Source organism: Lutra lutra, chromosome 18, assembly GCF_902655055.1.
Source record: "Lutra lutra chromosome 18, mLutLut1.2, whole genome shotgun sequence".
In the NCBI taxonomy this organism is placed as follows: domain Eukaryota; kingdom Metazoa; phylum Chordata; class Mammalia; order Carnivora; family Mustelidae; genus Lutra; species Lutra lutra.
In genome coordinates, this window is record NC_062295.1 from 20,119,636 (window position 1) to 20,191,724 (window position 72,089).

Sequence of the window (72,089 nt, forward strand, 5' to 3'; positions counted from 1 at the left end):
TTGAGTGCTCGCTTCAGCAGCACATATACTAAAAATGAATGAGGTTTGAATTTGTATAAAATCCTTAGCACTGGGCAGGTGCTCAGGAAAACTTCTGACACTGAGTCTCATGCTACCTAAAAATAATTAAGTAGCACTGAAGGGCTTGCAATGAGAAGCTACAGTCTCCAGCTCCACCTTCCTTTCCTGTTCTCTGGAGGCAACCATTTTTAACTTTTTCAGCTATTTTCTAAATAATAAGCTCCTTTACCTATTCCTCGATGTATCAACTTTAGATATTATCTTATTTACATCCTGAAATAATGGTTGAGGATTTAGCTCTCTTTTACTCCCTATCTTTCATCCTTCTGGTGTAATGGTATCACTGTTTATATCACTTGCAAATATTGCTCACCAAAGAGCCAAAAGGTATGCTCTGATTATATTTCTGTAATTGAAAAATCTTCTTATTGTCCTTCTTTTTTCTTTTAAAAGATTTGTTTATTTTATTTATTTATTTTTTTAAAGATTTGATTTATTTGACACACAGAGATCACAAGTAGGCAGAGAGGCAGGCAGAGAGAGAGAGAGGAGGAAGCAGGCTCCCCACTGAGCAGAGAGCCTGATGTAGGGCTCGATCCCAGGACCCCGAGATCATGACCCGAGCCGAAGGCAGAGGCTTAAACCACTGAGCCACCCAGGTGCCCCAAGATTTGTTTATTTTAAAGGCTTGAGTGTGAGCAGGGGGAGGGGTGTAGGGGGAGGGGAGAATCTGAAGCAGACTCAGGCTCGAGCAGGGAGCCCGACAACAGCAAGGGGAAACCCCATTCGGGGGAGCCTAACCTGAGGCTCATCTTGGGGCTTGATCTCAGAACCCTGTGATCATGACCCCAAGATCATGATCTGAGCTGAAACTAAGAATCAGATGCTTAACCAACTGAGCTACCCAGTCTCCCCCCCTCCTTTTTTTCCCCTTTGCATTTGCCTTTCTCGTATACACTTTTTTTTTCAAGTGCTTAATCCTATCAGTTACTCTATCAGATTCACTTTTCTTTTTCTCCTAGAGACTTCCAAATCTTATATGCTTTTCTGTTATGCAGCTGTCATGACGGTAACAAAATAATTAGTCTTTTTTCCTTTCACGTCCAGCCAATATCACTCCCAGCCTCCACTGGGAGTCATTACCTGCCTGTGTTTCTCTTTGTTCCTTTTCTTTTCCATCCATGCTTCTGGTCAGCTCACTTCTTTTCCCAGCCATGTTCTTTCTTGGTCCATCCGTTTGGCCTTCTCAACAGTCTACTCATAGTAGTATTATTATTACTCTGTCAGTCAACTTTTGGCTCATTATGAATTAGCATTTTGAAGTGTTCTCATTTACATAGGGCACCCCAAAGATAACTTGATCCACAGCTAAAAGGGCAATTGTTCTAATGCATATGTGATTGAGGCAGAGCCCTTGCAGGGAGTAGCAAGCTAAGGGCAGCTGATTATAATGAAAGGACAAAGTAAGGCATAAATGCTTCAGGGATGACAAGAACACAGACTGAAAGACCTGAAGATCTATGTTGGCACAAAAATATCCATCGAAAGAGAAACCTTTCCTAAAGGAGTGCCCAGCCAAGGTGTGAGTCTTAGAAAAGCTGGATCCATATTTTAGGAGCAACAACCCACTTTGTTGACAGGTCATAAGTCAAGTAACAAGTTTAATAAAGAATTCATTGAAAAACACTATTTCAACATCAGGCTAAAGGTGGCCCCAGAAGAGTAGGACTTCAGGTTTTTGAACATATTATTGGTTGATAACAAATGTTGAACTTGGAAGGCTACTTCTTTAAGATTTATAGAGCAATGTCCAAGCATCATGACCTTGGACGTACTCCAGAGTCCCATGTTTTATCTAAATGAATCCTTCAGACCAACTGTGTACCTACTTGGCTTTTACTGTACTTTCTCTCCTCTTTTAATTCCTGTTGTCTTTGAACTTGAATTATCTCTAGAAAATGGCTCTCACACTTTCCCTGCCCCTTAGGTCTGCTGTTAAAGAAACTGGATTGTGGACCCTGGGGCCGCTGTTGCTGTATGCGGTGGATTTAGGCTTCCAATTTACCTTCTGTTGATATCCTAGTCCTTAGTTAGGACTTTATCTCTCTCATCTTGCACCTGTCCTGTGACCTATGCAGCTCCAGTTGGACTGCTGCTCCAGTACTTGCTTTATTCAGCCAACTTGCTGGTACTGGTTCCCTGGCTGGTGTCTGAGCTGTGTCCACCCCAGGCCTTTTTTTCCTCCAACACATCACCCTTTTCCCTGACATATGTAAGAGGGGATCTGGCAAATCCTGTCATTCAACCTCCCTGCAGTAGAATAATAATTTCTCTTCTCTTAGAAATGTGACCCAAGGGCAGTTCTCTACGGCCACACCCATTATGAAACGCTGCAGTAAGGGGCAGGTGCAGGGCAGAGTCTACATAGAAGCAACCCCAAAGGGTTCAGAAGTACGTTTTGCTTCTGTCCTCACCGCAGTCTCAAGAGTTGCTGAACTTAATTTCCTTTTCTCTTCCTCAATCATTCTGCTGAATAGTAGCTGAGATCAGATGACCCCGGATGCTGGGGAAGGCTGTATATTAAAATCTGCTTGTTGGGTTCTGTAGCAGAAGAAGGTAGGTGGAACAGAGAGGTCTCAGCTGATGCATTCACAGGTGTGAGATACGTCCTCAGTCAACATTCATCCTCTCTACACTTTATGCACAATCTTTTTCACCTCTCCAGCTCACCAGGGCTGTAAATTTTCTTGTATCAGCTCTGAAAGGAATCTTCTGAGGAAAAGAAGGCCCTAAGGAAGGTTTTTCCAACCAGGTTCCCCTGAGACATCTGCTCTTCTCACTGCCAGCATTTATTCCTCCTTCTGGTGACAGAATGCATTATTTTCCCTGGAGAATCACTCTGTTCTCCTACACTAAAGGCCCGATTGTGTTCCAGGTAGTCTGTGACCCAGCTGTGGCTAATCGGGGTTACAGTCACTCTGGCTGTCGTGTTAGTTTAGGGATGACACGTGACCCACGCTCATCCAGTCAGTTGTGATCACTCCTTTTGTTGGAGTAATTGAAAGAGAGCATGCTCTTTCCATTACGGTTGTTGGGAGGATAAAACCCATATCCGAAACTAATATCAACCATCTTGCTTTGATGAAGGGTCAACTTGCTTGATAAAGCTGCTAGCATACAGGAAAGCAGAGTCACAAGGTGGGAGGAAATGAAACTGAATCAGATAGCCATCACCTGAGCCCCTGGAGCTAGTTGTGCCTGAAGTTTTAGTTGCTACCCCTTGACTTTACACACATTTGAGCCAATAGCACTCCCTCCTTAAAATTTTTCAGAATTGATTAATGAATTTATTATTATTTTTATTTTCATTTAAGTTAGTTTGAATGTCTGTTAACTGCAGCTCAAAGAATCCTGACTGATATAGCCAGTCATTTAATCGAAATTCCTGCCCTCTGAATTCCATGGACAGTGTGTAACGTATTTGCCAAGTATTATAGTGTGTTCTCAGATGTTTGTTTCCCCCAAGTTCTGTTATGATATCTTGGGATTTCCCCTCTTTTCTCCATACTCTTCCCCTCAAGGATTCCATCTCTCTCAGACCTTGAAATTTGGTAGGTGACCTACGCTCCTCAGCACCAACAACCTTCTTGGGAGTCAGAAACATACTTGACTCACATTTTCAGAAACAGTTGTCTTTTAGGTGGACAAATTCATGATGTACAACTGAAATGATAAGGTTTCACAGCTTATAATGTCAGCAGCCCTCTGCTTGAAAATGGGGTATACATTTTACCAGGGAAACAACAGGAGATGGTTAGGTTGCTAGGCTAGCCCACAAGACCAAATTCACCCATCATGTAGGTGAGCAATATTGCTATCCCTAATTATTCTACAGGATCAGTCACCACATGGGATTATCTTGAGATGATTCATTCAAATTTCTACCTGGCAAGAGAGTAAAATATTTTTCTAGCCTACATGCCTATCAATGGGAGTACTCCCTACTATCTCTCACCCCCAGCTGCAGGATGCCACAGTAAGGCTTCCATTAAAAGTCCATGACCTGCGGCGCCTGGGTGGCTCAGTGGTTAGGCCGCTGCCTTCGGCTCAGGTTATGATCTCAGGGTCCTGGGATCGAGTCCCGCATCGGGCTCTCTGCTCAGCAGGGAGCCTGCTTCCCTCTCTCTCTCTCTCTCTCTCTGCCTGCCTCTCTGTCTACTTGTGATCTCTCTCTGTCAAATAAACAAATAAAATCTTTAAAAAAAAAAAAAGTCCATGACCTACGATTTCAGCTGGGTCCCCTGCAACTACCATTTATGTGATGAGACTCTTTGGTCTAGCCCAGATCTAATCGCTTCTCGGCCTTTTGGCTAAGATCAAGTGTGGTCTAGCCCAGATCTTCATTGAATGTTACATCTTTGTCTTGATACTTGTGGGCATCTTCACTGGCTTGTAATATTCCATGTATACAAAACTGAACTCAATCCTTTCTTCCCAAACCATCACTCATATTCCCTAACTTGATAGTACAGCTATTGGTCCAGTTGTTCAGAATGGAAACCAAGGAGTAATTTAAGACATATATCCTCTCTTAGTTATTTGATATTGTCAACCAGTCAATGTGTCCTATAGGTTTTTACTTTGGAGGGTCGTTACTTTGTTTCTTTTGTTTCAACCTCCCAGTCACAGTCTTCAGTAGGCCTTCATAAATTCTCATGGGGGTCACAGCTTTAGTCTCTGAAGTGGTCTTGCTACTCTTTCTGGGCCCCCTTATTCTCAATTCCACATTTCAGTCAGATTATTCTTAAATATGAATCTGGTCAGACCCTGCCCTGCTGACATCCTTCATGACTCTCCACAGGATTTAGGCCTAGGTTCAGTAGCCTTATCTTAGCACACAGGACTCCACGTGATCTGATTCTTGACAACCTCCCTTTTGTTTTAGCCATTTTGGGAGTGACCACATTCATTCATTCAACAGACATTTATCAAGTGCCCAGCCATGTCCTTTCTTGGCACTAGGAATATAGCAGTGAACAGAAACAAAATCCTTGACCTCATGGAGCTCCATTCTAATTGGGGATTGTGAGGCAGAAACTATAATGGAGAAAAGCAAGACAGGAATAGAGAGTGATAGGGGAGGGCCTTCAAGGAATACCTCATTGAGGAGGTGATATATGAACCTAGACTTGAAGGAGGTGAGGGAGGAAGCCATGTGGACATCTAGAAGGGACAGTAGGTGCAAGGGCCCTGGGGTGTTATCAGGGGTCAGTAAGAAGGCTAGTATCGCTGGAGCAGAGAGGGAAAGGAAGGAGGAATGAGTTGAGGCAGATCATGTAGGGCCTTGTAGACCATTCATTGTAGCTACTTTGTTATCCTGAGGGACTTGGAAAAACCACTGAGTTATTCTGATCCTAAGAACAGTGTGCCCTGCATTTATGTCTTAAAAATGAACTCCTTGTTCCCTAGCATGTGTCGTAGCTCATCCTCCATCCTGGCTATAATCTACATTGTTCTTTCTTCAGACAACACTCCTCCTCACTTCTTCATTTCTCTGAAGTCACCTCTTCATCAGGATCTTCCCTTACCCAAAGGTTGATTTAGGTGTATCTCAGGCCCTCATAGCACTATCATTGTAAGTGTTTATGAGGTGAGGAAATAAATGAATAAAGGTATGAATCTAATTGGAAATGAAGAATGCCACGTATGCCAGGGGGAGGCTGATAAGCAGATGCTACTCTTAATAAGGAACATTTTTTGAGTACTCGATATCTGCCAAGCATTACACTAAGTGTATCTCATGGATTGTGTTGTTTAGTGCTCCTCTGCTGTTGATGCTGTTTCAAAACCTATTTTACAGAGGAGGAAACTGATCATGGAGAGGTTAAGCGATTTGTCCAAGGTCCCACACCCAGCAAGGGATGGAGATGGGATTGAACCAGGCAGTTAGGGTCCAGCAGCACTTCATACCTGGATAACAGGAAGTAACTCTTTTCCCAGCCACATAAACACTACAGAAAATAGGTCTGGGCAACTGAACTTCCACAAAGGTCAAAGATGGGCAGTATATCCTGCCTATTCTGGGTGGTACCTTGTTAATTCTCTGAGACAACGTCTATGCAAGTCAAGGTAGAAAGGAGTGTTCTCACTGTAGGCGGGTGTAGCTGTTAAGAGAAGGGCTTTATGTCAGGCAGATCTGGTACTATTCCAGCCCTCCCAGTTGTCACCTGTGGGGCCTGGGGAAGTGACTAAGATACCTTGGACTCAGCTTCCTCATCTATAGAATGGGAATATGATTATTTATAAGGATTACCCTTGGTAAGGCTTACAAAGATCATCCACTCCCCAGCTCATGTCCCTTCATGTTATTTGCTCCAGTTGTCCTGTCTCACAGCAAGATAGCCAGCAGACCCAGTGCCACCAGCCAATCTTGCTCCATCTTTTGGAATGGACACTGGATGAAATGAAATACTCCAGGTATTTTTTTTTTTTAAGTTCTTTATTTTTAGAGTTTGGAGTTCTTAAGTAAGAACCGGGTCAATCCAGGAGCCAGATATCCATGTTTTCTAGGTGGAAGGAACTGTCTCTTTAATGGAAAGAAACCATTATCTACTGAGGGTCCACACAGCATGTCTCAAACTCGTAGAGAGGTGGCCTTGGGGTAAGCACTACTGTAGAAGGAAACCACGGCACTCTGAGTTATATAATGTGCTCCTACTCACATGCCAGATTGTGGCAGATCTGAGACTGGGATCTTGCAGTTGTCTCGCCCTGGGACAAACTGGTTTTATACCTACCCAGTGGCATCAGATGAAGGAGGATCCTGTTGGACCAAATGAGGCTTACCCCTGGAGCCAATACTGTGTCAAAGAATACTTCACTTTAGCTCCTCTAGGTGGCCCGAGACAAAAATCCACTTTCAAAGGGCTTAAGTTAAAAATTTACTAGAAGGGACACTGGGCTATCTTACATAAGAAAGAAGTGAACAGAACTTGGGAAGGCCATGAGCAGAATCTGTCAAGTCACTGAGAACCCACAAAACTAGTTCTTGTCTTGTTCTCAGGTCGCATATTCCCACCTCTATTTTCCGGTCGGTATATGTGCCTTGGACTTTTTCAAGAGACTGGCTCTGCCTGCTTTTATAATCCTTGGATGACCCTGAACTCCCAAGTTACATGTCCAGCATTCAAACAACTTTCCATATTCCCTAACCTCTATCCCTAGCATCCCAGCTCCAAATTCCCCAGAGAGAGAAAGATTTGTTCCAGCCTGAGCCTGCATTTTCGCTGATCCAGTCAGCTGTACTGCGAACCAGGGCCACTTAGGGAAGTCACTCGGACTGAAGTCCAGAGGGAAAAAGTAATTGTCAGAGAAGAGGGTAGGTCAGGAGCTCTTAGGTCTCTACCTCAAACTCTACCTGGTCAATTTGCTAGAAAAATGCTAAGTAAAATGCATAATAATGACCTAAGCATGAACACTTAAAATATTTTTGAAAGCAAAAAAATTTTTTTTAAAGATTTTATTTATTTATTTGACAGAGAGAGAGATCACAAGTAGGCAGAGAGGCAGGCAGAGAGAGAGGGGGAAGCAGGCTCCCTGCTGAGCAGAGAGCCTGACTCGGGGCTCGATCCCAGGACCCTGGGATCATGACCCGAGCCGAAGGCAGAGGCTTTAACCCACTGAGCCACCCAGGTGCCCCGAAAGCAAAATTTTAAGTAACAGGAACACCTTTTTATGATTTAGCATTTTTCTTTCTACAGTTCAGCTGCTCATCATAAAATTTCATTGAATCCTCATTGTACTGCTAGGACTCAAAAGGAGGATAAGTTTCAAAACCTGAAATCATGCAAGATCATGCTCAGCTCCTGTGGTTTGAACTTCAGAGCATCTATAACGTCAACAGTCCTTACAGAAGAATGTCTTCCTCTTTCCTGAGAAGCCCCTGAGGCCCTGCTTTCATTCATTGGTGAGAAGGGATTCTTTTGCTTCCTAATTTTTTAATTACTATTAGTGCCTCTAGCATCCTGCTTGCTTTGCCTTCTTTGAGACTTCGTTCCAAGAAAGGAGGACATCTGATTCCTCACTAATCAAGTTTTCTTTTTCAGCAGCTTGGCATAAGCTGGAAAAAGAAAAATGGCATGTTCCTGTAAGCTTCGTGCCTTTCTTCTTATAACTCCACTGCCTTTATTCAACACCAAGTGTTTACCAAGCCCCTGTGAGGTGCCAGGACTTGGGCAACTTGCACGTTCAACTTGCAACTGCGGGTTCTAGCTGCAGCTGTTTTATTACCTTGCTGCTCTGATAATAGATCCTCTTAAAGGAACAGTCACATTTTCTCAAGCTTTCTAAAGTACGTATTAAAAATATTTAGCTAGGTTATACATTGACTTCTCTAAGTACAGATCTGCAAAGTTCAAAATGAGTTGAAGAATCGATGCAGGTTGCTTGGCTTTTTTTTTTTTTTAAAGGATATCCTAGATTTTCTCCAGTTTACATTTTTCAACACTCCTGGACTGACAACATGGTTGTACACCATTTAAGAGTCAGAAAGTATGTTATTAGCTCTCATAGCTGATTTGTAATCCTACCTTGGTGTAGATGTGTACCAAACTACCACTTCCTGTTAAAGATATTAAAGATTAGTAACACATGCCTTGATTGAGCCAGCTGAGATTGTTTTGGTGGGGAGACACCAAGGTGTGAGATATGCCAGTGTCCTGCTTGTATATGGGATCCTGGAGCAACAGGACAGCCTTGGTCTGCTGGGGTGGTTCCATCGGCGTTTGTTCACGAGTTTCTTTTGGTAGAGAAATGCACATCATGAACCTGCCCACTCTCCTTGCTGGAAGGGGAAGGATGTTGCAAAAACTTGGCTTGTTGCAAAATCCCCTGGAAATGTCTGTTTACTGTGCTTCACAGAGAGAGGTCTATGATTGAATAATGATGCTTGAGTTCTTGACTGCCGTCTGTAGGGGATGCCTCTCTCATTTGTCACTTGAAAGGCTGCAATTACCAAAATTGCTTATAATGGCTCTCCTTTAAGAGTTCCTATCGGGAATCCCTTCGTGAAGATTCACTCATGCATGCATTTATTCATTCGTCTTTCTTCATGGCCATGTGAACAAATGTGTTCTACTGAAACACAATGAACCTGCCTGCCAAAAAAGACAACTCAAAATTTTTATGGTTAAGACCAGCCGATCACCTGGGATTAAACCCAGTGGTGTGCTGGAAAATGTATTTCCTAAAAAAATTAAAAAGTTCTAATTTGTAGTGTTTGCCAATTTCCCTGGTGTAAATATTCTCTCCATAGCTGAGTTCAAGCCACCAGTGTGATGCCATTGAAGGTGGATCTGGGGGGAAGTTGTGTGTAGTGGCCCCCATGGGTCATATGAGCTGTCTCCATATGCTCTTCTCTCTACACTGCATATGTGTATGGTCATATGCTTGGGGCACTTGGGAGGCTCAGTTGGTTAAGTGTCCAACTCTTGATCTCACCTCAGGTCTTGATTTTGAAGTCATAGGTTCAGGCCCTGCATTGGGCTCCATGCTGGGCCTGGAGGCTACTTGAAAAAAAAAAAATGATCCTGCCCTTGCTGATTTCCCTCCCTTCCTCCTGGTGTTGTTGTTTTTGTTCTTCTTCTTCTTCTAAATTTTCTTCTCCTTCTCCTGCTGCTGCTACTGCTGATGCTTCTGCTTCTTCTTCTTCTCCTTCTCCTCCTCCTCCTTCTTCTTCTCCTTCTTCTTTCCCTTCTCCTCCTCCTTTTCCTCCTCCTCCTCCTCCTCCCCCCCCTTCCCGCCCTTCTTCCCTCTCCACTCCTTCTCCATCCTCTGCTTCTTTTCTGGTTTCTTTACCCAGCACTTGCTTTCTTCTCCCTTCCTTGTCCCTGGTTTCAACTCTTAACCTGTTCTGCAACCCTGACCTCAATTCTCACGTCTGACTCCTTTAGATTTATTGTTTGTAATGTTCTCTTTCTAGCTCTTGGGACTCTGTATCCTCCTACCTGGCTGCTGCTTTGGCATTTGCCATTTCAGGGATTCTTGGATAGATACTCTTTCCCAAAGGTTCCACTCGGTGAAGCCGAATCACTGTTCTCACTCACAAGGCAGGCTGGTTGCAGCTCCCGCAGCAGGAGCTGGGAGTGGGGTGAGGGCGACATTCATAAAGAACAACACAACTATTATGAGGCCTGGGGGCTGGTGCTTGTCAAGTGCATGTCCAAGTTCAGATCTCAGCTCTGCTACTTCCTCTTGTATTATCCTGGACACATTACTCATCTTGCTGTTTCTGGCTTCTCATCTTTAAGAGAGAGGGCCTCGTTGGGCTAGTCCTTGATTAACAGATTTATATTTGTGAAGTGCTTATAATAGTGCCAATCACACAGTATGTGCCATGCAGATGTTTGTCAAATAAATAATTCCCATTCCACAAATATTTACTGAGTACCTAGTTGGGGCCAAGTGCATGTACTAGGCCTTATGGGCACTTTTAAGACTGGAACACTTTCTTCTCTTAGTTGTTCACAGTGTAGCTCAGGGAGGGGAGGTAACACGTATACACAAGTTGCCTTGATATATAGAGGAGATTTAAATAAATTATTGAAAATTACGTGGTAGATACTGGGATTGGTACTTTATATCCATTATTTTATTTACTATCATTTAATGTCACTTAAGAGATCATCTTTACCACATTTATATTAAAAAAATTATTAGAAAGACCAAACATTTAAAATCATTGGCCTACGCTGCCTTTGGCTCAGGTCATGATCTCAGGTCCTGGGTTCAAGCCCCACATCGGGCTTTCTGCTCAGCAGGGAGCCTGCTTCCTCCTCTCTCTCTGCCTGCCTCTCTGCCTACTTGTGATTTCTCTCTGTCAAATAAATAAGTAAAATCTTTAAAAAAAAAATCATTGGCCTACTTGTTAGCTTTTTTCATGGATGTCAACAATTCCTTTTGATTAGATAGTTTTTTTCTGATGGGGCATTCATATTTTAAAATTATTTTTTCTTTTATTATGGATATTTCAAGCATGCACAAAATAGACACAATGATATAATGAACCCCTAGGTACTCATCACCCAACTTGAATCATTAACAACCTATAACTGATAATTGTCTTGATTTATTCATATCCCCACTCACTCTCCCCATCTAGATAATGAAAAAAGGAAATTCTAGACACCATATCATTCCACCTGCACTATTCTCATTTTATAGGTAAGCGAAATGAAGCTTAGGGAGTTTAGGCAATTTGGTGAAGGTTGCACAGCTAATAAGTGGTCAAGCTGGGACCTGCACCCCTGTTTTACTCCAAAGTCTGTGCTTTTAACCAGAATGCTAAAATTGGGGGGAGGCTACAAGTGCCTCCTCCAAGTACCTCCCTTCCTACAAGGAAGGGAAGAAAATGGGAATTCAGAAGTGAATCCAAGAGGACTTTGCAAAGAAATGGCACTTGAGGCTGGTGAAGTAAAGGCAGAGACTTTTACAAGAAATGAAAAGCTTACATTAAGGCACAGAGAAAAGCAATTGTATGCTGAGCAGTGGGTTTGAAGAGTATTATTCTTGTGTAGCAAGCAGGTTAACTTGATCAGAATCATTTGGGGAGGGCCTTGTTTAAAATGCTAATTGCTGGGACACCCACCTTGAGGGAGGGACCAACTCTCTGATGTTTGGGGCCTCCAAATCTAATTTTTTTAAAATTTAATTTTATTTTTTCAGGGTTCCAAGATTCATTGTTTATGCACCACACCCAGTGCTCCATTCAATATGTGCCCTCCTTAATACCCACCACCAGGCCCACCCAACACCCCACCTCCCTCCCCTCCAAAACCCTCAGTTTGTTTCTCAGAGTCCACAGTCTCTCATTGTTCATCTTCTCCTCCAATTTCCCCCAATTCCCTTCTCTTCTCCACCCAAAGTCCTCCGTGTTATTCCTTATGCTCCACAAGTAAGTGAAACCATGTGATAATTGACTCTCTCTGCTTGACTTATTTCACTCAGCATAATCTCCTCCAGTCCCGTCCATGTTGATACAAAAGTTGGGTATTCATCCTTTCTGATGGAGGCATAATACTCCATTGTATATATGGACCACATCTTCTTTATCCATTCGTCTGTTGAAGGGCATCTTGGCTCTTTCCACAGTTTGTCAACTGTGGCCATTGCTGCTATGAACATTGGGGTACAGATGGCCCTTCTTTTCCCTACCTCTGTATCTTTGAGATAAATACCCAGTATTGCAATTGCAGGGTTATAGGGTAGCTCTGTTTTTGGTTTCTTAAGGAATCTCCACACTGTTTTCCACTGTGGCTGCACCAACTTGCATTCCCACCAACAGTGTATGAGGATTCCCCTTTCTCCACATCCCCTCCAACACTTGTTGTTTACTGTCCTGCTAATTTTGGCCATTCTAACTGGTATAAGGTGGTATCTTATTGTGGTTTTGATTTGAATTTCCCTGATGGCTAATGATGATGAACATTTTTTCATGTGTCTGTTAGCCATTTATATGTCTTCTTTGGAGAAGTGTCTGTTCATGTCTTTCCCCCATTTTTTGACATGATTATCTCTTTTGTATGTGTTGAGTTTGAGGAGTTCTTTATTGATCTTGGATATCAGCCCTTTGTCTGTAGTGTCATTTGGGAATATCTTCTCCCATTACGTGGGTGGCCTCTTTGTTTTGTTGACTGTTTCCTTTGCTGTGCAGAAGCTTTTGATCTTGATGAAGTCCCAAAAGTTAATTTTTGCTTTTGTTTCCTTTGCCTTTGGAGATGTGTCTTGAAAGAAGTTGCTGTGGCCTATGTCGAAGAGGTTACTACTCATGTTCTCCACTAGGATTTTGATAGATTCATGCCTCACGCTGAGGTCTTTTATCCATTTCGAGTTTATCTTTGTGAATGGTGTAAGAGAATGCTTGAGTTTCATTCTTCTATACATAGCTGTTCAATTTTCCCAGCACCATTTATTGAAGAGACTGTCTTTTTTCCACAATATATTCTTTCCTGCTTTGTTGAAGATTATTTGACCATAGAGTTGCAGGTCCATATCTGGGCTCCCTACTCTGTTCCACTGGTCTGTGTGTCTGTTTTTGTGCCAGTACCATGCTGTCTTGGTGATCACAGCTTTGTAATGATTTTGTTTTTGTTTTCCACTATCTGTTCAAATCCTTTACATAACCCTGAGAGAAATCCCAGGGAAGCCCATGACTTTCAAGGTCATTGTTAATCAGGTCTCCACTCATCTCAAGCCATAGAAAAGTCTTAATTTAGCAAATATATCCCATGTAATACTTCAAATTCAGTTTAGAGATTTCAATTTAGAGATTTTTACAAAGAAAGTGAAATCTCTGTCTTCGTGCTCCTAGGGCATGCTTGGGCTGGCAGTCCACATTGGGGAAGGAGAAAGTGGGGGTCTGTTTCTCTTTTTCCTGGTTCAGACTTCTCCTCTCATCTCAGTCATCAGATTGCCTCCATATTTTCCAGAGCAGCATTGGAAGGAGGGAGACAGTATCAGGTATAGAAAAACCCTTACTTTTACTTTAGGACTGCTTTCTGGAGAATAAACTGTTTCAATTTTCCAGATTCCTAAATTGGTCTTCATATGTGTTTGTCCTGCTATTCAGCTTTTATGCCAGGTTTTTAATTTTAACAAACCACTATTTAAATTTCCAAGAATTCTGATTATTTTTATTGTTGGCAGCCGGATTTTGATTTAAGAATGTGATATTGACTTAAATATCTTTTCATACATTAACTATAGTTATTTCAGTGTTCTCTTCTAATTCTTTTGTTAACTTTACTTCATTTGGTGTTAGTTCCTCCTATATTCAGCCTCCTACCTCTCATGCTGTTTGCCTCAACTATTTAATTGTCTGGATTGATTAGTGTGGTTCTTTCAGCACAAGTGAAAATCACTGTGGCTCAGGCAATGGAAGATTATGATCACAGGGGATTTGGTGTGGGAATATGTAGGACAATTGAGTTTTCCTTAAAGAATGCAGAAGGTGGGGTTCCTAGGTGACTCAGTTAAGTGTCTGCCTTCAGTTTAGGTCATGATCTCTGGGTCCTGGGATCAAGCCCTGCATCGGGCTTCTGCTCAGTGAGGAGTCTGCTTCTCTCTTTCTCTCTCCCTCTGCCCCTCCCCACTGCTTGTTCTCTCTCTTTCAAATAAGTAAATAACATCTTTAAAAAAATAATGCAGAAGGTGATTGCATTCTGGGCACAGGGACTTCTTATCTATTGGGCCATCTGGAAGGGACTGGGGACACTGATATGCTTCTCTCTCAAGCCCTAATCCTGCCTCATGGAATCCTCCTGTGGCTGACTCCCTACTGCATTTAGAGGAATGTTCTTTTACCATAACAATCAGTAATGCAAGGATTAGTCAATATTAGGTTATGTAAATTACCATGTTAATAAATCAAGGGGGAAAAAACTATTTAATTTAGTCAAATGCAAAATCACATTTAATAAATTTCAAAGTCCAATGCTGATTTTAAACATTTGGTTACATTACAAAAATAGACATATAACTAACATGGCAAAATATGTAAAATTCGCACACATTTATACACAGCAAAAAACCCCCATTTTGATGAGCAGTAAAACATGAATTGAGGAATAAAATGACACCTACATTCACCACTAAATAATTTTTTAGTATATAAGCAATGAACACTATATATAAAATTTAGAAATAGCAGAAAAATATAATGGAGGTTGGAAGTCCCTCCTCATATAATGGAATGCTTAGGAGATAACCAATATGAATATTTTGATGCCATTTCTCCAAATTTTACTTTCCTCAGCAAATTAAGATATATTATTTTTCAGATGGATCACAAAATGAGATCAAAGAATTGGCCATCAAATTTATTTATTTATGTAGTAAAGATTTAGTTATTCATTTGAGAGAGAGAGTGAGAGGGCCCAGAATTGGAGGGGCCAGAGGGAGAGGAAGAGAGAGAATCTCAAGCAGACTCCCCAATGTGCGGCTCAATCCCACAACCCGTGACTGGAGCTGAAATCAAGAGTCAGATGTTTAACCAGCTGAGCCACACAGGTGCCCCCTAGTCCACACATTTAGACAATAGTATAAAGTAGCATAACAATTTTAACTGGGGACAAAAGTTGATTTTAAATTAAAATCCATTTTATTTTTTGAAGTTTTTTTTTTTTTTAAATTTAATTGACAGAGAGAGATCACAAGTGGGCAGAGAGGCAGGCGGGGGGGGGGGGCGGGGAAGCAGGCTCCCTGCTGAGCAGAGAGCCCAATGCGGGGCTCCATCCCAGGACCTTGGGATCATGACCTGAGCCAAAAGCAGAGGCTTTAACCCACTGAGCCACCCAGGTGCCCCTGTTTTTTGAAGTTTTTATTTAAATTCCACTGAGTTAACATACAGTGTTATGTTCATTTCTGGTATATAATTTAATGATTCAGGACCTCCATATAACACCCAGTGCTCATCAGGACAAGTGTACTCCTTAATCCCCATCACCTCTTTCACCCATCTTCCTAGTATCTCCCCTCTGGTGACCATCACTTTGTTCTCTGTAGCTAAGAGTCTGTTTCCTGGTTTGTCTCTCTCTCTTATTTTTTTGTTCAAATTTGTTATTTACAGATGTTTCAATTATGTATTGATGTGTAGCAAATTACCCCAAGGCTCTTTGGCTTAAGACAACAACCATTTTATTACTTGCTCATATTATGCCAGTCAGAGTGGTACTCACTCCTCCCTCTTTATATGGCCTTTCCATGTAGTCCCACCAGCAGGGGAGCCAGACTTCTTACAGGGTAGATCCAGACCCACAAAAGCACAAAACTAGAACCTTCTGGGCTTCCTTAATTCTTGCTCACAGTGCTATCCCCACTGCAGTCTGTTGATTAAAAAAGCAAGTCAGAGGCCCAGTGAAGAATCAAGCAAGGGGCTACACAAGAGTGTGAATACCAAGAGGCATGGTTTGTCAGTACCACAGTTTAATAGACTAGCATCACAAATATGCTTTTAGTTACAGACAACCCAAAAGAATGAATTGGAAAATAATTAGGAACAATAAGAGCTTAGTGAAATGACTGATAACAGAATAGATAAAAACAATTATATACCTGAACAGTGTTACAAAGTTCAATAGAATCAAAGGTAGTATTTACTATATCAATAACTTTTCTCATGAATACTTATTTAGCCACTGCCATATAATGAGTATTATGCTGGGCCCCAGCTATACAGAGGTACATAGAACAGGCACAGATTTAATCCTTATAAAATTCACAGTCTAGAGAAGCATGCATACATTCAACAAAGTTCCTGAGGTAGGAAAGAACTAGTGCATTAATGAGCTATTGCTGTGATGAATGCTGTGTAACAAACAATCCCCAAATCTTAGTGGCCTAAAACAATAAATATCTGTTGTTCTGCTCAACAGTGTTCACTGTTGGTGAGGGCTGGTTTGGCAAACAGGGTAGGCTCAGGTCTGTTGCACTCATCTCTCCATTGGGACCAGCAGCTAATCAGAGTGCTCTCCTGCCAGATGGCAGAAATCCAAGCCAAACCATGTCTGTCCATTCACAGTCTCTGTTTGTACTGTTAACTTACATTCTATTGGCCAAAGCAAATCACATAGCCAAGTCCAATATCAGAGACTGAGATGTATAATTCTATTACATGGAGAAAATGAAGAAATAGAAACAATAATTTAATTAACCACAGTAACTTGAAGAACTGTGATAGGTCCACTGGGGCTTGGGTGCCATAAATGAGAAGGATAGCGGTGGGATATAAGGTTGAAGTGACTGATAGATAAGGGACAGATCATTTAGGACTTTATTGCCCTTATTAAAGATGTTGAATTACATCTAAAAGCAGTGCAAAGCCATTGGAGGCTTTTAAGCATGAGAGTGATGTGGTCAATTTGGCTTTTAAAAAAGATGTCACTTGAGTACCCGGGTGGCTCTGTTGGTTAAACACCTGACTTGGATTTGGCTCATCTTGTGATCTCAGGGTTGTGAGACTGAGCCCCATGTTGGGCTCCACACTCAGCAAAGAGTCCACTTGAGATTCTCTCTTTCTCTCTGTTTGCCCCCCCCCACCCTATGCGCTCTCTCTCTCTCTCTCTCTCTCTCTCTCTCTCTCTCTCTCCCCCTTTGTTTCTAAAATAAATAAATTATTTTTAAAAAGATGTTGCTGTGTAAAGAACAGAAGAAAAGAGGACATAGAGTAGTTATCAAGTTATTGCAGTAAGTTAAGATGGTGGCTTGGCTTAGGGAGGAAGAGTGATAGTAGAGATGAAAAGGATTGGGATCTATTTTATAGGAAAAGTATGGTTAGATTTGAATGTGACTTGGACGTGAGGTTGAAGGAAAACTCAGGAATGACTCAAATTCCTGGTGATTGCACTAGGTGAACATAGGTGTCCTAATTGCACTGGGGAGGATCTGGCAAAGGAACAGATTCGAGGAGACAGATTCAAAGTTCAGTTTTGGAAATACTGAATTCCACATTCTTGTGAGACAGTAGTCATAAATATCTAGGGATAAACTTAACAAGCAATGTGAAGGATCTATATGAATAAAACTATAAACCTCTATTGAGGGCCATAAAAGAAGATTTGAATCAATGGAGTGTCAAGCCTTACACTTGAATAGGAAGACTCAAAATTATAGAGATGTCAATTTTCACTAAATAAATCTATAAATTCAATGCAATTTCAATCAAAATTTCAATAGTATTTTTTCCCCCTTAGAACTTGAAGCAATTACCAGGAACATTCTCTAGAAGAAGAATAATGAGAAATAACCTGCTCCATTATACATTAAAATACATTATAAAACAACAAAATTTATAACAGCAGAATGTAGACAGAGGGGGTAGACTGATAGCTCAATGGCGTGAAATAAAGTGTGGAAATACAGATCCGAGAACAGATGAGGATTTAGTATGTTACAAGGGTAGCATATCCAAGTGGTGGGAGAAAAACTGTTCAGTAAATGGCTTAAAGACAACTAGATAGCTACTTGGAGAGAAAAGGAGATAAAGCAGCGTTTGTGGAGCTCTACTTTTCTCTTTTTATCTGCTATATACTATTCTATTTCAGTACAAATAAATATAGGATCATAAGATATTCATATTGATGTACTTTTAGGTTTTTCCCTTTTTTATAAACAATAAAGTGAAAAGAAAATGTTTATATAGCATCTTTGGACAAATGTGCAACTCCTTTTCTAGTGTAGATTCAGAGATGTGAAATTGCTGGGTCAGAATGGGTTGTACTTTTTTTTTTTTTTAAGGACTGCTGAATTTCCCTTTGAAATCCCAAACTACACTCTAGCAACAGTGGACAAGAAAACAAAAATGAAATAACCTGAAAAAAATAGATGAATCAAGTTAATAAAAATAAAAGCAGAGATAAATGAAACAAACCACAAAAAAACAATAGTTGAGACAATCAATAAAACCCAAAGCTGGAGTGTTTGAAAGAATGATAAAAACACTCAAACTCTGGGCAAGGGTGATCAAGGCAAAGAGAGAAGACACAAATGGTGTTATGCATGACAAGAGAGAGGCATGGATGCAGAGGAGATTTTTAAAATTAGAGGACTTTTTTGTGTAGCATCTTAGCTGAAGTCAGAGGGTGAGGTAGGAACTGCAAATAATGAAAATTGCCAGTGAAATTCTTTTGTAAGTTGGGCTAATGTTGGAGATAGATATGCTCTTGCAAAAATCTAATGATTTTTCTTCAGCTTTGAATTCCATCACTATATTTATGATTCATGACCGACTTACATGAAACATATCTCTTTTTTTTAAAGATTTTATTTATTTATTTGACAGAGAGAGATCACAAGCAGGCAGAGAGGCAGGCAGAGAGAGAAGAGGAAGCAGGCTCCCCGCTGAGCAGAGAGCCCGATGCGGGGCTCGATCCCAGGACCCTGAGATCATGACCCGAGCCGAAGGCAGAGGCTTAACCCACTGAGCCACCCAGGCGCCCCATAAACATATCTTTAAACTACTGAATTACACTTGGAGTGGTGAGATACTCTAATATTGAAACAGGCTGACTGCGTGAATAGCAGATTCACATCTTGCTCATATGAGACATAACTTCTTTAATTGGAATAACAGAAGGAATTACCCACATAGTTTGAATTGTTACCCTCCCCTTTCCCCCCTCTTCTTTTCTTTAAAAAGATTTAAAAAATGTAATAGAGCATGTATAGTTGAATTCACATAATAAATATATGAGTGATATGATCCAACTATATAACTTTATATACCAAATCATTTGAAAACCTAGATAAAATGGACAAAGATGTCAAGGAAAATATAAATCACCAAAAATTGGTCCAAGAAAGCCAATAGAAAATACTTAACAAAAAATAAGTAGTTAAAGACTCATCTGTCAATCTGCCCTCCTTATCACCCAGGACACAAGCCTTTTGCAGTTATATAGGCAAGCTCTATGGAATCTCAGAGAAGAGCTCCCTCCCATCTTACATTTCAGAGTGTAGGAAAACATGGGGCCCCACCAGTCTTACTTTATAAGTCTAGTTTATTTCTGATTTCAAGGCAAGAAGCTACAATTATAGGCCAATCTCACTTATGAATGTAGAGGCCCAAACTCTAAATAATACCAGATAATTGAATCTAGTGATGTATCAAAAGAGTAATACATCTTGATCAAGTAAAATTTATCTGAGAAATTCAAGTTGGGAAATCAATGTAAATATCAATGTACCTTACTGTATTTAGGGATTGAAGGGGGAAAAATTCAGTGGGTACTGGGAAGACATTTGCTAAAATGCAGCATCTTTTCAGGAATAAAAACACAAGAAATAGATACAAAGGGTATCTACCATAAATATACAGCAAATTTTTTTTTATTGAAGTGTAATTGACATGCAATGTTATATTAATTTCAAGTGTACAGCATGGTGATTTGACAACTCTGTACATTATGCTATGTAGCTACCATCTGTCACCAACCAATGCTATTACAATACCACTGACTATATTCCCTATGCTAATATACAGCAAATATTATAATTAATGGTGAATCTTTAGAAACGTTGTCATTAAAGTAAGAAGAAACACATTGGATGTTAGCTTTAACTACCAATCATTACAATTCTAGTGAGGGTCTACCCAATGTAACATGAGGAAATGTAAGAAGATAAATACTGGGCAGGAATATAGAATTACAGAATGGTATTGACTGAAACATGAAAACATCGTTCTCTTTGCTCCCTTGGCTGTCAGTAACACTTAAAAAAAAAAACCCTAAACCACATAATGGAGCATATTCTGTTTACTCTTCTGTAACTCAATTATATATATGGAATATCTCTATAGGGGCACATATACATTAGGTGAATTAATGCAGTTTGTTTAACCAGGTCCCTACTGATGAACTTTGGATTCTTTTTTCTTTCATTTTTTTCTTTACTTTTTTCTTTTGTGTTTTTTTCTTTTTCTTTTTGCTATTGTAAACACTTCTTTGCCTTTGTGTCACTGTATTTGAGGGTTAAATGTTTAGATCTTGAATTGCTAGGTTAAAAACAACCTAGATATCTTTCACCACAGGAATAGTGAAACATTGTGGCTTGTTTTGTATTCCAAACCATGGAATACACCTCAGCGATAAGAAGGAATAGACTATTGGTACACACTACAATTGGGAAGAATCTATGGAATTATGCTGAGTGAAAAAAGCCAATCCTAAAAGGTCACATACTCTCTAATTCCCTTTATATATAACATTTTTAAATGACAGAGTTTTAGAAGTGGAAGGCAGATTAGTGATGGGCAGGGTTGGGTGGTGGAGAGTTGGGGGCATGTAGGACTGATCATTAAAGGCAGCAGGAATGATCCTGGTGGTTTTGGAGCTGTTCAGTGTCTTCACTGTGGTGCTGAATCCTGATGGGGATATGTGAATCCAAATGTGAAATTTTAGAGGACTACAACACACACACACACACACACACACACACACACGCACACACACACACAAATGAATACAAGTAAGATGGGGAATCTCAATAAGATGAATGGATTGTATCAATGTTAGTATCCCAATTGTGATATTATACACTAGTTTTTTTTATTTCTTTTCAGCGTAACAGAAATCATTGTTTATGCACCACACCCAGTGCTCCATGTAAGACGTGCCCTCCATAATATTTAAAGATTTTATTCATTTGACAGATAGAGATCACAAGTAGGCAGAGAGGCAGGCAGAGAGAGAGAGAGAGAGAAGAAAGCAGACTCCCCGCTGAGCAGAGAGCCTGATGCGGGGCTCGATCCCAGGACCCTGAGATCATGACCTGAGTCGAAGGCAGAGGCTTTAACCCACTGAGCCACCCGGCGCCCCATTATACACTAGTTTTACAAAATGTTATCACTGGGGAAACTGGGTAAAGAGTACGTGGGATCTCTTTGTATTCTTTCATGTGAAACTATGATTATCTCAAAATATAAATTAAAAATTAAATATAAATATAAAAAAATTTAAAACACCTCAGGTTAAAAAGGGCATTTAGTTTCCAGTTTTTATATTTTTGTCAAGTTGCCCTCTGAAAAATGTTGCTTCAGTGTATGTTGCTAATGACAGTAAGGGATATAGAAGTGTCTCTGTTCCTCCAAATTTAAACAACAAAGAGATAATACTTTTGACCCATCAAACTGGAAAGACTTAAGAGTGATTTATATTCCACTGCTGGCCAGGGTGTGGGAAATAAGCACTCTCAAATGTTGTTTGTGCATGCTGTACGTTGGGTTCCCCAGGAAGGAGACTCAGGCGGGGGGTTTATTAGAGCATGTTATTGGAATCAGCAAGTCCAGAAGGAAAGGAGGAAGGCAGGACTGGGCATAGGGAGAAGCTGAGCTAAGATGCAGTCTCAGCAGAGACCTCAGCTGACCCTACAGATAGTTTTGAAGCATGAGTGACCCTTCAGAGTTGTCGTCAGTTGGGGAATGAAGCTTTTTGTTCTCCTGTAGATCAGTTATTTGATGTACCCACTGTGCCAGGACTGGGGTGGTTTATGACAAATATTGACTGATGTCAAGTGATGTAGCATTTTGCCTCCCAAGGTGTATAGTGGTTTGTCTCTGGTGGATGTTCTGTAGTGGGCAGGAATATATCCACCCCCTAGGCATTTTCTCATGTCCACCCACCTTGTATCTGATACATCAGTCACTCTCCATTCAGGCCAGGCCACTCTCCTGGCTCACTGGGTTTACATATATTTAAACCTCAGATCCCTTCTCTTTCCTCACAAAACAGATAATCAGCTGTACCAGTTTGTATTTTTTGCTGTGCAGACATTAAAAATTTTTTATGAGGTCAATTTATTTGTCTGTATTTAATCTTTTCTTTTATGGCTTCTAGATTTTGTGCCACAGTTGCAAAGATTTCCCATTCCAAATTTATTTTAAAATCCATCTTTGTTTCAAGTAATTTTTTTTACTTAAATTTTTTTGTCCTTTTGAGATTTGTTACGATAGAAAAAATGAGAAGACGATCTAGCATCATTCACTTAAAAGACTAGCCAGCAGTCTTTATACCATTTATTTCATAATTTATAAGTTTACCACTAAATTGAAATGTTGCCTTATCATATACTAAACTCTCTGATGATTCTGATGAATAATTTCTTAAATCTTCTTAATACCAAGTTGTCTTTGCATTTCTGAAATGAATCCTACTGGCTCATGATTTATTATATTTTTATGTCTTGTTGAATTCTATTCACTAATATTTTATCTAGGTATTTTGCATCTATTTTCAACCATGAAAATGGCCACTCATTTTTATTTCGCTCTGCTTTAGTTTTACTGTTTTCTATAGCAAAAAGGGATTTGGAACTACTGATTCTAGGCTTTGACTTCAGGATGGAGCTGAAAATGTACCTCTTTACTGTGTGTGTGTGTGTGTGTGTGTGTGTGTGTGTGTGTGTGTGTGTGTTTCCTAGAAGGAAACTCTCCAAATGGGCACTGGGGATAGAAAAATGGGATATCTCACCCAATTAACAAATATCCCCAAGAAGAGAAGGGAGTCCTTCATCCAGAGGCCAAAAATTTTATTAGTCACCTATTGCTGCATAACAAACTATCTCAGACTTAGCAGCCTAACACACATTTTCTCACAGTTTCTGTGGGTTAATCCTCTGGGCATAGCCCAACTGGACCATCTGCTTGGGGTCTTACAAGGCTGCAATCAAGCTGTCAGCCATGACTTTATTCTTATTAGAGGCCTGACTGTGTGGAAGGTTCTGTTCCTGGTTTCCTGAGGTTGTTGCCAGAATTCATTTCCTTATAGTTATAGGATTTATGACAGCTTCTTTCTTCAAACTCAGTAATGGAGAGAGGAGGGAGACTCTCAAGTCTGCTAACATGAAAGAGTCTTACATTATGTAATGTGATCCTGGGACCCATCACCTTGTCATATCCTATTGTGTAGAAGGCAGTCACCACACACCCAATAGGATGGGGTAATAAAAGGACCCGAATGGCAGGAGGCAGGGATCATGGGAACGACTGTGAAGTCTGCCACACCTCCATGTGTGACTGCACACCCCACCTCTAACCTACAAAATCACCTGTGGAAGAGCTTCTAGGATCAAAACCTGGATTTGCTGCCAGGTAAATAAAGATCTTCCTTGAGCTGGAGAAATCTGGTCTACCTGCCAAATATTTTCCTTCTAAACCCTCATTTGCAAAATAAAAGTGGAAAAAAAATCATTAAATATTTGAGAAAAACCAACATCACAAGAGAGATGTCAAACCCACCAAACACAAAAAATAACTTCTGAGAAAGAATGAATGAGGGAAGGACGACAAGATTGATGTTAGTATCAATTCCTCAGAGAGATTCAGGAGTCTGTCACAACCATAGAAAGCCACCATGAAAAATGGGAAATTAGAGGGCCTAGAAATTTAAAGTAAGATTGTAAGACAAAAGTCAAGTCAACAAGAGGGTTGAAGACAGAAATAGAAGACTCCTCCAGAATATAGAATAAAGGGTCCAGAGGTGTAAAGCATAAAAGACAGGGAAGATAGAACTTTAAGTTACACACTTAATCAAATAGATGTTCCAAAAAAAGTTAAGAGAATGGAAGGGAGAATATGATGACAGAAGCAATAGAAGAAAATTTCCTAGAGCTGAAGACGGAAGCACAGAGTGCTGAACAGTATCAATAATAACAATAAAAACTAACCAGGACACATTAGGTAAACTATAGTACCCCAAGAATGAAGAGAACATTCTTGAAACTTCCAGAAGGGAAGAAACAAGCTTCCAAGAAATAAAAGAGAATTAGATTAGCATCAGATTTCTCAACATCAGCACTGGATCCTAGGGAAAAAAATAGAATTAGAAATTCTCAGAAAATTATGTTGCACTTGAAACTCTCTATTCAAACTCTTAGTCGAGTATGGGGACATTAAAGACATTGTCATCTCTACATATATCTAGGAATTGTGTCATTCAGAGACCATCTCTGAAAGTATTAGTTCAGGATGTACTCCAGCAAAAATGAAAATGGAAATTCAAAGAAAAAGGAGGATCTGGGGCTTGAAAAAGCACAGGAATAGCACAACAAATAATTAAGGGTAAAGAATTTAACGCATAATGCAAATAGGGCAACAGTTTAGAATAAAAACCCCAGCTGCTTTCAACCCAGGGAGTGGGAGGGGCAGCTGGGGAGAGAAGCGAAAGCTAAGAGTCACAGAAGGAGAATATAGACATTGATTAACTACCACCATGGAGAGAAAAACAGAATTTAAATTTTTATCTAAGTATTTTATATATGTTTGGAGATATATAGATAGATATCTATATCTTTCCCCCTTTCCATATAGATAGATAAATAGACAGATCTATATATCTCCAAAACAACTAGAAAAATTGAGCAAAGAAAACATGAATCCCACAAAAGTTGGAGGAAGGAAAGGGGAAAAAATTAAGAAAGATAACCATAGAAAACCTGAAATATGGTAGCAAAAATAAACTCAAGTGTTAGTATTCAGAATAAATGTAAATGAGTTAAATTTCTCTATTAAAAGGCAGAACCTATAGCCACCATCTAGTGTGTATTTACCATATTTTAGACTTTAGATAGCTGCTTTTATTAAAAGCTGATACTGGGAAACCTGGGTGGCTCAATCAGTTAAGCATCCAACTCTTGGTTTCTGCTCAGGTCGTGATCTGCATCAGGTTCTGTACTCAGTGGGTAGTCTCTCTCCTTTTTCCTCTGCCCCTCCCCTGACTCATGCATGTACCGTCTTTCTAAAATAAATAAGTAAATATTAAAAAAAAAAAAAAGCTAACACTAAATCCTGCAAAGGTAGGTTCTACGTTTACTCTTTTCTTAGAGATGAACAACTGAAGTTTTAAGAGAGATGAAGCCATTTGCTTCCAGTGTAGGAGCTAGACACAAACTCGGGCTTTTTTTGCTGCTTAACGCCAAAACTCTTTTAATCATTCTATGAAACCACCACACAGCAGGATTAAAAAATAAAAACATTATTTACATATTATTTGTAAGTGATAAATGAATGCAAAAATATATATAAAATCTGAAAATAAAGGATTGATAAAAGATAATACTAGGCAAAATGAGAAGAGGTAGGGGCAATAATATATTGATATCTGCACTGTGATGTGAATAAAGCAATTCTGAGAACAGTGTAGATAGTGAAATTCTGTTGATGTTAACAAAAATGTATATGTGTATGTGCGTGTATGCTATAGAATTAGCGGTGATGCAAAGGGAGGATGTATGTTGATTGTTTGAGTTATTGTATAAGGCTCTTTTAATTGTATGATTAAAAATTTTTTTTAAAATACAGGCAATAAACACTATTCTTGATCTTTTAAGAGTTTTTCAGTTTAGCTGAGGAGGAGGCAGGTGCCCCACTATAATGCAAACCAAGACAGAAAGTAGGGAGCGAGGCTGTGTACTATGTTGGATGAACACAAAACTCAGCCTTAAAAGTGATAAAATGGGAGATGCTCTTCAATAGAGATGTCACCAAGCACCTTCTCTCATCAGACTCTGACAGTTCCCCCTTTCCATCAGGGGTTTGAGAGGGAAGAATCCAGAGGCACCGTATAAGAATGACAGTGTCAGCCACGTGTCTCCATTTCAAAGCAATGGAATGTTTTCAATCAGAAAAATGGAAAAAACAAAACATAAACAACTCCACTTTTCTTATTTCATCCTGACGGGGTTGTCTGTCCCTTTCCAGTTGCTATGGCAATAGCAGCTCTCCTTTTTCTTCATTTAGATCTTTTTCCAAATTGAGAACAATGAATGTAAGAGAAAAAAGTGAGAAAAACAAGTAGGTATTTGAGACATTAGAATTATTTACCCTGGAGAAGAGAATGCTAAGAGGTGGCAATTATATTGTTCTGGGCTATTAAAAGTTACTACTACATACGTAGTTTGCTGCTTTGGCCCAAGATAAAATCAGATTTATTTGAACTGGAGGGAAATAGCTTTTAGGAGAAAAAGTCCCTGATAGAAAGTTCTGTGGGACTGCTTCTCCTCTCAGGGTAGATGGATGAGGAGACACTGGACTTTTGCATCTTGCAGTGGTTGTCATCTTTTCCTGAAAAGTTCTTGATCAGTGAAACAATATATCCTATCAACAAACCCCAAACACCTAGAACTTACTGTTTTTATGTTTAAATATAAAATACCACTGTGTGCCTTGCATTTATATCTCAATCTCTGCAACAATTCTAGGAGGAAGTGACCATTCTTATTCCCATTTTATGGACAAGAAAAAAGAGGGTGAGAGAGTGAATCAGCTTGCCCAGAGTCATGCAGCTGATGAATCACAGATCTGGGATTTGAATTCAGAAAGCCTGTATTCTCATGATAGGTCATCACTCTCTTAAAATGGATCCAGTTGTACTGGTGCCTTGGTGGGACTCCTGTATAAAGCCATAGCAGACAAGTCATACTGATCCACTTACTGAGTCCTTCAACAATGACTTAATGAATGCCTTACTGTATGTAATCCCTAGGTAGGTACTGGAGAAGCAGAAAAGAGCAGGTAGATGAGTCTCCTAGAGTTTATAGTCCAGAAAAGGCCCATGGATAGAAACAAATAAATGAATAGGATAATTTCAGGTACTAATTGGTCCTATGAAGGAAATAAAACTGAGCAATGGTAAAGAATAAAGGGTAGGTTGGCAGGCGGAGGGTGGGCTGCTTAGGCAGGATGGTTGGGAAGGCCTTTCTGAGGAGGTGAAGACTTGAATTGAGCCCTGGTTGATGGGAGGGAGGTGGTCATGTGCAGATCTGGGAGAAGGACCTTTCAGGCAGAGGAGCAGCAAATGTAAATTTGGGAACAAGCCTGAAAGCGGGACATTGGGGTGAGAGCATGGTGAATCAGGATACGGTAACCATTGGAGGTTGCAGGTGGCTTCAGATGAGTTTGGTGAGTTGGGTCCAGAGGTAGAGACACCATTTGGGGTGGGGGTTACTGCTGGCAGGCAAACATCCTACAGGGCACAGGACAGCCCCTGCCAAAAGAATTATCCAACCCAAATGTCCATGGTTGAGAAACCCTGATCTCTGCATACAGGACTAAGAGGCCAACGAAAGGAGATTGAATTTTATTCTAAGTGAAAGAGAATCCATTAGATGACTTGAAGCAGTGGAATGTCTTGATGAGATTTGCATTTCAGAAGATTAACTATGACGGCTAAATGGAAAATACTTTGTAGGAGAATCAAGAATAGAAGCTGAGATTTTTGTATCAGCAGCATTAAATGTTCCAAGTGAATGGAGATGGCAGCATGGTTTAGGGGAGTGGCAGAGGGTTAGGGAGGCAGAGGTGACCACCCTCACTGATGGGCTGGATGTGGGACTTGGATGAGAGAGAAATCACGCATGACCCTCAGGTTGTGCACAACCTGAGCAACTGTGTAGGTGGACGTGGAGCTGCCTGTTTACGTGGAGAGGAAGGAGGGTGGGGATAATGTGAGAAACTGGACATGCTAGATATGACAAACCTATTAGCTATCCAAGGGGAGATGTCACATACACTGTTAGGAATATAGTCACATAAGTGACTTATGTCACTTAGTTTCTTCCTTTAGAAAATGAACAATGGCCCTAAAATCCTCTGATTCTGGAGTAATAGAACCTGGACAGGGGGAACTGGATTTGACAGACTTTGGCAGTATCATCCATTTCTACGTTTCCCTGAATTTCCCCCTCAGATCACTGCTACGCAGACAGACAAAAGAAAATTTGTCCTATTTTGCAGAAACTAAATTATGCTGTGTAACAACTAATCCTCCTAAGGAGCCAGAGTGAGTCAGTAGTTGAATGATGGTCTGAGATCATCCCAAGAACTAGGGGTGGCATTCCCTGGCAGCTGAGGGAGATTAATAGAAATAAAATCACCCCATGCCGTGAAAGGGGCTGTTTTTCATCAGCTGAACCTCCAAGGAGGGGATGGGGCCTTGGAAGGTTATAACCCATGATTCTCACCAATTTCTCTCCCTGTGACCCAGAGGCTCTGTATCTCCTCCCAAATTCACTGTGATCTTGCATTCCTGACAAGGTTTAGAAAGACCTGAAGCAGGTACACTACCTTATTATAAATTTGCAGCTGTTTCTTTGGTATCTAACCACAGGCTGAAAAAGGGCTCATGCTTTTGAGGTAACCTGGAGCCAAACGAGCTGAAACATACATTTATTTATTTATTTATTTATTTATTTATTTATTTATTTATTTATTTTGAGAAAATGAAATTATATGAGCAGCTAAGAGGAAGGCTGGAGAGTTAAGTTCCCTCTATTTCTACGGTTTTTGAGGGTGGGCGTGGGCAGCAGTGTAGCAGGGACAGCCCACCCTCCGCTAGTGTGAGTGGTTTCCCAGCTGCGATGGGGTAACGCCCAGGGGAAATAATCTGTGTTACTGGTAATTAAATGGAGAATATCAGGTCTCCCAGAGGACTGCTGCTTATTGGAGAAGTGGAAAGCAATCTTTGCTTGCAGCCACTCACTGGTGGAAAAGTAAAATGAGCTTTGTTTTGATGAAGTGTCCTAGAGCTAGTGAAACATCCCACGAAGGGCATTGTCTCTAAGACTTGCTGAATTTACTGTGTAGAACTGTGTAGAACCATAAAGCTAAGTCAAAAAAAGAAAAAAAAAAAAGAATCTTGACAGTTAGTTTAGAGGGGAGAAGGGGGTGGATATTAACATGGACAACTCATTTTTTCAAAAACTTGAACCACACCAAGTTTGGTAATATGGATATAATGTTGAAACAAAGGTCTTGGGCAACTATTTTGGGCTTCTGGGCCAACTTTCTGTACAACTCTGCCTTTGTAGTATGGAAGCAGCCATAGGCATATGTAAATGAGTGAGTGTGGCTGTGTCTTAATAAATCTTTCTCTATAAAAATAGATGGTGGACAGAAGTTGGCCTGTGAGCTGCAGTTTGCCAATCCATGGTTCTTTTTTTTTTTTTTTTAAGATTTTATTTATTTATTTATTTGACAGACAGAGATCACAAGCAGGCAGAGAGGCAGGCAGAGAGAGAGGAGGAAGCAGGCTCCCTGCTGAGCAAAGAGCCCAATGCGGGGCTCGATCCCAGGACCCTGAGATCATGACCTGAGCCGAAGGCAGCGGCTTAACCCACTAAGCCACCCAGGCGCCCCCAATCCATGGTTCTTATACCTTATTGTGTATCATGCAGGGGCTTTATAATTAAATGCTGATGTCTGACCTCACCTCCAGAAATTCCAAGTGTGGTCTGGAGTAGGGCCCAGTATCAGTACTTTTTAAAAACTCTTTAGATGATTTATTGTGCAGCTAGGGATTAGAATCCATGGGTTTAGAGTTGTGGGTTTCCCTTGGTCACACAATAGTTGTGTGTGTGTGTGTGTGTGTGTGTGTGTGTGTCCTAAAAATACTTATGACAGGGCACCTGAGTGGCTCAGTCAGTTAAGCATCCAAGTCTTGATTTTAGCCCAGGTCATGATCTCAGCATCATGAGATCAAGCTCTGCATGGGCTTCACTAGGAGTCTGCTTAAGATTCTCTTCCTCTCTCTCTCTCTGGCTTTCCTCCCCCGTACCACACCCTGCCCCACTGGCTTATGCTCTCTCTCTCTCTCTCTCTCTCTCAAAAAAATAAATAAATAAATAAATAGAATAATATATATATATTTATATTTATATTTATATTTATGACTAGCACCATATTTACAGAGACTTAATTGGTCTGGATATGGTTTAGGGATCAGAATGGTTTTTTTTTAATTGTTGTTGTTTTTAAAGATTTGTTTATTTAATTACTTGAGAAAGAGAGAGTAAGAAAGAGAACATGAGGGGTGCCTGGGTGGCTCAGTGGGTTAAGCCGCTGCCTTCGGCTCAGGTCATGATCTCGGGGTCCTGGGATCGAGTCCCGCGTCGGGCTCTCTGCTCAGCAGGGAGCCTGCTTCCCTCTCTCTCTCTCTCTGCCTGCCTCTCTGTCTACTTGTGATCTCTCTCTGTCAAATAAATAAATAAAACCTTAAAAAAAAAAAAAAAGAAAGAGAACATGAGAGGGGAGAGGGTCGAAGGAGAAGCAGACTCCCTGCTGAGCAGGGGGCCCGGTTTCGGGACTCAATCCTGGGACTCCAGGATCAGGACCTGAGCCAAAGGCAGTCGCTTAACCAACTGAGCCACCCAGGGGCCCAGGGATCAGAATGTTTTTAAAGCTTCCCCAGGGATTCCCTTGTAAAGCCAGATTTGGGAACCACTGGTCTAGAAAGGCAAGACAAACAGGCAGTTTCCATACAGTGTGGTAATTGTGGAACAGGAGTAATTTCAACAAGTGAGTTATCAATTTTCTCATTGAATAAGCACTCATATAAAGCTTGCTAGGTGCAAGCCAAGGGTCCTAGACATTTATAGATACTAGCTCATTTAATTTTCACAACATTCTCTAGGGTAAGTACTATTCATATCCCCATTCTATGGTTGAGGGAACTGAGGCACAGAAAACATAATTGGGAACAAAGGGATGAAGGTGTTTTAGGAAGGGCTTCTAGGAAAATGTAATGTTTGAGTCCAGACATTAAGGTCATATACAAGACAGCCCAGTAAATGTGGGGTGAGACAGGGAATGGAGTGAGCATTGCTTCCCAGGAAGGTCTGTGCCAAGGCCTGGGGATGAGAGATGGCGTGACATCAATGTAAACAGCAAGTAAGTTAGGTGGCTGGAGTGTAGAATGTGTTCTGCTCTTGGAGACCTCAAGAGTTTTCTTCAAATGCAAGATGAATTAGTTCCAGAGAGCTGTTATGTTGCATAGTGCCTAGAGTCAGCAATACTGTATTGTGCACTTAAAAATTTGCTAAGAGTGTTGAGCTCATGTGCAGTTTTCTTACCGCCCCCCCCCCATACACAAAACAAGAACAAAAGACAAAAATGAACAAAGGGACATAAGGAAGCTCTTGGGGGTGACAAATATGTCTATTGCCTCAATTGTGGTGATGGCTTCGTGGGTGTATACATATGTCCAAACCCATCAGACTGTATACGTTAAATATGTGCAGGTTTTTTGTACATCAATTATACTTCTGTTTTTAGAAAAGCGTTTTTCAGTGAAGTGGTGGGGATGGAGTTACTTTTGGGAAGTGAATGAGAGGGAATGATGCAGGAGTTGAGAGCAAAGATAATTCCTGATAGAGCCTTAAAGAAGACAAGAAATACAGGGTGTGGGCAAGAAGGAGAGATGGGATTGAGGGTACCAGGATTTATTTTAAATGGGAGAGAGTTGTCCAGGCTTAATACTGGAGGGCAGGGGCCAGAGCAAAGAGGGACATTTAAGGTAAGAAGGGGGGGCCGTATATGACAGAGGAAGGTTTTTGTTTTTTGGTTTTTGGTTATTTGTTTGTTTGTTTGTTTGTTTTGAGAGAGAGGGAATAAAAGGGAGGGACAGAGGGAGAAGGACAGAGAGAATTTTTTTTTTTAAAGATTTTATTTATTTATTTGTCAGAGAGAGAGAGGGAGAGAGAGCGAGCACAGGCAGACAGAATGGCAGGCAGAGGCAGAGGGAGAAGCAGGCTCCCCGACGAGCAAGGAGCCCGATGTGGGACTCGATCCCAGGACACTGGGATCATGACCTGAGCCGAAGGCAGCTGCTTAACCAACTGAGCCACCCAGGTAGGACAGAGAGAATTTTAAGAAGGCTTCACTCTCAGCGCAGAGCCTGTCTCAGGGCTCAATCTCACAAGCCTGAGATCATGACCTGACCTGAAATCAGGAGTCAGATTCTTAACAAACTGAGCCACCCAGGTGCACTGACAGAGTGGGACTCTTGAGGAGAAGACACAGGATCTGGAGTGTGTGAGGACCTGTTAGCAAGTAGGGCCTCCTTCTTGAGCAAGGAAAGGATGATGTGGATACATACATTTTGTAGATAAGTTGGCAGCTAGGTGGAGAAACTTCTGTCTGATGTTTTGTTTTATCAGTAGTGGCTATTGTGGATACAAGGAATGGTGATCTACTCAAGCTTGTGCCAGAGAGTTTATCAGCAAGAATTGCATGCAGAAATCCAAGAATAAGTATTTTTGTCTAACAGGAGTTGCATATTTCTCAAATATTGAGAATCTAGAGACAGGCAGTTCAAGGATGATACAGCTATTTGAGGAAACAGTAAGGAATTTACGCTCTCTCTAGCTATCTGATTCACCACATTCAGCGTGTAGCTTTTGCTCTCTTGGCCACATGAGGTTTACTGTTCCTTAGGTATCATGCCTGATCTCTAGGCAGGAAGGAAGGGTAAAAGGTACATGTCAGTTGAGGCTTCTTTTTTTTTTTTTTTTAATAAAAATTTTTTCCTAGAGGCACTAGTGATAGACTACCTCTTATATTTCATTGGTCAGACCAAGTTGCATGACCCTCTGTCTACAAGGGGGTTTGGGGAGGCAAGTACATTTAATTGGGCATATTGTCCCCCAAACAAAATCAGAGTTGTGTTATTCAGGGGGGACAAAAGGAGAAGGCAATGTGGTTAGGGTAATAGCAAGGTCTACTACAGAATAATGAAAAATCTTAGGAACCCAAAGAACCAAAGGAGAGCCAGTCTTACTGAACTTAGAATAGAGAACTAAGATTCTCCCTCTGTAATGGATGGCAGGGAATTGCTGTCTTCTCCCTGTATCTCTGCTTCATTTTCCTTTCTCTGCCGACCAGCTTCTAATGTTTACATTTAGTTTCTACTTGATAATAACTTCTGTGTACCCACGAATCATACTGGCTACCCACCTGACCTTCATTCAGCTGCTTCTGTTTCTCAATTCCAGATTCAGGAGATTGGATACTTTTCTGAGCCAGGTTTACAAATTGGCTTACAACTGCCAATTATTGGCCATTGGCTAGTCAGTAGATGATCTGAGTTTGACTGGACAGTTGATGGACTCATGTGAATTGAGTCTTGGCCATACCCCCACCACAGGAACTGTGAGGGGTAGTTTCCCTTTGGAGGAGCTCTGGGAAGGGGAGGTCATATAGCATTTATACTTTCTCTGGAAAGTAGAAGTTGAGGTCTTAAACAAGGATGTGCAGAGAAGAAGTTGTTGAGAAAGTTCAAGAGACTATCTGAAGCTTAGAAGATACTCAGAACAGCAGGAAGGGTCTCATTGAGTTTTCCAATGAATATTTTGCAAAGATTTCATTCTTGGTGATTACACGTTCTCATCCAGCAGGACTCACAGCTTAGTGTAGATATGTGTAGATACATGGGAGGCCAATGTTGGATTGATCCAGGGTTGGAATTTTCCCAGGTAGGTAAAGAACTCAGACATTAGTAAAGACATTATCTTAGTAAAAAAAAAGGTTAAAGAATTAAACAAAAATAAGCCAATATGATTATCAGCTGTTACCAGAGAAAAACTGTAGGATTTAAGATTTTAGAGTCATGGCATTTCTTGTTAGATGATGACACGGCCTAAGGTGTGGTCATAGAAGAAGATGGACAAAGGGAAGCAGAGGGGAAGGCCATGGAGTTGAAAAGGCACAAGATTTGAAAGGCGTAGGTAGTAGATGGGTTGCTCCAATACATACTGAAGTCACTTAGGATGGTGGCAGCATTTGGAATGGAGAAGAAAATGGGTTAGTAGGATATGGAGTATTTAGTGAAGGAAGAGGGTATTTAGGAGTGAGTGAGTGGCTATTATGTGAAGATAGAGAGAGTCAAATCTGGCCTTATTTTTATTCTTTCTCTTCCTCGCTGTCCATACACAACAAATAATCAGAATCTTCCAGATTTCATCTTTTTTTTTTTTAAAGACTTTATTTATTTGTCAGAGAGAGAGGAGTGAGAGCGAGCACAGGCAGACAGAGTGGCAGGCAGAGGCAGAGGGAGAAACAGGCTCCCTGCCAAGCAAGGAGCCCGATGCGGGACTCGATCCCAGGACGCTGGGATCATGACCTGAGCCAAAGGCAGCTGCTTAACCAACTGAGCCACCCAGGTGTCCCTAGATTTCATCTTATAAACATGTTCTCTAACTCACCTACTTATGTCTTCTTCCATCGCCATCATCCTAGTGTAACCCATCATTTTCTCTCACATTTACCACTGGTTACAACCAACGTCTGCTTTTTAAAAAGTTTTTATTAATTCATTCATTCATTCATTCATTCATTTTAGAGAGAGGGAGAGAGAGAGTGTGTACACCCGTGTGCAAGTTGAGAAGGGGCAGAGACAGAGGGAGAAAGAGAAAGAATCTCTAACAGACTCCCTGCTGAGTGTGAAGCCCAACTTAGGGCTCATTTTTAGGTCCCTGAAATCATGACCTGAGCCGAAACCAAGTCCAGCGCTCAACTGGAGTCACCCAAATGCCCCAACTAACATCTACTTTTGACTGTCTCCAAGCCTTCTCCACACTGTAGCCAGAGTGATTTTTTTAAAAAATGTGTCTTATTACTGCTAAAGACCCTTCAAAGGCTTTCCATTGTTCTGAAGATAAAAATAAAATCTGTGTAGGACATGATATGTGTTCGCAACACATGATGTCCCTTCCTAGCAAAGGGTTCTACTTCCCTGCCTCCCTGACATTAGGCTTGGTCATGTACCTTGTAGGGGGATTGTATAGTCTTACCCCGTGGAACACAAAAGTAGCCACATGACTTGCTTCAGCTAATGAAACAGAGGCCAACATGATGTATGTTACTTTCAACCAGAAGCGTAAGAGCCATATATATGGCTCCTCATTTCTCCCTTTTCTCTCTTTTATGAGAGTAGCTTTGACCCTGATAAAGGCTGATCCATCAGGCATGAAGGCAATGTGGAGACAAGACTCACAATGGGCATACCACACGAGTTAGAAATAGGTTGCTATTGTAAGCCATTGGTATTACTACAGCAAAACTTAATACAGTCTGTAAGGCCTTGAATGATTTAATGATTTGGTCCACGTTCTCCAGCCTTATCTCTCAAACATTTCCTACTAGCTTAAATGTCATTTCCCCAGAAAAGTCTTTTATAACTCCTTTCCTCCCCCAACAACACGGGCCTAATTTAGATCGACTATTATTCTACCTCATAACATCTTTTTCATTTCCTTCATATCACTCAAATACAGTCTGTGATATTTTTTTGAGCACGATTATCTGCTTACCACAGGAAAGTGTAAGTTCAGAGGGGGGCAGAAATTATGTACGTGTAGTTCTTCATCATGTCCCAGTGTCTGGCATACAATAAGTACTCAATTAACATTTTTTGATCAAATGGACGTATCTGAGTGCAGATCACAGGTGAGCCCAGAAGCCAGGGAATGGCTGATGTAGCAAATGAGAAGAGATAGGTGGAAAGCAAGAAGTGGATCCAGGGCAGACAGAAAGAGGTTGTGGGCAAGGGTGGGGTGGTGCATGGAGAAATGCCTGCAGGCAAAGGTTCACAGGAGAGGGGGCCTCTTATAAGATGTCAGTTGGTCACCATTTCTACAGGTAGGGTGATCACTTTTCAGGGCAAAGAGTAGGCTTGAACATGAGGCTATCATCCTCTTTGTCCCCTCTCCACTCCTTGTTTTGGGATTTCTTATTCTATCAACTTGTTGAACATCTAGATGTCAAGTGTTACTGGGGATGTGGTTAGTAGATAAGCTAATGTTTAGTTTCTTGAGCTTTCTCAAATGTGGAAGACAGGTATGAACCAAATAATTATAAGAATGCCAGATGAATCCTTCAAAAGAGAAATTCAGGAAATCCCATAGAGAAGCAAATCTGTGTTTACGTTTCTGTTCTCTGCTCCTGCTACTGTTTCTGTTTGCACTGTCCTTCTTCTTGATCTTTGCTTGCCCGGATTTTATCCATTGTTCAAGACTTTCACTCAAGAGGTATTTTATTTAAAAAGACTATAGCCCTGTGGTCAGTAAACTTCTCTATTAACTTGTCAGTGGTCCTGAGATGCTGTGGGTCACTCTAAATAATGATATTTCAGTGGGTCACTCTAAATAATGGTATTTCGGTGTAGGTCCTTTTCACCATGATGTGAAGAGTTACAGGTGTTCTCAATGAGATGCTGTCAGTTTTTACTGGGGTATAGAGAGCTAAGAAGTTATGGGTGGGGCACTGGCAGTATGAGCCATGCTTCCTCATTGCCTCTTATTAAATCCCATAGCCACCCATTCTTCCCAGCCCCAACTGCGTTCTGATGGAACTATATGCCTTTAGTACATTCTACCTTATCTTGTGTGTTCATGTTTTCCTCTCACTTTCCTGTAAGCTCCCAGAGGCCGGAGCCATGTCTGATTCATCTTTTTATCCTCCCTATGGCTTAGCGGAGGTCCTGTCACAGAGAATCTATTTACTCAATAAATGTTTGCAGATTTGAATTGTGGGGGATACCATTGCCCCCTAAGGCACTATGAAATCAGACCCATTCTTTTTTAACACCATCAAAAGATATTGTCATAACATTGTCATTGATTCAGAGAATCCATTTCCAGAATTTTATCTATTAAAATTCAAACAAAAATTTTTTTTTATCACAGGACTAGATCCACATGGTAACAAGTAATATAATCCAGAAACATTTATTGACAAAATGCGACAGCCTTTCATCTGCATGTACTCTTCTCTCCAGAGACATTTTTAACTATTTCTGTTTGTTTCCACTGGACTCTAAACAATACAGTTGCCTTGAACAATGCAGAGAGTTAGGAGCACAGAACCCTTGTGCAGTTGAAAATCTGCATATAATTTTGATTCCCCGAATACTTGACTATTAATGGCCTACTGTTGTCGGGTAGCCTTACCAACAACGTATAACGTCAGTCAACACATATGTTGTATATGTATTCTACACTACATTCTAACAACAAAGTAAGCTAGAGAAAAGAAAATGTTACTAAGAAAATCATAAGGAAGAGAAAAATACACCTACTGTTCTGTATTTATAAAAAAAAATCTGCATATAAGTGGACCCTTGGCATTCAAACCTGAGTTCTCAAGGGTCGAATGTACTCACATCTCTGTTTTTTTGCTTTAATTACAGCAAGCAATTTTTATTTCTTTTTTTTTTTTCTATAAAAGTTGAGGATTTAATTCGGGTACATGAATATTTTTCCTTCTGTCTTACTCTCCCAGTAGTTGGTATGTTTGTTTTTAGTTCTTTAAAAATTACATTTATATCTTTATATAATATAGTTTAAATGTTATTCCTCTCTTCCCATTTCTTATTTTTCAATGTTATTATTCTACATTCTTTGTAAGATGAGGACCTTAGGTCTCATTGTTTCCTTTGTCTCGGCTTCCCTTCTACCTCCCCTTTTCTGAGGACTACCTTTTATTTTACGTTGCCAAGATGGTTTCAGCTATATTCTGTTCTTCAGACACAGTCAAGTTGTTCCTTGCCGTTAGGTTGACAATAAAGTTGAATACAAACCAGTGTCCTCGTTATTACAATGATGTGATTATCCTTTCTGTCTGGACCACGGATCGAGCGAGAATTGTGTTTTCTTTTCTATTGATACAAGGCTACAACCCTTGGGTCATTCAAGTAAGAGTGTCAAAGTGTCAAGGTTAAAAGATTTTTATATTCTTACATCAGTGGCTTAAAATCATGACACATTTAAGTACTTCCTTATTTAGACCATGACTTTCTTTTAATTTTTTAAAGATTTTTTTATTCATTTGAGACAGAGACAGAGTGACAGCATGGGCAGGAGGGAGGTTCGGAGGGAGAGGCAGAAGCAGACTCGCCGCTAAGCAGGGAGCCAGAGGTGGGGCCCGATCCTAGGACCCTGGGATCCGGACCTGAGCCAAAGGCAGATGCTCAAAGGACTGAACCACCCAGGAGCCCCTCTTTTAATTTTTTTAAGTCTGGAGCTTCTGATTGCTTCTTGTGGCTAAATAAATAAATAAAATTTCCTTTATTGTATTTTCAGTTTTTCCACCCTCTTGACGAAGTCATTATTGAGTAGATTTCTTTGGTACGTCCTCTCTTCTAAGACCCCTTGGAAGAAATGGGATGGGGGAGGGTTGGGAATACTTGGGCTGCCATGTTGAACCACAAACTCTTTCCCACTTTTGAAATATTTATTTATTTGTTTGTTTGTTTGCTTGTTTATTTAGATTTTATTTATTTATTTGCCAGAGAGAGAGAGCACGAGCCCAAGCAGGGGGAGTACCAGGCAGAGGAAGAGTGAAAAGCAGGCTCTCTGCTGAGCAGGGAGCCCAATGTGGGGCTCAATCCCAGGACCCCAGGATTATGATCTGAGCCAAAGGCAGATGCTTAATTGACTGAGCCACCCAGGCATCCCTGAAATTTATTTAAAAAAAATAATTCTGTAAAATGTGATTGTGACCAAGAATTATCCCAGGTTCTGAACGATTTTCATGGCAGGCCAGATAACCTCTCTGTCTCATATTGGACTTGCTCATATTTTCAACTTTGTTATTCTCTGTGCCTTCAATTTCTTATCAGTGAAATGGGGATAAGGAATTCAAACTATGTCATGGGAAAAATGACAAGGAACTATAATTCTTGGCCATTAATTTCTTGGGGGAAAAAATCTATATGCCATAGCTATATATATATGCAAATTAAATTCATGAGCTATCTATAAGGCTATTAGGTTTATAAGAGAACACATTATTGGAGAGCTCTCTCTGCAAATAGCACAGGGATATTGTAAAATACATGTCATTTTTATTTCTGTGGTAGGGGCCATTAATTCATGATCCTCTGTCTTTGGCAGGAGCACAGTCTGATAACAGCTTCAGGATCAAGACTTTCCAGTTCCTGAGGATGGAGGCTGGAACCTCAGGTAGGGTTAGATGCCATGTAGAACCAAATTTCTGACCTTTGGAGGGTGCAAATCCTCTCTGATACTTCTCAGTCTAGTGAAACTTCCTCCTTTGGGCTTTCCTTATGGAGAGGGAAAAATTCCTGCTCTGTCACAGGCTTTCTTCATTTCAAAAGGAGCTAAAATCTCATTAAATCTATAAGATCTTGTCCTCTACTCTGAAGCCAATCAGGCAGTTTTGGGTTACTCAGAAATTAAAATGATTTGGAGGTTACTGCCCACTCTCCCTGTCCCTTCTAGTCTCAGCGTAAGGGTGGCCTTCTTTTTTTTTTTTTTTTTAAGATTTTATTTATTTATTTGACAGAGAGAAATCACAAGTAAGCAGAGAGGCAGGCAGAGAGAGAGAGGAGGAAGCAGGCTCCCTGCTGAGCAGAAAGCCCGATGTGGGACTCGAACCCAGGACCTGGGATCATGACCTGAGCCGAAGGCAGCGGCTTAACCCACTGAGCCACCCAGGTGCCCCGTAAGGGTTGCCTTCTGAGAGGTGCGCTCTCCTGGCTCAATAGAATAGGTAGATTAGGTCAAATCCCTTTGCAACAACTCTCTGAATTGGACAGGATCCTTTCTCCTGCAAGCAAAGGGCAGATACTCGAGTCAAGCTTGTTTAAGCAGAAAGGGAATTCCCTGAATCACGTATTTGAGAAGATCGTGTAGCATTTGTGGATAGAGCCATGGTGGATATAGAAGCTGAATTTATGTCATGAAGTTTTTCTGTCCTCTCGTCTTACCTTTGCCTCTTTGATGCCACCTCCTCTTCCCTCTGTTCCCCTCTCCTCCCTCTTCTTCTTTCTCCCCTTTTTTGTCTTTTTCTTTCTTCCTTCCTTCCTCCCTTTCCTCCCTTCCTTTCTTCCTTAAAAAAAAAAGGCTGTTTTTGCTTTTGTTTTTTAGCGTTTTGTACCGCTGAAGTTCTAGTTCTAGTTTACATTAGCCTTGTAGCCCACAGTCATAGAGGGCAAGTATATTAGTCTCCCAGATTCATATATCAAACTCCAGAGAAGACGCCCATTGGCCTTTTTCATATTAAGTGCCCACTCCTGAACCCATTAAGGGGGTGGGGTATATTAGAACTGCCTGTGTCTGATTCAGAAGACTATTTTGCTGTCTGGCAAGAGGGGTCCTGTTGTCCAAGGAAGGGGGGGAAGGTGCTGGATATACAAAATAATAGTATCTGTTTCCATTAGACTGTGAACTTGTTATTTTATTTCTATACCATGAGGCAAATGAAGCTTGAAGCTTTAAGGTCCTGTGCTTGTATGTACCCCCTTGTAAAATTTATAAGTAAAATATTTTATGTGTGATCCATTAAGACCGATGTCTCTGTTCACTCTTTCTCTTCCCCTCCACTGCATTTCTTTCGTGTTGAGTAGCTTTGGAGGGACTGCAGGCAATTTTCTATAACTAAGTTGGGGATACATTTTACTTTGAGGTTAATAAGATAACTTCATGTTGTCTACGGTTACCTGCACATATGGCTAAATTATTGCTCACAATCCCATGATAGAAATGACTTTCAGGTGTTCTTCTGCTATCTGCTTTAAAAGCTGATGGGGTGATATGATATGACAGTGGAGAGCGAGGGTTGGGTCAATGTTTGGAATGGGTCCTTCAGTACCTAGTACCAGAATTCTGTGGGCAGGGGATGAGAAGCAAAGTTCTGCAGGAGAGTCTTCCAAATCTTACAGCTCTCATGTGAAAACAATAGAGGTTTTCCAAAATCAGGCAGGTTTTTTTTTTAATTATTTTCTCAACATACTGATAATAAATTATGAAGCTTAAAGAAATAATTAATTTAAAATTTTGGTGGGCACCTGGGTGGCTCCACCAGTTAAACCTCTGACTCTTGATTTTAGCTCAGGTCTGGATCTCAGGGTCATGAGTTCAAGCCCCACGTTGGGCTCCACACTGGGCATGGAGCCTACTTAAAAAAAATTTTTTTTTAATTAACCATGTGAGGAAAAACTGAATTATCTTTCTCTTCTTTCCATTGGAAATCATGTTATAAAATTGTTATCGTATTGAAGAGGCAATCAGAATATATACCAAAATACATGGGGAAAGAAATATAAATATTATAATATTTTTTCCAGATTAAAAAATTTATAACTGTGATTTTTTTTAATTCATTCTTTTATTTTTTAAGATTTTATTTATTTATTTGACAGACAGAGATCACAAGTAGGCAGAGAGGCAGGCAGAGAGAGAGGGGGAAGCAGGCTCCCTGCTGAGCAGAGAGCCCGATGAGGGGCTTGATCCCAGGACCCTGAGATCATGACCTGAGCCGAAGGCAAAGGCTTTAACCCACTGAACCACCCAGGCGCCCCTTTAATTCATTCTTAATACATATTTACATTTTGCTTTGGAAGCATTAATGCAATGTAACACTTATTAAGTACTTCTGTGTCAGACACTTATTTTTGCTTTTTTTTTAATTTATTTTTTAACTTAACCTATTTTGGGGGTGTACTATTCTGTGAGTTTGACAGGTGTTTTTGTATCTTAATTTTTTATTTACTTTTCTTTAGAGAGAGAGAAGGGGGAGTATAGGAGGGGCAGAGGAGAGGGAGAGAGGAATCTAAAGCCAACTCCACATCCAGTGTGGAGCCCATTGTGGGGCTTGATCCCACAACCCCGAGATCATGACCTGAGCTGAAATTGAGAGTCGGACACTTAAACTACTGAGCCACCCAGATACCCCATAATTTTTTATTTACTTTTATATCTAATTTTATATTTATAATTCTGTATTTTTTTAAAAGAGGGGCCCAGGCATCAGTGTGCAACCAGTGTTGAGAACCACTGCTTTGGAAGGTTGTCACAGAAGCTCAGGTAAGAGATGATGGACCTCTGGATGAGGAGAGTGGCAATGGAGATGAATTTGAGATTTATTTTGAGATAGAACAGACACGCTTGGCTGATTCTGGGGAGGGAATGAATGGGAAGACTCAAGGATCACTCCCAGGTTTCGGCTTGGACAACAATTAGCAATAATTCTTGAACTCCAGCATGCTCCAGAATCACCCTGAAGGCATGTGAGGACACAGATTGCCAGACACCACCCCCAGAGTTTCTGATTCAGTATATCTGCGGGTGGGGCTTGAGAATTTGCATTTTTAATTACTTTCCCAGGAGATAACTTTTGGTCCAGAGACCACATTTTAGTCTAACAGGAGAGCTTTTTATAACACTCCTGATCAAGCCAAATACAAGTGAATTAAATCCGAATCCCTGGGAGTGGGATCCAAGTGTGAGTCTTTGGAATCACTTGGGAACTTGTCTTATATATTTATAAATCTGGGAAATCCCCAGATTCTGATTAATTGGTCTGGGGTAGGGCTTGGACACTGATATTGTAGCTCCCCAGAGGATTCTTCTAATCACATGTCACCACCCTGGAGAGTCCTAGAACCAGGTGGATGATGATGTCAGGTGCTGAAATACGTATGGGTGTTCTAACTCTCTACCATGGTTTCAGAGGTCACCCACCTCAGAGGAGCTTGCTGTCATTGCCCTGGGCATGTGAGGCGCTTAAAGCATCTGGACTGATAGGACCTCTTTCCTTTTCCTTTCTTGCTATAAAATCATAATGATATACAGTTTCCATGATCTCCCTGATATGAGGAAGTGGAGATGCAACATGGGGGGTTTGGGGGGTAGGAAAAAAATAAATGAAACAAGATGGGATCGGGAGGGAGACAAACCACAAGAGACTCTTAATCTCACAGAACAAACTGAGGGTTGTGGGGGGCGGGGGGAGGAGGGTAGGGAGAGGGTGGTGGGGTTATGGACATTGGGGAGGGTATGTGCTATGGTGAGTGCTGTGAAGTATGTAAACCTGGCGATTCGCAGATCTATACCCTTGGGGCTAATAATAGATTATTTGTTAATTAAAAAAAAACAAGAAAGAAAAAAATCATAATGAAATACAGTTTCCAGGGAGCTAGCTGTTAATCCAGTCCCCATAAGAATACAATAAAAAGTGTTATTATTGGGGCGCCTGGGTGGCTCAGTGGGTTAAGCCGCTGCCTTCGGTTCAGGTCATGATCTCAGAGTCCTGGGATCGAGCCCCGCATCGGGCTCTCTGCTCAGCAGGGAGCCTGCTTCCTCCTCTCTCTGTCTGCCTCTCTGCCTGCTTATAATCTCTCTGTCAAATAAATAAATAAAATCTTTAAAAAAAAAAGTGTTATTATTTAGGAATAGCTACTTTCTAGTGTATCCTAGCACAGTGCCTGACCCATAGAAAACATTAAATACTTGTGTATTGACTGAATGAACTACTTTATGAAAATGAGAAATTTATGAAAAATGAAAAAAAAAGAAGCTTTGGAACTTTAAATATTAGTAGTGTCTGGTGAGTTCAGTAGATCTCAATGCTGGTTGTGAAACATAAGGATTTTGATAATGCGTCCAGTTGTAACACAGCAAGGTAAACTCAACATTGACCCAACAGCTTCCAGACCACAAGGAAGCAAAGACATGATGGCAAGTGCTTGAGGAGTTGCAGGGACAGCCTTGTCAGGAAGAACATGCCCTGTGTAAGCAGTCAGGTTTCATTGACAGAACATGCTCCCGTGTTCTCCAGCGGGGCATTCTTAGGATGCAGCCAGTGAATGCAAAGCCCACACCCACTTTATGCAAGAAATGTCACTTCACTTTATCACCTTAAATTCTACTTGGAACCAACTACCTTCCTAACCAATGGGAGACTCTATTAATATCTTTATTGGAAGTCACTCTACTCTTCTGACCCACCATGGAGGTGTGTGGGGGGTTTTAGGTGGCATTAAATATTTGGGGAGGTCCCTTCTGGTTTTAGTCTATCCTCTTTACCTGTAATAAGTCTGTAGGGTGCCTTGAAATTGGGAAGTTCAACTTCCGTCCTGTGCCTGGGCATGAAAATTTTCACTGGGGCTGGAAGTTTAGGTGTGAGTGGGACTCAGCCTTCCTGGATGCACTACATAGTCATTTCCCCAAAAGTCCTGCCAAGTCTTCTGGGCTCTGTTGGGGTATGGGTTAATAATTCCTATGACTGAGGACCCATTTCTTTGTTTTTGTAGTGGAATCTCTGTACTCTCTGTGTTTCCGCCTTCTCCTTCTACTCACCTGCTTTTGGCACTCACCAGTCTCCCTCCACCAGGATGCCTAGAATCATCTTCTTGGTGATCTCAGGATTTAACAAAAGTCAGGGAAGGATGCCGCCTTTCAGGAACTTTGTCTGCTCTGAAAACCATTTGAAGACAGAGAAAACGAAGGGCTGGCTAACTTCTCCTACAGGGAGATGTTCAGATTCCAAAGCACAAAATACACTATTGTTCTTATACATCTTGACTTGTTAATATCTCAATAAATTATCTCTTCACAATGGTAAGCTGAAATAGGAATCCTCTCACAGCATCAAACCATTCTGGATGTCAGTGTGGCATAAGTCCCCAGGGCTTCTGTGGCTACAGTGGGGGGTAGTCCTCTAATCCCCTTGGCTGTGTCAGTTAGGGAATCTTTGCTGATTTGGGAAACTTGCAAACACAACAATCGCAAACCTTTGCAAGTAAACATCTGCACAGCTCTGTGGAATGTTCCAGACCTTTCTCTTAACATTAAATTGGCATTTCATATGAACACCTCTTACTAACCAGAATTGTTCCTATTCAAAGGCAGTACAATCTAATTCTCTCTGCAAAACCAGCCCGATTACACTAATGAATCTCTTTAGAGGGAGGATTTATCCTAATTTCGATGTCATTAGTAACTCTGGCCTGAATAAATATTTACTGAGTGTCTACTGGGTGCCAGGTGCTGAGAGCTCAAGGAGAAAGATCCTCAAGGACCCCAGTTAAGAGGGAAATAGCAACAAACTTTTATAATATGAGGTGATAAAATATGAATAAAAGGCTCTAAAAGCATGGCAGAAAAGCCAATAGAAAATTCATAGAAGAACTGACATTTGATCTGGGTCGTGAAGGACACGTGAATATTTTTCAGGTGGGGATGAGAGAGAGGGCATTCCAGGAAGAGGAATGGCCAGGGTAAAGACAAAGGCAGAGACTTGCACATTCCCATGTAGTGTGTGTGAATGTGTGTGTGTGTGTGTGTGCGCGCGTGAGCGCACACACACATGCATAGGAAACAGGGAGTAGGAACTGGTTGGAAATGATTTTGAGGAGGAGAGCAAGAAATATAAGAAGTTTCTTTAAATCTAACCTAGTTTTATAACACATAAATCTCTTGCTAAGCCTCTTAGATACTACTAGTACTGCTGGGACTGCTACCACAGAGATAATATTTGCTGTGTTCTTACGAGGTGGGGAGTTAAATGTATTTTGGGGGTTGTCTCATTTCATCCCCATGTCTCTATGAGTCCATTCTTCTGTTATCCTCAGTGACAAACGTTCTCCCATTTTTTCACATCTCACCCTGTGTTCTTACAAATATTCCAGGTATTTAAGGGACTCACATGTTTCTGTGTGACTGGCTTATTTCTTCAGAATCCTAGAGTTTAAAAAAAAATTCTTTTTAAGAAGGTCAAAGGCTCTGCTTTATGGCCAGCTGAAGTCACCCAGCACAGTGTCTACTTAAATCTGTTGCTACACCATTGGATGTTTTGACCTCACTATGTTGACCCCTCTGTTTTGACTATAAGGATTATTGCTCCGGTTCTTTTTTTTTTTTTTTAAAGATTTAGTATTTAGGGGCACCTGGGTGGCTCAGTGGGTTAAGCCTCTGCCTTCAGCTCAGGTCATGATCTCAGGGTCCTGGGATCGAGCCCCACATCAGGCTCTTTGCTCAGCAGGGAGCCTGCTTCCCCCCTTCTCCCTCTGCCTGCCTCTCTGCCTACTTGTGATCTATCAAATAAATAAATAAAATCTTAAAAAAAAAGATTTAGTATTTATTTGAGAGAGAGAGAGTGCACACATATGGGGTTGGCAGAGAGAGGGAATCTCAAGAAGACTTGGTGCTGAGCATGGGACCTGATGTAGGGCTTGATCCCAGGAACCGGAGATCATGACCTGAGCTGAAATCCAGAGTCAGACACTTAACCGACTGAGCCACCCAGGGGTCCCACTCCTGCTTTTTTGACCCTGAAACCATTTTGAAACCAATGCTTTTATTTAAAAGTATACCAACTCAGGTCGACTTTCTATCCAGAAAGTGTTTTCTGGAGTGAATTCCAGTAAGCCAATTTAATCCCTTACTGATTTCGTCCGGAGCAGTTAGACAATTTTCAAAAATGTTAGCTCTACTGAAATCACTTCCATTTTCAACTCTTTTTCATTTAAAATTCAAAACAAAAATTTATGTGTTGATTAGGTATTTTCTGTATCAAATTTTATTGATCCTGGCTTGTACTTTGTGTAATAGTCATCATTTCTATCAAGTCCATCTGTTTCTTCTGGGTCAAAATTTGCAGATCTAAAATAAAAAAAAAAAATTTTAAGTTTGATTCTGGGGCACCTGAACGGTTCAGTTGGTTAAGCGTCTGCCTTTGGTTATGTCATGGTCCCAGCAAGAAGACAGCTTCTCCCTCTCCCTCTGCCTATCACAGCCCCTGCTTGTATTCTCTCTCTCTCTGTCAAATAAATTTAAAAAGGTTAATTCTCCTGTCATTTATAGTCGATAACAGGGTCTGTTCTATGCAATTTTAGCTTTAGCAATTTTTTCAGTTTTATTTAGCATTTATTATTTATGCCAATAATTTACAAATCAACCCATTGCAAATTGAATTGAAATAGTAATGCTTTATATTTGTTTATTATTTATGGGAAATTGTAAAAATTTTTGCATGTACATGTGTGAAGAGAGAAAGAAAAAAACAGAGGGAGAGGGATTGCCTGATTGGCGGGGTTGGTGGGGGCGCCTGGGTGGCTCAGTTGATTAAGTGTCTGCCTTTAGTTCAGATCATGATCCTGGGGTCCTGGGATTGAGCCCCATGTCAGACTCCCTGCTCAGTGGGGAGTTGGCCTCTTACTCTTCCTCTCCCTCTGCCCCTCTCCCCGCGCTTGTATTCTCTCTCTCTCTCTGTCTTAAATAAATAAATAAAATGTTACAAAAAAAAAAAAAAAAGCTGATAGAGAGAGAGGAATATTGTTTGCAAAGCTCTCAAATGTATATCAGAGTTTAAGTGTTCACGGGGTCAAAGTGTCAGGATATGAGAGCAGTGTTTGTCATTGATCAGTGCTTGTCATCCTGGGCAGAGGCAGAATCTGAGTCCCTCATTAGCCTTAGGAAGGAGCCTGGAGGAGGAGTCTAAAGCCAGCAGGAGTATCTAGAAAGTATCAGGCAAGGTACTGATTGGCGGTTATGGCTCTGCAGATTTACCACAAAAATAGAGATGACTAGATTGTGCCAGCCTTACACATTTCACATAACCAGTATCACTTGAAGTAATTTGAAGTTGAGGGTCTTGGACTCTTGACATCATAAGAGTTTGTAAGACAAGAGGCCATATATCGATTTCCATTGTAACCTATAACTCTGGGAGAAAAGAGGGCTTGTGCCTTCCAGAACCTTTTTTTTTTTTTTTTAATGAATATCTATTTCCTATTGGATTAAGCCCAACTGTTTTTTGGCATAAATATTGGATCCTTCAGATTTGGTTGGTGTCCACCCTCAAGCCTCCATGCCTATGCATACTTCACTCAGGCCACTCTGAAACATTACTGCCCATGCCTCCCTCCTCTCCCCACATCAGTTTTGCTTGGGACTCTATTTCCTGCCCTTCTCCCTGAAAGACTATATAAGACTATATATCCTTCTAAGCCCTTCTCAAAGGGGTTCTCCCTTCTTGAATTAGGAAGATGGAAGAGATGGGGAGGAACTGTTTTTGGTGTGGAACACATGGGAGTCACTTGGGGCAAACTGTGTGTACAGAGCAGACAGGAAATCTGGGACTAGGAGTGTCTAAGAGGCAGACAATTGGGAAGGACTGGGGAAATAGGAAGGTCTGGAAGAACTGGGGGAGTTACAGGCTTAGAGATGCTATAGACTGTGAGAAGACAGGAGATGTAGGGATTTGGATATGACTAGAGTAAGTGGAAGGCAGTAGGGTCAGGATTGAGGAGAGTCAGTTGTGCACCCTTTTGCTTTCTGCAGGGCTCTGTGAAGACCCTAGTACAGCACTGAACACATCGGGAGCTGAACGCTATGTCTCTTTCCCCTTGCCATCTGTGAGCTCCTCTCAGTACTGGGACTTGGTGGGGGATGAGTGTGAAATGACTGAGCCTCCATCTCCTTGGGAGAAACTCTTGGCTAAAGGGTGAACTGATAGGCAGGCCTCTCCAGTCTCTTCAGGAAGTACCTGCTCATCTTTCCCCCAGAACAGTCTCTCCCAATCACTAAACCATGCCGTTAAAGCACCACAAGACCACTAATTCTGATTTGAATTTCCCCCAATGGGCTTCCCCATGGCATCAGTTCAGGGACTGTGTGACCCTCATAGGGACAGCCCAGGTTGTGAAACCAAAGGTTTTGGGGGTATTTTGTTTGTTTGTTTGTTTTAAGATTTATTTATCTTATTTTAGAGAGAGAGAGAGAGAGATAGCATGGTGGAGAGGAGCAGAGGGAGAGAATCTCAAGCAGGTAGCCCCATGCGGGGTTTGATCTCACGACCCTGAGATCATGACCTGAGCTGAATTCAAGCGTTGGATGCTTAACTGACTGAGCCACCCAGGTACCCCATGACTGGAGGTCTGTTTAACTTAAGGCTCATCAGGTTCTTTGCCTGGGCTCTGTCCTAGAGGTGGAGTTCATTTGCTAAGAGTGACGAGCTAGGTTGAAAGAAAACTGTAAGGTAAATTCACCTAATAGGGACATCTGGAGAACAAAGTGTCTGTGATCCTCTATGAACTGCTGGTGTGTGACCTTGTGAGACCTCAAGTAAGCCACCTTATCTCTCTTAGCCTGAGTTTCTACATCTTCAAAATGGGGATCAAATAGCTATCTTTTAGGGCGTTGTAATAAGTAAATGTGTTATGGTACCTTTAGTGTTTATTTTTTCCATTTAGTTTTAAATTCCATTTCAATTGATTTTTGTGTCTGGCATAAAGTTGGAATTTAACTTATTTTTTCCCTGAATGAATAGACAGTCTCACCATAACACCATTTATTGAATAACCCCCTCTTGCTCTCACCGATGAGAAATTCCATCTTTATCATATACTGAATTCTGATCTGTTTATGTCTGGACATTCAAATTGTGTTCTCTTAATCCATTGGCCTATTCCCAGACTAATATCATACTGTTTTATTATTGTAGCTCCATAATGTGTTGTGATATATGGTCTCTTGTCATTATTCTTCTATTTTAAGATTTTCTTAGCTGTTCTTAGGCGTATGTTTCTTTCCCCCAGAAGACAGTTCTTTTCAAGTTACTAAGTTCCAAAAGTATTGGAACTCAATTATAATTGTAGACAATTTCATAGGGATTCAGGGAATGTCTTAGTCACCTTGAGCTGCTTTAACAAAATACCTGAGATTTGGGTGGCTTAAACTATGGAAATCTCTTTTTCGTAGTTCTGGAGGCTGGAAGTCCGAAAAGTTCAGGTTGGGTGAGAACCCCCTTCTGGCTTGTATATGTTCACTTTATTGCTCTTCCTCACATGGTGTAGAGACAGAGAGAGCTCTTATGTCTTTTCTTCTCTTCATAAGAGCATTAATTTCATCATGAGGACCCCATCCTTATGACATCACCTAATCCTAATTACCTCCCGAAGACCTCCACCTCCAAATACCTTCACATTGAAGAATAAGGCTTTGACATACAAATTTAGGGTGAGGGGCCCAAATGTTCACTCCATAACATGGAAGAATGTCATCTCATTAAAATAGTGTCTTTTCCTAATTAGGAGAATGGCATGTATTTCAATTTAGTTAGGTTTTCTTTTCTGTCCTTTGGTATTTTCATTATATAGTTCTTTCACATTTGTAATTAAAAGTTTTCCTGGGTAGTATATATTGTGAAAATCTTCCATTTTTCTTTCCAATGAGATACTAATCACATTCATGCTAATCTAATACAAACTAATACACACATTTCCTCTTCACCTGTCACACTCAGGTCACATGGTATTGTAGGGACTGCCATATGAGGGCAACATGACCCTGTTTCCTGAAAGCATTTAATTAGGCCAGTGGAAGATGCCCTGGAATGGCCAGGCATGACCTCTCTGGAACTGGAAGCATAATGTAGACTTCTGGACTTCTCTAGCATCAGGGTCTCAGAAGCAAGGATCAGCTATGGAAATGGAATCAGGGAAAAAAAAGTCTTTTAATCTCAGGTAAATTAGGATGACCTGTGGAACCAGGGATGAATCCTGTTGCATCTAAGAGGCCAGGTTAGCAGAAAACTTCAACTCCGCAATAGCATCAAGCACACAAAAGCAACCCAGTGTGGACGGGAGCACAGGGAGATTTTCGATGGCAACACAACAGAGAGGTGGGATGGAGGAGAGGCTGCTGCCTGCAGCTGTGTGTGCCATTAAGGTGACTAGTCAGTTTGGACAGCGTGGGATAGGGGATGGGGGTAAGTAACACAGGCAAGATTAGAACTAACATTGCTTTAAATTCCAGGACTGAGTTCTTTCTTCTACCTCTGGGGGCTCCCCAGATACTGCAGTCCATTCTGTCCCTTAAACACTTTTACCCTCTATTTCCCCTATGCTTTCCTCTACTTCTTATCCCCCACACGCCCCTACATTCTGCTTTCATCCTCTATGCAGCCCCCACTCTGTCACATTTTATTTTGGTGGTTTTGGCTGACCATGAGCCTCCCCAGTTTGCTGGAGTGGGGGACAGTCCATAAGACTGAGGAGAAATGACTTCCTCTTCTATCTCACTCCCTCTTCTTGCAGCATAAAAGCTTCAAGCCATCTGTAACATCAGATTGTTCCATAAATGACACATAACATGAAAATAGGCTTCATAACCCGGAATAGCAAATAAGCACATTCCCTCCCTTCTCATGCAATGTCCTGTATGAGCCGAGTCCTTTTATCTAAATTTAAGCAGATGGGTGCAATTTTCTTGTCCTTCCTCGTGTCCACAGCTCAGTCCTGGGGATGAGGGTCCTGTCATTTTGGCCGGGCTCTTTGCTTCAAGTTGTAATTGTTGAGGTTAGTTTGACATTTGATGGAACATCTGTAATTAATGCGTCACTCAGATGGCACAAAGGAAAGGGAACATGGAGGGACCTTTTTACTGAGACAGAAATTCCACAATCAATTTAAGCACCCTTTGAACACCTACTATGCACAAATTACTGCCTGGGACTGGGGCTACAGAGTTTAGCAAATGATCCTTAGCTTCAGGGACATAGCCTCTGCAGAGACAGCAATTGTCAGCAAAGGACAGTGCGACATGGTAAGCGTGATAAGGAAAATGTTCACAAAATGCTCTGGCAATAGGTTGGAGTTAGACAGAGAAAACATATTTGTAATACATATGACAGATAAAACTGTACAATGAGCTGTCACAAACTGATGAGCAATATACTAACACCCAACAGAAAAATGGAAAAAGGCATGAATGGGATCATACAAGTGGCCAGTAGATATATATTAATCAAAAGAAGATACTATTTTACCCCGGAAGACTGGCAAAAATTAAAAATGAGGGAAAATGCCTAGAGCTGGAAAGGATGCTGGAAGAAACATGTATTCTCATATATCATTGGTAGATGAGATATGAATCATCACAGTCATTTTGGGACCATAGCTATGCCATCTTTATTCAACTTTAAAATACACATATTGTTTGTTTTGATCTGCCCCACTTTTAGTAATCTAGCCTACATAAATAAAATTATTTGTTGAAGCAATAACATTAAAAATGACTTAATTAAGTGTGGCCCTTCCATATTATGGAATAGTAAGTAGCTAATAAGAAGTGTGAGTTAGATCTATGACTATTGACCTGAAAGGACCCTTATTATGTGTTAATGAAAATTTCAAGTTGCATAGGAACTTATATAACACCATTTTGTTCTGGCAAAAAGCAAGAGAAAAACTCAGCGTGTGTGTGTGTGTGTGTGTGTGTGTGTGTGTGTGTGTGTGTGTTTGGTTTGTAATTGTTTAAATAAGTGTGGAGAAAAGTGGAAGGAGATAACTCCAGGTTGTTAACACTTGTAAATTTAGCAGGAAAGATGGTAGAAAAGGAGAGAAGATAAGAGTGACTATTTTTTCTTTACTAACTTTTTTCCCCCTAAAAACTAGTTTTAGATTCTCTTTGGAGAAGACAGACTAGATGTACTTTCTCCTATTCTTCCTGCTAGGTAAAACTAAAACTTCTGGTTGTTGTGCATAAAACAAATATAAGACTCCGAAAGGCAGAGAGAAGGCAGACTGGCTAGGGGTCAGGGAACATGTTATGTTGGTGAACTCACTTGGTTTTATTTTCACTTCATATTCTGGACTTGGAGCTGAAGAAGCCAGTTACCCAGAATGCTAGTAGAGCAGAGATTTAAAAAACACACACACACAAAAAAAACCAAAGGCACCCCAGGAAAGCCTGGTCACCCAGTCAAAGCACCAGGAAAAGAACAACCTAACAAGAGATAAAATTTACATAACTGCTCTATTGAGGCTAAGCCCCACAGAAACTCTGGCCTCACTCCCAACCACACCAGCAAAGGCTGAGTGGGAAGCCTAGATTTCTAATTTTTGAGAATCTAGCAAGGTACAGTGGATAGTATCAGAGAATGCTGATTAGGAAGTTGGGACTTTATCTATGCCAACAAGTTCTCCCATCCTCTTCTTGTGTATCAACAGAGACCATGTGGAGAGTCTGTAGTTTCACCCTTACCCAAGATAATGGAGTGCCTCTCCCTCTCCACTCTAGGGAACCACAGGAGGCCTAGGTAGAGACACAACATCACCATTGCTTGGGGGTTACAAGGCAGTTCCCACCAAGGTGCCCATGGAGACCACATGAAGCAGGAACTCCCATCCCTGCAGTAATGAGGAACATTCCATTTGAATGTCAGTGAAGACAAAGTGAGGAACCTGTGTTTATGCCTCCATCTGGCAGGAATGAGGTGGCATGCCCTCTTTTGCTTTCAGAGTGGTATCAGAAAAATCCATAAAATGGAAAGTTTAAATAAGATTCAAAGACTCCTAACATAATATGAAAATGTTCAGCTTTCAGTTGAAAATCACTCTTCAAACCGAGAACCAGGAAAGTCTCAAACTGAATGAAAGAGACAATTGATAGATGCCAACACTGAAATGATAGAGATGTTGGAAGTATCTGACAAATACTTTGAAGTAGCCATGATAAAATGCTTCAACAAGCAATTGTAAACAATGCTTGAAACAAGTGAAAAAAACGTAAAGTCTTATCAAAGAAACAGAAGACCTAAAGAAGAATGAAATGGAAACAATGGAACTTAAAAACAGAAACTGAAATAGAAAGCTCAGTGAATGGGCTAGCAGTAGAATAGAAGGGACAGAAAAAAGAATAACTGAACTGGAAGATAGAATAGAAATCACAGAGATATAATGGACTGGAAAATATGAACAGAACCTCAAGGACCCATAGGACTACAGCACAAGATCTAGTATTCATGTCATCAAAGGCCCAGAAAGAGAGGAAAAAGAGGATGGAGTTTTAAAATGTGCTTGAAGAAATAATGGCTGAAAGCTCCTCAATTTGGCAAAAAACATAAACTTACAGATTCAGGAAGCTGAATCAACTCTCAGAAGGGTAAACTGAAAGAAATCTATGCCAGAATGTATCAGAGTTAAGCTTCTGACAACTGAAGACATAGGAAAAAATCTTGAAAACAGCCAGAGAAAAATGACAACTTATCTATAGGGGAAAAGGATTTAAATGACAGTAGATTTCTAATCAGGAGATCAGAAAGATGTAACACAACATTTTTCAAGTACTGAAATAAAATAGCTGGTGATTCAGAATCCTATACTAGTGAAAATATCTTGATGAATGAAGGAGAAATTAGACATTTTTCAGATGAAGAAAAACTAAAAGAATTTGTGTCCAAAAGATTTGCCCCAAAATAATGACTATAGGGATTTCTCTAAACAGAAAGTCATGATAAAAGAATCTTGGAACACCAGGAAGGAAGAAAGAACCCAGTAAGCAAAAATTTGGGGAATACATACTTTCCTTTTCCTCTTGAGTTTTCTAAATCATGTTTGACAGTTGAAGCAAAAATTATAACACTGTTGGATATGGCTCTAAAACATCTGTATAGAAATTACTTAAAACAATTACAAATTATTAGTAAGTAAAGAAACAAAATGTAGGTAAGGTTTCTACATTTCACTTAAAGTGGTAAAATTGTGACACCAATAGACTGTGGTAAGTTATGTATATGTACCATAACAATAAGAACAGTCTCTAAAAAGCTATACAAAGAGATATACACTTAAAAAAAAAACCTACATAAATGGAATTCTAAAATTCTCAACATACAGGGAGGCAAGAAAAAGAAAAGAGAAAAACAAAAACTGGGAGAACAAACAAGAAACAACAAATAAAGGAGCCTTAAGCCCTAAAATATCAATTATTACACTAAATGTAAGTGATCTAAATAGAATAACTAAAAGAAAGATATTGGCAGAGTATATTTAAAAACATGACTCAATTATATGCCACCTGTAAGAACCTCACTTCAATATAAAAATATAGGCAGGTTGGAGTAAAAGAATGGAAAAATACAAATATTAGTCAGTGGAAAACAGAAGTCACTATATCAATACCAGGTAAAGTAAACTTCAGAGCAAAGAAAATTACCACAGACAGAGAAGGCTGTAATATAATGACAAAAGAATTAATCCACAAAAAGACAGTCTTAAACATGTAAGCACCAAACAAACAAACAAACAAAAAACCAAACCTGCAAAATATGTGAAGTAAAAACTGAAAAGAAAGGGACAATAGACAAATTCCCATTTATAGTTGGCATCTTTAATATTTCTCTCTTAAAAATTGATAGAACAACTAGAAAGAAAATCAATTAGGAAGTAGAAAACTCAGTAACATCAGTCAGTGGGATCTAATCAACATTTACAAAACATTCATTTTAGCAACAACAGACTCCACATTCTTTTCAAGTGCCCATAGTACATATTCTAAGGTAGAACATGTCCTTGGCCATAAAGCAAACCTCAACAAATTTAAAAGAGCTGAAATAATACAAAGCATGTTCTCCAATTGCAATGGAATCAAACTAAAAACTGACATAATGCTGAAAAATTCTAGCCAGTGCAATGGCAAGGAAAGGAAATTAAAGCTCTACAAGTTGGATAAGAAGAACTCAAATAGGTCCCTATTTGAAGATGACAATGATTGTCTATGTAGGAATTTCCAAGGAATCATACAAAAAATAAAACTCCTGGAACTATTAAGTGAATCGACAAGGTTGCAGGATAAAAAATAAACATAAAAATAATTTGTGTTTGTGTTTACCAGTAGTGAATGTGTGGGCACTAAAACTATGATACCATTTATAACCTTCTCAAAATAAAATACTTAGGTATAAATCTAATAAAGCATATTCTTCTATGCTGAAAACCACACAATGTTGATGAAAGAAAGAAAAGATTTATAAATTTTTATTTTATTTTAATTTTCTTAGAGAATGCATGCATGAGTTGGGGTGGAGTAGCAGAGGGAGAGAGAGAATCTTAAGCAGGCTCCAAGTTCAGTGTGAAGCCCGACACAGGACTTGATTTCATGACTCTGAGATCAAGACCTGAACTAAAATCAAGAGTCAGCCTCTTAACTCACTGAGCCATCCAGGCACCCCAATAAAAGAAGATTTAAATAAACATAGAGACAAACCATGTTCATTGATTGGAAGCCTGAATATGCTAAAGATTTACAACATAGTAAGGACATCAATTTTCCATAAATTGACAGGTTTATCTCAATTTATATAAAAATTCCAGCAAGATATTTTGTAGATAATGGACAAGATTATTATAAAATTTATATATGAGTGTAAAGGAATTAGAATAACTAAAACAATTTTGAAGAAGATTGAAGTAGGAAGAATCACTTTATCCAATTTGAAGACCACAATAATCAATACCATAGCCACAATAATCAGGACTGTATAGTATTGGCTAAGTTAGGAAAGAAACTTTAAAAAAAAATTTTTTTATTAACATATAATGTATTATTAGCCCCAGGGATACAGGTCTGTGAATCGCCAGGTTTACACACTTCACAGCACTCACCATAGTGCATACCCTCCCCAATGTCCATAACCCAACCACCCTCTTCCTACCCACCTCCCCCTGGCAACCCTCAGTTTGTTTTGTGAGATTAAGAGTCTCTTATGGTTTGTCTCCCTCCTGATCCCATTTTGTTTCACCTTTTCCTTCCCTACCCCCCAAACCCCCCACTTTGCCTCTCAACTTCCTCATATCAGGGAGATCATATGATTTTCTCTGATTGACTTATTTCTCTCAGCATAATACTCTCTAGTTCCATCCACGTCGTCGCAAATGGCAAGATTTCATTTCTTTTGATGGCTGCATAGTATTCCATTGTATATATATACACCACATCTTCTTTATCCATTCATCTGTTGATGGACATCTAGGTTCTTTCCTTAGTTTGGCTTTGTGGATATTGCTGCTATACACATTCGGGTACACTTGCCCCTTGGATCACTACATTTGTATCTTTAGGGTAAATACCCAGTAATGCGATTGCTGGTGCATAGGGTAAGCTCTATTTTCAACTTTTTGAGGAACCTCCATGCTGTTTTCCAGAGTGGTTGCACCAGCTTGCATTCTCACCACCAATGTAGGAGGGTTCCCCTTTCTCCGCATCCTCGCCAGTATCTGTCATTTCCTGACTTGTTAATTTTAGCCATTCTGACTGGTGTGCAGTGGTATTTCATTGTGGTTTTGATTTGTATTTCCCTGATGCCGAGTGATGTTAAGCACTTGTTCATGTGTCTGTTGGCCATCTGGATGTCTTCTTTGCAGAAATATCTGTTCATGTCTTCTGCCCATTTCTTGATTGGATTATTTGTTCTTTGGGTGTTGAGTTTGATAAGTTCTTTAGAGATTTTGGATACTAGCCCTTTATCTGATATGTCATTTGCAAATATCTTCTCCCAGTAGGAAAGAAACTTTAAAAAAAAATTCTAATCTGGAAATTAGGAACTTTCCAAAAATTCCAGTTTGTCACAGATGGGTATTTTGTACGATACAATTGGAGTAAGTGTCTATCTACAAAGTAATGTAAAAAGCGAAGACATATAGAAATCCTTATTTTTTTTTATCATCAGTTTCCATAGACATAAAATTTCTATATATTTTTAAAAGATTTTATTTACTAGAGACAGAGAGAGCACAAGCAAGGAGGAAGGTCAGAGGGAGTGGGAAAAGCAGACTCCCTTGCTGTGCGGGGACTCCCCCCCTCCCCCGCCCCCAGTGTGGGGTTTGATCCCAGGATCCTGAGATCATGATCTGAACTGAAGGCAGATGCTTAATCAACTTAATTGACCACAAGGCGCACCTCTATAAACACTTCTAAATGCTCACTGTCAATTTCTTCATATTGTTGTGGATTGTGAACAGGCACCAGTTCAACTGGAACAACTTTGAAAAGCGCTGCCCTGGGTGATGGGAAACTTATTAAGCTGGGATGTAAAATACTGTATTAATAAGAGTAGGGTAGGCCAGTAGGTTCTCAAAGTGTGGAAAACCAATCCCAGAGAATCCCTGGGACCTTGAAGGAGATCTGTGAGTTCAAAACTATTTTCATAATCAAACTAAAGTCAAAATAAAGCTAAAGTGTTTCAAAATAAAGCTAAAACAACTTCATGATAAAACTGGCACTTAAGCATGAATTAGGGCAGTGGCACCAAAACTACACCATTGGTCACTCTATTGTTCATTGTTACACATTTGCATTAAAAAGAAGAATGACACGGGCATCTGGGTGGCTCAATTGGTTAAGCATCTGCCTCTTGATTTTGGCTCAAGTCATGATCTCAGAGTTGTGGGATCAGGCCCCATGTAGGGCTCCATGCCGAGCCTAGAGTCTGCTTGAGAGTCTCTCTCTCTCCCTCTGTCCTTCCCCCTGCTCATGCTCTCTCTCAATAGATAAATAAATAAAATCTTAAAAAAAAAAGAATGCCAGCTCCAGTTATAAATATCCTTGACATAGTAGTAAAAATTATTCATTCTAGTAGATCCTGAGCCTTATGTACAAGTATTTTTATTATTAATTTGTGTGATGAATTAGGATGTATGCATTAAGCACTTCTGCAAACCAAGGTATGATGACTATCTTGAGAAAATGCAACTGAGTTGCAAGCCCAAGATTAAATGGATTTTTTAAAATGTAAAACAATGCCATTCCCCTTACTAAATTCTTGTTTTGGAAAATATAAGTTATTTTTAATGATCTAAATTACTTAAAAGAATGACTGACTATGGTTATTCAAATTTGCATATTTGGCAGAAGCTTTCTTGAGAGTGCATGGAGTGAACCTATCACTGTAAGGAAAGCAACTGACAGTATTTACAGTATTTGTTGCAGTGGATAAAGTACATCTCCCAGGAGAGAATGAAGGTCTTTAAGAACTTGTATCTGCTACCATGAGCTTGACAGCTTTCCAATTCTTAGAGACATTTTGATGAAATTGGTGATATTAATTGATGTGATTTTTAAAAAAATGTTGTATAATGAAATGTGCCAACATTTGGAAGATCTGCATAAGTCAGTGGACCATCATTTTCCAAATGATCAGTGCATGGTATTGCAAAGTAATGCAGTAAAACATCCATCAGACTATATGATGGACCAGTGTGTTTTAAGGTAGCAGAGTATGAAAAGTTCATTGATAGGATTTCATATTCTACATCGCAAATAACCTTTAAGAAAATAAGCACTTGTCAAATTTTGGGATAGTTTCAAAAAAGAATATCCACAATTATCTGAAAACATTATTACAACATTTTCCCTTTTCAATTCTTCTTTTTTCAATTACACATCTGTGGAGGCTAGATTTTCTTCATCTACTTCAACCAACACACTTATCACAATAGATTGAAAATAGAAGCAGATAAGAGAATCCAGCCCTTTTTTTTTTTAAAGTCATATGTTAAAAAGGTTTGCAAAAATAACACAATACCTCTCTTATTAAATTTTTTGTTCTGGAGCAAAACATTCTATTTACCTATTTGTTTCATTATTTTATTCTTTATAAATGTACTTATATAACCATGTAATGAGTTACTATTATTTTTAAATGAAAAAATAGTAAAAAAAGGACAATTTTTTGTATTTCCTATTTTAATTTCTAATGTGGCAAAATTAGCTAGTCATAACCCACACGAGCTGATTTCTTTAGGACCATAAGGTGATCCTCAGATTAGAGTTGAGAATACTAGGCCATGGCCTGTGGATGGTATAGCTACAACTATAGACACAGCTCAGAGAAGAGTCAGGCAACTCACATTGGATTGTTACTTAAAGAGAAATACACCTTCATTGTGTGAAGCCCCTGAGATTTGGAATTTGCTGTGTAGCATAGCCCAGTGTAGCCTGCCTAACATACACACTTGGATCTGTTTTAGATCATTTTGGCAGCAGCGTGAAGGGTTGGATGGGGATGGGGATGAAGATTCAGGATGAGGCTGAAAACAGGGTCATAAATCCTGAAGCTGTTTCAGAGGATCTAGTTCAGGGTCTGAATGAGGCCATGGCAGGGGGCTACAGAGAGGACTGGACACATATAAGATGTTTCAAAGACAGAAGTAGCTGTATTTGGTTATCAGTTGCTGGATGTAGAAGGAGGCAGCGAGAAGTCTTAAGAGGTGGGTTTTAGTCCTTGGGGAAATGGTGAAGTTATTTGCAAGATCAGTAACTCAGTGTGGCTACAGAAATTTTGTGTTTCAGAGGGAAAGGAAAGGGTGAGCTCCATTGTGAACATTTGAGTGTTAGTTGCCTGTGAGCCATTTAGACAGTACTTACACAGTACTGTACTTTAAAAGTACTTACACAGCTCTTCTTATGTGCTTATTTTGGGCACCAAACATACAGTCCTCTACTATACACAACAGTCTTATGAAGAAGGTCCTCATATTATCCCTACTTCATAGGGAAACCAAGGCATGGGAGTGAAGTATTTTGTCCAAGGAGTGGTCACCAGCTAGTCAGTGATAGGTGCGTGATTATGATCTAAGCATTTGGCCTCTTGGACACCATGTTTTCCTATCTCTTGATGCTAAAAGCTAGTTAATAGTTTGAATCTTGAGTCAAAAAATGCACTAGGTTGTATATTTATCAATCTCAGCAGATAGTAACTTTCGCTCTTTCCCTCTTTTTGGTCATGTCGGGAGACTCAGGATTAAGTAAACCCCATGAAGTGTCCTGACCTGTTAACCCATCAGCAGCTGTAGTGGCTCCTGTTAGAATTTCCAACCTTATAGCAGAATCCAGCCTATCCCAAGCCTGGCTCAGAGAGCCATGCCTTAAAAGCAAACCTGGGAAGTCTGTGAAAGGCCAGAGGGCGGCCGCCACAGTTGTCTGACAAACAAAGATTCGTCTTTGCTGAGCTGACTTCTGGACTCTGGATGAACAAGGGCACCACATTGCCCAGCCTGGTGGTTGGGGGGCAAGGGGCCGTCACTCACATTGGACTTGAACTGCGTACCCTGGCATTGCTTTGGGTATGGATGCATCTCATTCTCACCCATTTGCATCAGTTTCCCATCTGGAATCACTTCCTGGGTTAACTTGATATTGATTAGGTCCTCTCTTCCCCTCCTATTCATCAAACAGGATTGGAAATCTTATGCTTCTATCAAATCCTAGTGATTTGGCTTTGCCTACTGGATGCTGCCAACTCCTAGTGTGGAGGCCTGACTCCATGGCTGAGAGGGATAGAGGTAAGGGAAGAAGAGCTCTGAGATTCTCAGATTCAGTGTGGGGAAGTGAGGCTCCTGCTAGCAGCAGAGAGGGAGGGGCCTGAGGGGCACCTGCCCTACCCAGTCAGGGTAAAACTTCTAAGGAAAGTAGAAAGAATGTCCCCAGGAGTTTAGTGTCACCTCACGTTCCCTTCAACCCATCCTGAAAATCCTGTTAGAGCCAGGATAAAATCCACAAGAGATTTGTTTCTAAATGTATCTTGGTAGCCTTGATTTATGGCCCAATTCAACCGAGGACAGTCTGCTCCTTTAAAGTAAAGTAAGTGTAAAATGGACAGATGTGGAGGCCCAGGACGTCTCATTAAAACAAAAGCTTGCTTTCCTCCCTATTCAGATCCATACGTGTTGCAAGCTTCCTATGTCCCAGGCCCCTTCAGAACAATTTTTTGAAATAATTATTTGTACTTCAGATGTCAACTGCCTGGGTGCTCCTAAGACCTGTGGCAGGCTGGGTTTATCTCACCCTTTGGAATTTAAATAAAATTAATGGTTGCCTTGTAAATAAACAGGAGTCTCAGGAGGAAATGGCATCTTGTCTTTATAGCAGTGTGGTCAGGATGGGGGACCTGTAAGGATTGTTGAAGCAGGAGCAGAAGCAATGAGGGGTTGTTACCACCCTCAGGACCAAGAGGTAAAGGCAGGAAGGAAGAAGCAGTATTAGCAGAGCCTGAAAGAACCCTAGAAGTAGGAGAGGGTCAGCCAAGCAGCCAGGAGTGGCCATAGTGGGTGGGCCAGAGTAGAGCCCAGCTGAGGGCCAGGAACTAAGTATCCCACCTCCTCTTCCCTCCTACCCTTGAGCTCTTGCTGTTGCACCTCATTGGCTGCCTCTATCCAAGGGGCAGAATCACCTGGTGATTCAATCTGGGGGCTTATTCCTCCCTGGGCACAGAACAGAGAAGAGTGAGAAGGGTATGGCCTAGAACCAGTGCCAATCTCAATCCCATATGCAATGGAAAACCCAGTTTTTCTCAAAGTTCTTTGGGGGATTTATGCTAGGATAGGAGATCTACAAGAAACTAGGATATTGCTATAACAAACAACTTGCGTTGTTGCCATGTTGCCATTGTTGCCAGCGATCCTCAGCTCTATATGGTTCCTCAAGGGCCCCAGCTAATGGTACTCTGCCTTCTGGTAGGTTCTAAAGGGAACATGGAGCCCTTCTCCGTTCTGAGGGTGGAAGGTAATTCTGCATGTGCTTTTCACTGCTTCATCCTGGAAGTGACAAACATCACCTCCACTCATATTTTATTAGTCATCTCTTGTTTTCTGACACGGTTCCCTATCCTACCCTATCCTACCTGAGATTCTTTCCTCTCTCCTCTGAATTTCTTCCCTCTTGCATTGGCTGACTTAACGCCAAATTCCTGAATTTGACTCTGATTTCCTGACTCCAGGTCCAGAGCTCTTTCCTTTAGCCAGCACCACCACACTTTCTACATTCTCTTCTTGAAAAAACCAGTCTTGCCTTAATGCCCTCTGCCTGGCTTTTCTTTACTCTTGTGCAGTTCAGCTCTGCATATAAAGAAGCCAACACCTTGGTTAGAATCATTAATTTTCAGAAGCCTTTATTTCAGTGACTCCAAAGATAATTGCTAAAAATAGGTGCATTCCCTGCAAGACACAGTTAAAATCAGCTCATTTTGTGGTCAGGCTTCCCAAAGGCACGAGGGTGTGTGCTGAGAATACAATTGTCTTAGCAGCGGTGACAAATTCCCCCACAAACAGGCTTGCAGTAAATAATTTCTCAGAGGCAGTCTTTAGTGCTCAGAGTTGGGGTGGGTGGGTCCAGATGCCTGGATATGTCCAGGTAGGCCTGGAATTTTGGAAGAGGGCAAGCTGCACCATTTTCTATGAGTGCAGAATACATGAGGAGACAGGTTACCGGGGACCTCACACCTGGGATTTTGGCCTTTTGGAACTCTACACAAATAGGTTCTTTATGTACAAAACCTTCCATGAATGGTGGCAGTACCCTTTTGTATGGTTGCAAGGTCTAACAAATTAGCAGCAGGTTGTTTGTGGGTACTGTTCTAATTTTCCTTACTCCCTCCTTTGGCCCTCAGAGAATGTAGTTTTGTTAACACTTCTGCTTTCTAATAAAGTGAGGGGAAGGAACTTTTGTACTTGGGCAAGGCTTGACTTAACCTCCTTGCTGGGTGTACCACCAGCTACTCTCTTACATCCTTCCTGTTCTCTTTGCCTGAGGTCTTCCTCCTAGCATCTCTTCCCCACTTTCTCCTTCCCTCTCTCCCTTTCCGCTCCCTGCCCCCTCTCTCCCTTCCTCTCTGAGACCTGTCTCCTCCCAGGTGCAAAATGGTTGGCATCCCTTTCTCCTTGTTAAGACCAGTCAGGCTCTTCTGTGTTTGCTTCAGCTTCTCAGCCTATAACTCGGTGGGTAAATCTGGATCGTGCTGGTTGCAAAATGTGGATTTGTAAGGGCAGCCCTGTAATGTTCTTCAATCCAGCTGTTCAAATAAAACTAATTCTGCTCTTGATCCTCCTCTGGCTCTTTGCCTCTCTTCCTCAAATTGGTTAAGAATCCATATGGGGAAGAAAGATGTGACTGATGTCCCCGGATTTTTAACACATGGAGGGTTGGCTGGGAAGTCTTAAAAATCCCACACAAGGACTAGCACTTGAGGAAAAGGAACAAGGAAACAGATGTTATTGATGGGGCCCCTAAGGCCACAGTCAGCTCTTAGAGGCAGGAAGTTCTGGAAAATGGAAGACTTTATTACAATGGACATCAAGGGCTTTTAACCTGAGTTCCAGATCCTTATTTTGTAGTTACATATGGTTTTAGCAAGTGCGGGTCATATATTTATAGTAGCAGCAGAACCTCAACTAGTACCCTCAGACTCAGGGCCTGGGTTAGGGAGAGAAGAAATCTATTTGAGGTGCTCAAGACATTCCCACCTCACTTGGTTGGAGATATTTATATTTTTCTTAGAGTCATCTAAGAGTTTCTCTGTGACCTTAGGAAATACTATTCCGGGGCTCCTGGGTGGCTTATTCAGTTAAGTGTCTGACTTCTGCTCAGGTCATGATCTTGGGGTCCTGGGATGGAGCCCTGTGTCAGCCTCCCTGCTCAGGTGGGAGCCTGCTTCTTCTTCTCCCTCTACCCCTACTCCTACTCCTGCTGTGTCTCTCTCAAATAAATAAATAGAATCTTAAAAAAAAAAAGAAAGGAATTACTATGTTGGAAAAGAGAAGGCCTCACTAGAACTAGGGGAACTTGCCTCAACACAGGCTTTTCCTTAATCGCAGCAACAAGACAAGAGGGCCAGTATAAGGACTGGGTGCATGCCTGTGTGCGCCCCACTCCATGCCCTTGGCCTACCTCTCTAACAGCTTCAGTGCTGGAGGATAGTCTTTGTGGACACTGCCAGCATTCTACCTCAAGTACCTGCTACATACCTCCGCCCTCACACTTCAGGGTACTTTTCTGAAGGGCAGCCTGAAAAGCAGGGAAGATAACAGCCTCAAGTAACCCTCCATGGAGAGGGGATGGGAAGAAGTGAACGAAGATTCCTGCCTCCTGTCCTTCAGAGGGGCAGTTCTGAGATGCAATACTGTTTCTTGAAGGATCACCCATGGCGTTGAGCTCCACTTGCCCACAGCATTAACTAGCTCAGAACTGCTCTCCAGTGATGGTGACCCCTTCCCTGCCTCACTCCCACCGCCCCCTACTGTTGCTTCCAGGTATTATATCCCAAATAAACTCCCTGCACCCAAGTCCTCAGAGATTGCTTTTGGGAAAACCCAAATTAAGACACTAGGGAATCCCTTGTGTGTCACATGTTTGGAGGCCAAACATTGGCCAGTGGAAATTTAGCTGATTTCTCTCGCCCCTTGTCTTATTTCTCACCCAGAGTTAAGGGACAGTGAGTGTCTAGTTCAGGGGAAATAAGAAAATAGGTAGTAGCAAGAGATTTTAATGCTACCTTTAAAGTAGCTTGAGAAATTAGAAAGTAGGAAAGAAAGAATTTGGGGCAAGAGAATGTGACATAGGTCATCACTTTTATTTGAATTAGTGCTAACCATAGCAGTATTGGGACTTTGCCAACCGTGGGAGTTATTAAATTTTTAAGTCTTTGCCAGTCATACAGGTTAAAAAATAATGGTATTGTATATATTGTTTTACCTCACATTTCTTTAATTCTAGTTAGAGCATTTTTCTTTGTGTTTATTAATCATTGTTTTTTTTCCCGTAAGCTCCGTATTCCACAAATTATTTCACACATCATTTTGATGATGGATATGATAGACAATCAGATCAAGCCCTCTTTTTAACTATTTTAGGAAATGGTACAATGCACAAACAAAAAAAAAAGTAATTCAATCTTCCTCATAACGAAAGTATAGCAAAAAAAAGTAATTCAATCTTCCTCATAACGAAAGTATAGCAAATTGAAAGAACAATGTCATTTTTCCTGTACATTTCTGCTATAAACATTGAATTGTTTGGTAATACCCCATGTATACAGTTTTTCAAGGGAAATTGGCCCTGAGATTGACAGTGCAAATTGGTACACTGTTTTGAAGGGCACTTGAACAATTTCTATCAAAATTTAAGATAGGCTTATCCACTGTTGAAGCATTTCAAGAAAAATTTGTCCGGCAAATACACTTATATGAGGTCCCCAATGTTATGTTTTCTTGTATGTCTATGTGTGCATGCCTACATGCCAGTCTATGCATGAAGAATAGACTAGCAGAGGTGGAGAATTAATAAAGACTCCTGGCTCTTTCCTGAATCTAATCCCAGAGCTGCTACAGCAGGGAGGAGAGATTCATGGATCCTAGAGCCTAACTAAAACTATGAACATCATTTAAAGAGGGAGAAAGTGATTGAGTGTCAATATGACAGGGTAAAGAGAGGTCTGGGTGCCACAGGTGACAGATAGATAGGGTGAGAACTTGAGAGCTGCCTCCTCCCCAACGCTTTGCTCTTTCAGAGCAGGGAAACAGCACTTCGGCCCTGTGCTTCTGTGGCTGGGGCGGGGGCGGGGGGTGCGGGAGGGGATAGCAGTGACAAGCACTGTAGGCAAGCAAGCGGGCCCTTGGACAATCCCAGCAGAGGGTGGAAGCCCATGGAGAGTAGCATTGTCTGCAGCCTATAATCTGGCCCATTGCCAGAAGAGGAGGGGACAAGGAAGGGAAGGGACTATGAGCACACCTGGAGATTGTCTTCATGACACAACTTACCAGTAGAAGCATGAAGCTGGATCAAGGATCTTTCCTCCAACTCCATTTGCTCCCCCGCTACCCTTTATCATCACAGCCAAAATATCAAACAGTCCCAAAGGAATATGAGTTCACAGGAAAATATAACAAGACACTGATTTAACCCATTTATGCCATAGGAAGCAGAAATAATGGATTAGAACTTTTTAAAAGTTAAGGAAAATGAATATCCCGAGAGAAATAAGCAAAGATTCTCAGAACATAAAATAGGAATAAGAAGTTTTGAAGATGGGGTGCCTGGGTGGCTCAGCCGTTAAGCGTCTCCCTGCTCAGTGGAAGCCTGCTTCTGCCTCTCTCACTCCCCCCACTTGTGTTCCCTCTCTCGCTGTGTCTCTCTCTGTCAAATAAATAAATAAAATCTTAAAAAAAAAAAGGTTTGAAGAACTATTTGGTGACTGTGGGGCATACAATACAAAATGTATTGTAAAAGAGATTAAATAAAAGCCACATTCTTTGGGCATGAAAAGTATATTGTAAAAAATGAAAGCCACTTATATTGTCCATGGAGAAGTTGGCCAACATAATGAATATAGCTAAAGAACAAATTAGTGAACTGAAGGATTAGTGAAATGAATGCTCCCAGACAACAATTGGGAAGGATAAATCGGTGGAAGAAAAGAGAGTAAAGTGAAGTATTAGAATTCCAGTAGGAGTCTCAGAAGGGGGAAAAAAAGAATAAATGGGGAGAGAGGCAGTGATTTGCCAGAATTAAAACGGAGATGGTGTTTAGGCCAACAGCAGGGACCTTCAGAGCCCCAGGTCCTAGGCTGTCAGCAAGGGATTCTAATCCAAAGTGGCACTCCAAGCACAGTGGGATTCCTGAGGATATTCAAACATGGTAATTTATTATTATTTATTTACAAGAAACAGATTGTCTTCTGACCTTCCTATTCCTGCAGGGCTAGTTCTGAGCTATTGTTGTAATAGTTTTCAGCACAAAAGAAGAATGCAAAATGTGTGGCAATTTCCAACTTGATGCCTCTTTGGTCAGATTTTGATGGATAGAGGGATGCAAATAAGATGCCAGAGCCTTGTTAAGCACTATTTTCCTTGATCACCCCTTTCAGACACCTAGTGTCAGGGCAGCAGCTGCAGATTTTAACTCTTTTGTTTCTGGTGCAATTTCCTTCTGAAGTTCTCTTTCTCTTTCCTTAACTGCTTTCTATGCTTTTCTCAATTTTTCCACATTTTTTTTCCTGTATTACCACTCTTACTTCTTCTTTCTGTATTCCTCTCTCTCATCATTGCTACTTTATTTTCTTCTTCACTATTTAAAGTTACTCATTGATTCATCATTGATTCCTCTATGCAACAATTCCTTTGAGCACCAACCATGTTCCAGAAACTTTTGAAGTTACCAGGATAACAGTGAACAAGACAGAACAAATGTACCCAAACCCACTTTAGTGAGGAGGATGGATAATAAGCAAATCAATAAACAACAACAAGGGGGGAAAAGCGAGATACTAATAAATGCAATGAAGATAGTGGTGTATGTTAGAAAGTGATGTGGGGTGGGGTAGGGATGCTTTAGATGGGGAGAGGGGTGTTAGTGTAAGTCTTTCTGAGGAGGTGGCAGTTGAATTGACATCTGAATGCTAAGGAGGAGTCCACTTTGTGAAATCTGTGGAAAATATTTCAGGTAGAAGGAAAAGCCTGTGCAAATGCCCCGAGGTTGGAATGGTACCTTCTTCAACCTTCTCTTCCTTTTTCTCACTTCTCATCTCTGGTAAATTCCAGAATAAATGTCTCATTTCAAGTATATTCTGGAATAAATTCCAGAATAAATAAAAGTGTCCTCATGATTTTAATTTGCTGTAACCTGGTTTCTGTTTTCACCACCGGCTTGAAATTGTATTCTTGTTTCCTTGAAATTGTTCCCTAGATGACCACCAGTGTCATCCTAGGTGTGACAGTGATCTGAGAATAAAGAAAAAGAAACTGAGAGAATGTTAGCCTGTGGGTCCCTTTGTCCAGCAGTTGGACATCTATAGCTCAGCCTCAGTCTGTTTGGGAATAGGTCTTTATTAAGGTAGGAGAAACCTTTATGAGATTTTGTGAAAACCCTCCCATAGCCCTGTAAGCTAGACTGGGTTTCTCTAACTCTTATTACAGCTCTTCTGTGACCTGTGTATGATTCTGTACATAGCTCCTTCTCCTTGATCTTCCTAAGGCTGCCTGTTTTTCATCATTGAATTATTGGCCCTATATTCTCATCTCCCTTCTGCTAGTATTATTCACCCATCTGTCATGGCCTCACGGTGGATGGAGTGTACTTTCCTGTCTCTTGATCTTACTCTGGCCATTGGGATGTTAGTGAACATGACTCGGGCAGAAGCTTAGAATGTACTCATGCAGTGGGGCTGACCCTCATGCATTCCTGTCATTACTGTAGGATACAAATGTCCTAACCATAGTTTAACTCATCCCAGCAAAGGACAGACAAATTCAGCACACCTGAATCCAACCCTCCTTTGATTAGTTAAAACCCAGTGGACCCAGAGATGTGGGAGCAAGAAATTAATATAAATACAACATAAATATAACTCAACAAATATCTATTGAGTAAGTATATTTTGCTTATACCATAATTATTTGTTTATAGGTCTGTCTATGAGCTCTTTGGGGTTGGGCATTAACATTTCTGCATGCTCAGGGCATTCTGTGTCCCAGGTGAGTAGTGCACATTCTGTCCACTTTTTGAGGCTTCAGGATTCTCCTTAGCATCCTTAGCTCTCCCATATTGGATAATTAGACAGAGGCCAAGGCAGATTCCTGCTGAATTCCTAAGGATTTCAGAGTTTAATCCCTTTGGTCCTGATTTTATGGTCCATTTTTAATGTCATGAATTCTTAAGTGTATTCTGTGCTTTGAATGACCATCAGCGCAGGCCATAAGGCTAGACAATCTCCAGGCTGTTAGGTACCCAGGATATGCTGCAGAATGATCCGAGGGGCCGCATGGTGATGAGGGCACTCCGATGCCCACTCATCATGGGGGATAGATGGATAGATATATTCCTATTAACTCTCCATGACAGCAGTAATTCTACCTGATTTACAGGTCCCCAGGGCCTTCCTGTTGTGCATTAGAGTGTCTGCATCAGACTTTCCTTTGTCTGAGTGTCTCAGCTCCGGCCTTGAGGATTTCAAGAGGAATTGATTCATACCGACTTTGTTGGGCAGACAAAACTTTGGGTCATGATTCTAAAGTGGGATGTCTATATAGAGAAGGCTAAGATCTACCAGCGTGAGATGGAAATCTTTTGTTACTCTGTCCAACATGTTTTCTCTTTTGGTGTCTGGACTCTGGACTCTGTTTTTTTCCTTTGGGAACCCCCCGACCCCTGCCACTGGAGACAGCATTGGTGGGGCTGTCTAATATGGTACTTGTCTTAATTTGGGTTTCTACCAAAACAGACCCTGGGTAAAGGACTTGAGTGCAGGTAGTTTGTTTGGGAGATGATTTGATTTATTTTTTACTTAAGTAGGCTCCATGCCCCGAGTGAGGCCCTGTATGGGGCCCGAATTCACAACCCTGAGATCGAGACCTGAGCTAAGAACAAGTGTCAGATGTGTAGCTGACTAAGCCATCCAGGTGTCCCTAGGATATCATTTTAGATAGCACAAGTTAGAAAGTGAGGAAAGTGAGAATAAAAAAGTATAACCCAATATAGGATGTACTAATGAACAGATTACCACTGTGGGCAATGAGGGCCAACCCTGCTTGAGGAATCTCTGCAGAACCAGTTGGGACATGCCATAGAGTCATCCCACTGAAGGCTGGGGTGTGGGGAATTTATTTGCCAAATTCCATTTCTATTTGAGCGTAGGAAAGAGATTCAGGATCTTGAGACAAGATGCTGTTAATGTGCCGGCAATTGTCTACCAAGATTCTAGGCCAAGATGTGGAAGAGGAAGTGATACTAAGAAGCTGTTGCTGATATGCCACATGTACTTACTCACCACAGTTTACCTAGTATCACTTTCTGCTCTGGCCACAGGGTAGGCACAAGCCCCAGGCTGGTCCAATCAGGTGCCTTCTTTCTGGAATCTTGAGGAGAGTAACATAGATGACAGAAAATGACTGGACTCTGTTCACCTCTGTGGTGGGGTCCAGAAGAGACCCGTCACTGGTACTTGACACCCATTTGCCCATAGTGGTTCCATTTCACATTCTCTCTGCTTGTTCAGTTTTTCCTTCATTTTTCTGTGCTTCCCCATAAATCCTTCCAGTAAATTCCCTTTTTATTAAATTAGCTAGAGCTTATTTCTGTAGCTTGCATGCAAAACTTCCTGACAGATGCTGGGTCTACTCCATAGGAAGCTGTCAGAAGAAGGGGCCTTTTGCATGGCTTGAAATGAAGATGGCATGCTTCAGACTCTCAGCAGGTTATCAGGCCATAGAATGATCTTTGCTCAAGTTTGCTGAAGACCTCAAGACCCAGCCCTCATTCTTGGCTCATACTTCAGCTAGCCCATTTCCCCCAAGCTACTCAACTTATCATCTTTTTTTTTTTTCTTAAAGATTTTATTTTATTTATTTGACAGACAGAGATCACAAGAAGGCAGAGAGGCAGGCAGAGATAGTGGGGGAAGCAGGCTCCCCATTGAGCAGAGAGCCTGATGTGGGGCTCGATCCCAGGACCCTGGGATCATGACCCAAGCCAAAGGCAGAGGCTTTAACACTGAGCCACCCAGACGCCCCTCAATTTATCATCTTTAGCTAATTGTGAGTAAATCACAATACCAGAAGGTATTGTGTTTGGATAGACATGATGTGGTATGCTGTGGTTTGATATGATATGGTGTGGTATAATATAATGGAGGAGCCAGACTTCGCAGGTTCAAATCCCAACTCTGCCATTTACTGACTATCCAATCTCAAAGGAGTTATTAAATCTCTCTGTGACTCAGTTTCTTTTTTTTAAAAGACATTTCTTTTTTTTTTCTTTAATTTATTTGACAGATAGAGATCACAAGTATGCAGAGAGGCAGACAGAGACAGAGAGGAGGAAGCAGGTTCCCTGCTGAGCAGAGAGCCCAATGTGAGGCTCGATCCCAGGACCCTGAGATCACGATCTGAGCCGAAGGCAGAGGCTTAACCCACTGAGCCACCCAGGCGCCCCTGTGACTCAGTTTCTTTAACTGTAAATGTGACTAATAGTAGTACCTAGGTTATAGGATTGTGGTAAAGATTAAATGGGTTGACAATGTAACTGACACATGACAAGCACTGTAAATATTAGCTATTACAATGCCAAAGAATTATACATCTTTTTTTTTTAAGATTTTTTTTTTTTAAATTTATATATCTGACAGAGAGACAGAGATCACAAGAAGGCAGAGAGGCAGGCAGAGAGGCAGGCAGAGAGAGAGAGAGAGGGAGAAGCAGGCTGCTCAGCTCCTCCTGAGCTGAGAGCAGAGAGCCCGATTCGGGGCTCAATCCCCCAAGACCCTGACACCATGACCCGAGCCGAAGGCAGAGGCTTAACCCGCTGAGCCACCCAGGCGCCCCGAATTATACGTCTTTTAAGGACTGCCGCTTCCTGTGCTTTTTGGATTCACAACTGTGGTTCCTTAACCTTGTAAAAAGCAT

General features: G+C 40.9%; 1 long non-coding RNA gene across 2 annotated transcripts; it reads left to right on the forward strand.

The window, feature by feature from the left end:
• Positions 1–2,540: 2,540 nt before the first annotated feature.
• Positions 2,541–42,243, forward strand: LOC125090311 (uncharacterized). Of its 2 annotated transcripts, none has more exons than XR_007124293.1 (5): positions 2,541–2,637; positions 6,400–6,498; positions 7,782–7,987; positions 39,198–39,300; positions 42,096–42,243. It is a non-coding gene; the product is annotated as an uncharacterized LOC125090311 (long non-coding RNA). The 2 variants fall into 2 exon arrangements; XR_007124294.1 differs by having other exon boundaries at positions 7,830–7,987.
• Positions 42,244–72,089: the final 29,846 nt, after the last annotated feature.